A 72,089-nucleotide genomic window follows, 5' to 3' on the forward strand; every position below is an offset into this window, starting at 1 on the left:
TATTTTTAGTGATATTTGTAAACTGTCTTTCTAAATGTTTCGTTAGCATGTTGCTAATGTACTGTTAAATGTGGTTAAAGTTACCATCGTTTCTTACTGTATTCACGGAGACAAGAGAGCCGTCGCTATTTTCATTTTTAAACACTTGCAGTCTGTATAATTCATAAACACAACTTCATTCTTTATAAATCTCTCCAACAGTGTGTAATGTTAGCTTTAGCCATGGAGCACTATCAAACTCATTCAGAATCAAATGTAAACATCCAAATAAATACCATACTTATGCGATTAGACATGCTGCATGACTTTTTTTATGTTGTTTAAGGTAAGCGCGAGCTCTTGGGGCGTGGAGCACGAGATTTAAAGGGGCCGCACACCCTGAATTGGCGCATTTATAATGATGCCCCAAAATAGGCAGTTTAAAAAAATTAATAAAAAAAAAATCTATGGGGTATTTTGAGCTGAAACTTCACAGACACATTCAGGGGACACCTTAGACTTATATTACATCTTTTTAAAACATGTTCTTCGACACCTTTAATACCAAAGCAGAGTCCCTGATTGGTTAACGCGTCGCGGATTTTCGCCAAAGTTCAGATTTTTCAACTCGGGCGTCAGACACTCAATTCACATGTCAGGCGCGTGAACGCTCGATTTGCGCCACGCTAGACGCTTGATTCGTGCCGCAGGACGTCTAGACGTGCGTTTACATTGACTTAACATGTAAATCAGACGCCCCAGACGCGTTCGGTGTGAACGCAGCATTATAAGACTTTGTGACTTGAGCTTGATTATGTTCCTACATTTCTCAGATAGCCACTGGAGGGCGTCACATATACTCCTCAAAACCACTTCAGTTCAGTCCTCATTGGTAAATTTGCTTGAATAATGAGCAGAAAGTGTTTCCAAATTCTATGATCAAAAAGACACTGGTGTTTCTCAAAGCTGTGCTCTTGAGTAAAAGACAAAGATTAAAAAACAAAAACAAAAAAACGCACTGGACGCACTGAAAACCAGCTCTTGTTTCTCAAATGATCAGACTGGAGTGTGAACAACAGTGACTGATGTCGATTCATTCACTTCTCTTCAAACTAAACGTCTGTTAATGAAATCCTGTCCGATGTCTTTTCAGCTTTATTTCCAGCTTTCAATTAATTTTGAATTCCATCTGAAATCATCTATTAGTTTTCTTTTAAATGTGTCAGATAACTGAGCACTTCAGACTGATTTAAGCACACGTTTTTCTTGTTTCTTTTTCAAGAAATATACTGATTGAGTTTCCTCTACCTTTGACCAGCTGTCTATTGCTTCATTTTGAGCTTCCTCCTTGTACTTGAACTTTTTGCTTGCTCTTCACAGTCCGTTTAAAAAAATGCTGGCCTCAGTTTGTGGACACAATAATGTTCGGGAACCTGCAGAGAGAATCTGACTAGTTTCAGGTTAAGAGTTTATCAGTATTATGCCCTTAACCTGTGTATGTAAAAGTGTCTTATAAAGTGAATTAGAAGCTAAGAGAATCAGATTCATATTAAGACTGACACGTTAATAAATAAATAACAGCATTGCTGTCTACGTTTTTGTTTGTTTTTTGTCTACTTTTATTCCTATGTTTCTAATGCCTTTGTCCCTAGACTAGACTAGACTAGAGAAGTCTTTTTCACTGAAAATTCTGAAAATAATAGATTTACAACTCAAACAGCAGTTTGATGTTTTATGCTATAGCTAGATTTTATTTTAGAGGAACATTCTTGATGAATTCACAACAGATGAAGAGTAAAATAAAATTAGAAAAATAGAAAATCTGAATAAATAGCAGGTTTTTGATAAAGTGCTGGATTACTAAAGGTTTAAACACAGTAAATATATATGTACACACACACACACACACACACACACACACACACACCACATCATCGAGTAATCATTGTATCTTCAGTGTCCAGATCCCTGATTCTGGAGCTTGTATGTTCAACATAATGGCAGCAGTTCTGTAGCCATTTCTCCACAGAATCCTTTGTCATTTGAAGCTTTTCAGCCTGAGAGAGCTCTGGAAATGACAATGTAAATGTGAGTACAGAACAAATTACATTTAATTATGAAGCATCTACATTTAGATGTTTCTTCTATTATGTTGGTTTGACTAATTTGCTTTAATGTGTCGAGTAATTGGTTTTTCTTTGTGGAACACAAACACATGATCAATTCTGTGTTGATCTATTCTAGTTGAATGACTCACCAAATGATGATTTAATGTCCAGTAAACTTTCCTGGACACCTTCTATGATTATGCTTTCCCATCTGCTGAACTCTCTCTCCAGAAGTGATTTAATCGGCTCAGGAACTGAAGGAAAATTTTTTAGTTTTCAAGAGGCCCAAAGATAATCTGAACTCAGTGAACATCATTCCTCAAACATTCTGTACAACCACTGATCCTTTACCGCACATATGCCTACATTTATTAGAAATATTTTATCTTATTTGATTGTTTTTAGTCGTCAATAAGGGTGTATAACTCTCAACTCTGTTTAATGGTTTTTAGCATGTTTGTACCCATTCACAGGAACTGACATTTTCAGTGAAATTCTTTTAAAATATATGTAAACTTACAATTTTCCTGTTGAGATGGAATGTTCACTTCTTTTTTGGAATTAAGAGGTTCATCTTGAACTACAAACGAAACAAAATGTTGAACATAAATCAGAGAAACACCTTCAGAAATGATATCTGAGAACACAAAATTGAGTAAAACCTTACATTCAAGAAGAAAATTCATGCTGTCATTTAGACTTCCTTCCATGATATCCTTGATTACGTTTTCTATCTTTTCTCTTATCTCTTCAGCTTTTCTCTTAAAGCCCTCATCCAGAAAGTGGCAGACATCCTTCAGTTTGATCTCTATCATCCGATCCTCATGTTTGTCAGCTCTCTGAAGGCTTTTCTCTGGATCACTGTTTTTCTGTGATTTGAAACGAAACAAACTGTTTTCTGTCACCATCTCATCGATCTTCTGGAGCAGCTCTGTGACTTGAGCTCTGTTCTTCTTGTCTGAGTTGTCAAAGACGTGATATCTGTTCCTGCATTTCTCAATCAGCCACTGGAGGGCGTCACCTTCACTCTCAATGTGCTTCTCGATTGAAACATCTTTAAACCTGTCGCCCCATGTGAACAGAACTATGGTGTGTCTCCAGACATCTTCTCCTAATATAGACATGTTTTCCTCAACGATTCTCTTTTGTTCTTCCTGAAATGATGTATCTGCTGGAATCACGAGCAGCATGGCATGAGGGAATTTCTTACACTCTGAAACATTTTCTAGGATCGCAGATCTAATAAAGTCTGGGTTGAGTTCTGATGTAAAATACTTCCACCAGCCTGGAGTGTCCAAAACAGTCATCTTCCTTCCTTCTACGTCTCTGAAACATCTCTTTGCCTTTCCAGTTCTTCCTCCTATGTCAAATTCATCCGTGTTCAAGATGGTGTTTCCAGCTGAGCTCTTTCCAGAAAGGATCCATCCCAGCAAAACAACTCTGATCTCCTCAAGACGACGCACATATGCTGAAATGAAAAGACAAAACTAAAGGATCAAACCTCTGGTTTCCAAGGCTATAAGCATGTCTTGAACATTTAAATCTTTTAATTAAATAATTAAAGGATTTAAATGGATTTTAAAAAAAGAAAAGAAAAAAGAACAATAATAATAAAAAAAAAGATCAATTTTACCTCTTTTTTCTTTTTTTTTTTTTTTTTTTTTTTTAAATATCCATGCATTTATTCTTTAGTATGCTTAATATTTCAAAAATGCAATATGGCAAAATCTCAGCTATTAGGGAATATTCTAAGAACTTTTGCTAATGTTCTGGCAAGGTTCTCTCAAAGTTCTGAACAAACGTTCTTCCAGTAACATTAATAGAACATTCTACAAAGTTGTCTGGACTTTATCAATGTATGTATACATCATTTATGGAATGTTTTTCTCTGGTACGTTTCAGTTGGACATCCATGTAACATTTTTAATTGTTACTACTTGTTTCAAAAGTAACATTCCCATAATGTTTGCAAAATGATCCCTTAGAATCCCTAGAATGTCCCCTTGATGTTCGCATAACCAAGAAATAAATATTTTTTAACATTTGAAGGGTGTTTATGTCAGAATTTTCATGTATTAATTGCTTTTTTATTGGGTCATTCCATGTTAAATCAACCAAATTTTGCAAAATTCCCCAGCTCAAATTTTTGATTTTGTTAACATTTTTAATGTAGAAAGACAAAGATAAATAGTGATGAAACCAAAATATTAAATGTCACAGATGTATATTTACTGAGTAATCCACTATTTTGTAGAGGGGGTCAAAAAGAAAAATTTTCACCTTTTGGAGCCAGTTTACAGGGGTGTAAAAATGACTTTAGAAACATGGCAGCATCATTATTTTATTTTTACACAGAGATTGGTAGGTCTGTTAGTAAAATCTGTTGACTTCAGCAATTTTTGTTTCATTATATGCCAACGGTGACAGTTCAAAAATGGCTAAAAGAAACTTTTGTGTTTTTCGCCTCAAGTTTGCATGCCTGTAACTCAAGAAGTTTTAAAGATATCTTAATATCCTTTTATATTTTGGTTTTTAAAAAAATATTATTTTGGTATTCAATGGCCCTCAATGGTTCGATCCCAGAGCTATGGAAATCTTAATGCGTCTCAATGAGTAAATTGTACACATTTTCATTGGGCAAAAACCAAATATGGGTCACTTTGCATACAGCTGATACTTTTTTCTTTTAAAGAGGAATATCTGAACAATAAATAATGTTATAAATGTATCATGTTTTTCTTTCAGCTCAATTGCTGAGCACAAATATTCATTTTGAAGACTCTATAAGGTTCAATACCATAGATATGGGGATCTCAGTGCAGCTTCATGTTCAATTTGTTGAATTTTATCCATTTTCAGTGATCGAAAACCAAACGTGGTTCACTTTGCACACAGCTGATACTTATTGAATTTAAAGGGGAATTTCTGAAGAATAAATAATGTTTTTAGAACATATTTTTGTTTCTTGTCAAATTCAGTTATTAATGACTTAAATCAAGCAAATGATTGTCTATACTTTCAATTCAAAACCACAGAAAAAGTTTGCAACACATACCTTTTTCTTGAACTATTGACCGTTGCTTCTGTACTCTGGATTTTCTAGAACTTGCTCTTGTCAGAATTTCCTCCCACTCTTCATTGACCTCCTTTACTTTCTCCAGGTCAATGTCATAGTGCTTGACGTTATTCTTCCCAACAATTCCTTCGATTTTCTTGAGCAACTCTGTGACTTGGGTTCGGTCATGATGGTTTAAATTATTAAAAACGTGACATCTATTTTCACATTTTTCAACAAGTCGCATGAGCGCTGACCCAGATTCCTGAATATTCTGCTCTATGTGTTCTTGTTTAACTAAATCTCCTCTTGTCAAGATTACGAGGGCGTGAGTCCAGACATTCGGACCCAACAGCTCCACATACTCCTCCAAAAACTTCCTATCAGTGTCGGTAAATGTGCAATCGGCCCGAATCACAATCATGACAGCGTGAGGTCCGGGTGAAGTCAGGGACATCCTGCGAACCAACTGCTGTTTAGAGATGTTTGATAAATCACTCAGACTGAACGTTTTCCACCAGCCGGGAGTCTCAACCAGACTGACTCTCCTGCCATCAATAAATCCCTCTCTCTTCACATTATCTGCGGATCCTTTAGCTTCTGTTTCACTGGTTTCCAGTATAGTGTTGATCACTGACGTCTTCCCAGAATGATGCCTTCCAAGCAGCACCGCTCTCAAGTCTTGAGAGACAAAACAGGAAGAAAAGCAAAAAATATCAAATCATTCATTTAATGCACATTTAACAATATAATACAAGAGATGTAAATTGACAATAAATCAATAATTCAGGTTGACTGGGGCACTTTTTCCCAGTCATCTTAATGACAAAATGTATCCCAATCAACCAGAATTCACTCTATTTACCTTTGATGAGGTGCAAATATACTCACCCATTTGTTTGTTTCCTTGATGTTTGGACATTTCCACACTTTAGTGTCCAGATGTATTAAAGAATATAAATGAGAACGTGAAAAACAGGTAGAACAAGATGAAAATGAAGAAAATCTATTAAAGAAATAAAAAATATGACACTACATAAAGAGCACAAAGGAACAGAAATAAGTTAAAAATTTTAAGAAATGAAGTAATTAAAAAATATTTGTCTGATTTGTATTTGTAAACAGACTGTATAACATCCTACCTGTAACTTTGTGTGATTATCAAATCTCCTAAAGCGTTGGTTTCTGTTGTTTAAGGTCAATGTGGATGATTTTATAAGCTTGCAGATGGATTGTGTTTCCATAAACAGTGAAAAGGTGTGGTTAGGGGGGGAAAAGGCAACATAAACAATGGTTAGGCTAATATAGTTTAGCACTTGAGGTGTGACAGCGCCCTCTTCTGGCCACATTAATTAAAAGAGGACACCTTTAATTTAGACCAGGAGTTTATAAAATAAATAATCTTAAAATAAATAAGTAAAAATATGTTTGTGTGTAAAATAAAAAATATTTATTAATCTATTAGAAAATATTAAAATTAAACAAATACGTGTAAAAGTACATTACTATATTGAGTAGAAAACAATATAATGTAAGATAATGGAAACTATTTTAGATTTACAAAATGTATTTTTCAGTGTATAAATTGGGTGTTTATAAAATATTGTATTTGGGGGTCTGGGGCATCTAAGATTGAAAACACCTGTTGTCCATTGGATTATTTATGACATGCTAAAGTTCTAGTGACTTTTATTATGTAACCTCTAAGCATTTTGAGTGATCAGTCATATAGTCAGTCTTAATGTAATCTATCATTCATGACTTTTTTGTGCACTCGACTGATTATTGACAATGTAATTCAATACATTTTGTAGATAATGTAACTTTTGGCTCTAGCATTTTGTGGAAGAACATTGTTTTGGTTGTGCTTCGGCTCTGCACGAATGAATATGATTATCCTTCTGCTCATAAAACATTCACTACTGGGCTTAAGAGATATAAGCAGTTTAGATGGAAAGGATCTCAAGCTGAAGACGTTACTGTAGCTTCACCCATTAATAGACGGTACTTCCTTGAAAACAAACTCCACAGAACTACAACCATAATGAAATGAGCTTCACTAAAGATAATGCTTTACAGTGAAGTCTGTTAGACAGATACATGGCAATTTATCTGTTCAATAAAACACCTTACTCACCTGTTGAGTAATAAAAACACCATCATATCCGCATTGCTTTAACAACATTTCAGATCCCTCAGTTCTCACCGTCTCCGAAAAGACAAGCTGATGTTGATTCTTGTTTTATTACGAGCTCTGTCACTTTTTGCCAGCAAACTCTCTTCTGTTTAAAACGGGTGATTCCCCGGAGATTTAGCGACTCCATGTCAACCTTTCTCTCTCATTGAGACAACTAACCTGCCACTCCCACACCAGACACGCGTCACAGCAGCCGGAGCAGCTTTTCTCTACGGATATGACGAGACATGCACAGTGCAATTTCCTGCCAAAACCATCACGACAGGTCAAAAATATAAACGCTTGTAATAAGCTTACCATAGTGAATCAGGTAAGACAAAAACACATTTTGGGAGAAGAATTAATCATCATTATTTAAATATTGTTAATTTTGAAAAAAGTTACATCGTATAGTTTTAAATAATTTCCATTGATGTTATCTGTTTGGTGTTTTAATTAAAATCTACACATTCTCTTTGATTTCCAGAGCATTTCTGCCTGTAGAAAAAAAAAAAATAAATAAATAAATAAATTATATATATATATGTACAGTCCAAAAGTTTGGAACCACTAAGATTTTTAATGTTTTTAAAAGAAGTTTCGTCTGCTCACCAAGGCTACATTTATTTAATTAAAAATACAGTAAAAACAGTAATATTGTGAAATATTATTACAATTTAAAATAACTGTTTTCTATTTGAATATATTTCACAAAGTAATTTATTCCTGTGATGCAAAGCTGAATTTTCAGCATCATTACTCCAGTCTTCAGTGTCACATGATCCTTCAGAAATCATTCTAATATGCTGATCTGCTGCTCAAGAAACATTTAATGTGTACAATTGTACAAAATATTTGTGTACAATAATTTTTTTCAGGATTATTTGATGAATAGAAAGTTCAAAAGAACAGTGTTTATCTGAAATCTAATCTTTTGTAACATTATAAATGTCTTTACTGTCACTTTTGATTGATTTAATGCATCCTTGCTGAATAAAAGTATTAATTTCTTTAATTTCTTTTCAAAAAAATAAAAATAAAAATTCTTACTGACCCCAAACTTTTGAACGGTAGTGTATAATGCTACAGAAGCTTTGTATTTCAGATAAATGCTGTTCTTTTGAACTTTCTATTCATCAAGGAATCCTGAAAAAAAAAGTACACAACTGTTTTCAACATTGAAAATAATCATGAATGTTTATTGAGCAGCAGATCAGCATATTAGAATGATTTCTGAAGGATCATGTGACACTGAAGACTGGAGTAATGATGCTGAAAATTCAGCTTTGCATCACAGGAATAAATTACTTTGTCAAATATATTTAAATAGTACACAGTTATTTTAAATTGTAATAATATTTCACAATATTACTGTTTTTTACTGTATTTTTAATTAAATAATTGTAGCCTTAGTGAGCAGACGAAACTTCTTTTAAAAACATTAAAAATCTTAGTGGTTCCAAACTTTTGAACTGTACTGTATATATATTTATTTATTTGAATTTGCAGTAAATGTGGTCCACATATGCAACATTGGGTTTGAATAAATATCATCTCTCATCATCAATCAAGAAAAAAAAACATTTTTAAAACACTTAAACTGGACGTTCAGAGATAATACCAAAATAATATCATAACTTAATGGGAATTTTAGCAAAAGTCTCATCAAATTCATTTATGAAGTAAATGATTCATGCAAATAATTACACACATATTTCCAATTCAAAACAGAAAAAAAAAAAAATACATTTAAAGGGATAGTTCACCCAAAAATAAAGATAAAATGACTCATGTCGTTCCAAACGACTTTTGTTGATCTTTTGAACACAAATTAAGCCTAAATTCAATCAGTTCATCATATAAAGTGATCGAGTCTCTTCAGAAAATTTGCACTAAACCGCTAGACTCATATGGATTAGTTTTACGATCTCTTTATGACCTTTTTGAAGTGGCAAAGTGGTCACGTAGCTGTCAATGGAGGGACAGAAATCTGTCAGATTTCATCAAAAATATCATCATTTGTGTTTTGAAGTTGAACGAAAGTCATGCAGGTTTGTAATGACCTGCATTGAAATGAGGGTGAGTATGTTTTGTATGATGACAGTTTTCATTTTGGGGTGAACTATCCCTTTAAAAGCACATGACTATAGTGAGTAGAAAAATATATAATAATGTAACTTAATCATAATCTAAATAATCTGATATCTTCCTCAAAAAAATAAAAAATAAAGGGTCCAGTTTATTAAAACATTTACACCGTCCTCAAGTCACTCATGAACAAACACAAACACAATCCACACATAAATATACAGTGATTCATTTTAATCAAATTGAAAAATAAATTAAAGAAACAATTATAAATGAAAAAGAATGAAACATTCCAGAATCGTAATGCTCAAGGCAGATGACATGAATGAAGATTGTATAAAACTAAGCGTGTGTGTGTGTGTGTTTCTCTCCAACATGGACACGAATCACAGAAGCATTCCTGCAGATAAACATGAAACCATCATTTGTCCTGCTACAAAAGAAGAGTGCAGAAATCCTGGAGTTACACACAGATCTCATACAACATGCCCTACACGTGACCAGTTTAAAACCTAATCTGTACAGGAAAACACATCTGGATGGAATGATCGAAGCCGAGGAAGTTCATCTGTACAGCAGAGAGACAGAAATCATTGGTACAGTTCAGCGTTCTCAACTAGGTCCTCTACCGTAACACTGCTCGAGGTCTTCCGGAGGACTGATGGAGGCCGAACGCTTCTCCATGAACACATACGGGACAGACGAGACGGACAGCATGGGAATGACATGAGAAAGAGGAAACCCCCGTGAAACCCCCAGAATCCTCCGTCCGAGTCGGACAGAAGAGGGTGAACGTGCCGACCTGCGTTCACGGCGCACTTGGTTTCTTCAGCTGGAGCGTGACGCTGCTAAAACGGCTAGTTCCTCTTCTTGACGTTGTTGTTCGAGGACAGTCTCTGTCGCTGTGTCGGCATCAGGGCGCCCAGCGTCACTTTGCTCCTGGCAACTTCAAAAAGTTTGGAAAAGACCTAAAACGAGGGATGAGTGTTAGTACCGCGCACACACACGTGTGTGATTTGAATGAAGAGGTCAGAGGCCACTAGAGGGCAGAGGTCACGTCTCACCTTCCTCGGCGTCCTCTGTGCGAGCGTGAGGTGAGAAGAGAGCGAGACGTTACAGAGACACACTACATTCGCTGACAGGTGTTTGCTTAAACTCATTTCTCTTAACTTTAAGAGGAGATAATGATATGAAATGTGGCAGGACATTCTGAGAGCTTTAAAAGACTGGCTTTTCATGTAGAAAATCAAACATGCGGCTGGTGATGAAGCTCTTCAGTGTAAATGAAACATGAAATCTTCAGTATCAAAGTGTCTAAATCATTATGAGGTGGAGCTACTGCTCTGTGTGAATGAACATCTGGTTCTGGGGACCGATGTGATGGGAAATATTACTAATCTATAGTCATTTGGTCAAATAAATAAAATATGAATAAATAAATAAATAAATAAATATAAATAAATAAAATACATCAATATATTTTGTAATAAAAAATATATAAATTTACACATTTAAAAACAAATTATAAATGTGTGTATATATATATATATTTATATATGAATAAATGTAAATAAAAATGTATCAATTATATATTATAATTATATATACAATTTTTTATATACATACTTTTTAAACTTTTATATATATATATATATATATATATATATATATATATATATATATATATATATATATTTTAATAAATTATATTGATGTATTTTATGCTTTATTTATATAAAATACATCAATATATTATTTTTATTTAAATAATATTTTTATAAATATTTAAATATATATATATATATATATATATATATATATATCTCAAGAACTATGTGAAAATATAAAAAAAAAAAAAAAAAAAAAAAAAAAAAAATGCATTTGACACCTGCCTTAGAAAGTTTACTAGGGAATAATAAAATTAAATCATAAATAAAAATGTAAAAAAGTAAAAAAATAATACATAATTAAAATAAATGAATAAAACAATATAATAGAACGTTTACTGGGGAAAATATTCAAAATAAATTAAATAAAAATAGAATAAATTAAAAATAAATAAATAAATACACAAATTAATTGATAAAATATATAATAGAAACAATAACAATAAGAAAAAAATATTTTAGCAAATTGTTTGTGCTTGTGACACCTGCCTCTTTTACTATATTGTTTACTATAAAATTAATATAAAACCAAAATATAAATAAAAATTAAATAATAAATAAAACATTAAATAAAATTGATATACAATAAAAAAAAAAAACATGAATAACAAAAATAAAAATATATACAATAAAACAGAAACAATATCTATCTGAAAATAGATTTTGACACCTGCTTTAGAAAGTTTTTTCAGGGGAGTTCAAAATAAAATCTGAATGCTAAGCACTTCTAATTTCACCTTAATCTGACACGATCATAAAATACACAAAGGTCATAAAACATGAGTCTTTAGTGCACCTGGACAAGCGTTACAAAAGAGGGGAAGAGGGGAAACTGCAGAATAAGAGTCCTATAAATAAGACAAGGAGAAAAACCACCTTGTGATGCAATACAGACAGACAGGAAGGAAAGGCACAAATCAGCAGTTGGGGAAGCGTTTGGATCAGACGCAGGAAAGCACAGGTGCAGAGGAGGAAGTGTGATACGCACCTGTTCCCACAGGGTTTCCGCCACTTGGTCGATGAAGCTGCCCACCTCTCTGAACTCGCCTGAGTATTTGACGTACGCCCAGGTGCACAGCGACACCAGCGCTACGCCCATCATCATGTTACACATCGTCGCCACAGAGTTTATGCCCACAAAGCCTGTCACCACAGACACCACGTACATGATGAACATCACGGCGAAGAGCGTGGCGGGCGTACGCGCCGCGAAGAAAATGTTCTTTCCGTCGTTGTGTTTGACAAAGTTTGCGTAGGCCTCGTCGAGCTCCTGCTCCAGCTGCTCCTGATAGCGGCGGCAGAACTCCTCTCCGCCCATCTTCTTCACCGCGCGGAACTGGCGCACGCAGGTCAGCTTCAGCTCGTTGTGGCTGCGCTCCAGATCGGTCGGCGCGATGTAGGGTTTGTCTCCTCCACACACCTGCACGTGGGAAACGAACAGGCGTCACGGGCGTGAGGAGCAGCAGGCTGAGATCATGCGATCGTGTGTTTGTGTGTGACGTACCTGCTCCATGCTCTTGTTGTACGTGTCTTTCGCTCCTGCTACGGCTGCCAGGTTATTGGCTTCAGCAGTCGCCTGCGTCACATGATCAAAACCAGATCATTCACATGAGGATCACACAACACATGCTAATAAAAAAATAAACAAAATATATATAAATAGAATAAATGTAAAATAAATTACTAATAAATACACAAAAATAAACTGATATAACATTATATAACAGAAAAAAAAAATAGGGTTATTTAGAGGGGAAATATTCAAAATAAATAAAAATATAAGCAATAGAATAATAAATCAAAAATAAACTAATAAATGCACAAAATAAATTGATAAAATATATAATAAAAAAAGAAAATAACAGAAAATGTTAAAATATTTAGTGAAAAAAACTAAAAGAAATAATAAAAATAAACAATAAATAAAATAAAATAAAATAATACATTAAAAATAAATAACTAAAATACACAAAAATAAATTGATATAATATAATATAATATAATATAATATAATATAATATAATATAATATAATATAATATAATATAACAGAAGAAATAACTGAGAATTTTTTTTAAATGTTTAATGCTTTTGGCATTTGTCATAGGGGGAAATATTAAAAATAAATAAAAAATAAGCAATAAAAGTAAATATAAATAGAATAATAAATAAATAAATAAATAAATACACAAAAATAAATTATATATATATATATATATATATATATATATATATATATATATATATATATATATATATATATAAACAGGAAAAAAGAACTGAATTTTAAAATCTTTTAGTGAAAATTCTTAAAGAAATAATAAAAAATAAACCTAAAATAGAATACATTAAAAATAAATACACAAAATTAAAAATAAATACACAAAAATAAAAATAAATACACAAAAATAAACTGATAAAATTTCAAAATGTTTAGTGAAAACGGTTTAAAGTATATAATAAAAAAAATAGTAACATTAAAAAATAAACAACTAATAAATACACAAAAATAAATTGATATAAAAGAAAAAAATAACTGAAAATTTTAAAATGTTTAGTGCTTTTGACATTTACCTTAAAAAGTTTAATGGGGGGAAAATATATTCAAAATAAAAATAAAATAAAATAGAATATATTACAATAAATAAATAAATGCACAAAAAGTATGTAACAATAAAAAACTATGTGAAAATGTAAAAATGTTTAGTGCTTTTGACACCTGTCTGATAATGTGTTCAAAGAGTTTTTACTTAATAATCACATAAGAATGTGTTGAGATTCATGTTTGTCTCCAAATTTGAGACTCTTAAAATGAGAATTAAGACTTTTGTTATATAATTTAAGATATTTTTATGACCTTAAATATGATCAAACTGAATTGAATGAGCAAGAGGAACATCATCAGCACAACAATACACAGAAAACATTAAAAGAAAAGTCAATGAGATGGAAATATTAGATGATTTAATAGAGCTCATCACAATGCATTCTGGGATTGAACTTCTCTGTGAATGATTCATGCAATAAGCCTTAGAATTGGGTCAAAGCAGTATTTTCTACACGTCTATACCTGTAACATGGACTTGGGGTGCGGCAGCTCTTCGCCCTGATAGATCTTCATGTAGGCCTGCGACAGAGAAACACACGGGTCAATCCCAGCAGACATCTGAACAAAGGAGACTGGGTGGATACCGCTCTTACTTTGAAATACTGTAGGAGATCTCGACACGTGACTTTGGAGCCGCTGATCTCTTTCTCCATCAGGTTCTCCGGAGCCAACAGCAGCGGCACCAGATTCACCAGCTCTCTCTTGAACTCGTCATCAATATCTACACACACACAGATGCATTAAAACATTATTTGCCAAAAATTTCCCTTAAAAAGGTTCCCAGTGTTGTTTTGGAGATTCCTACAACAGGTTTCCATGCATCAAAGGTCAAGAAACACTATTTCCTCATAATTCAGGACTTGACAATGCAAGGGTTTCACTCACATCTAAAATTAGATGTGTGTGAACTGCAAGTGTCCCACAGGGGGCGCTGTGCTCTCACCTCGTAACCGTCCGTCAAAGTGAGGGTTGGTGGCCACTTTGAGTCCGGGGTGCGGCAGGAGGAAGCAGTTGATGTTGGAGAAGCAGGAGTGGATGTGCTTCCTGACGTTCTGAAGTTCTTCATGTTGATTCTGTTTCACCTGAGAATCACAGAATAATTCAGCACATGTGATCGAGACGCTCTACGTCAACCTTTCTGACTCTAGCAATTATCACTGCACAACAATTACAACTGAATATAATGATATATTCAATTATTTAACATGGTTTATTAAAAATATTAAATTAATTAATTTTGTGAAGTCATCGTCAACTAAAACTACTAAAAACATTTCTGTTAATTGAAATAAAGCTGAAATAAAATAAAAAGATAAATATTAATTAACTGAAAAACTTCAACTTATTTCAGTTTACTGCCAAGAAAAGATTTCTAATTTTCATTAAGTTTAAGTTGATGCTATGAAATTATTTAACAAATAAATAAATCCAAAATAAAAATGATACATAAATAGTGATTTAAAAAAAAAAAAAAAAAACTAAAACTAAAGCGCATAATGAAATTACTAAAATGTAAACTAAAATTAACATCAACAAAATAAAACTAAAAATAGAAAAATAAAAGCTAAATTCAAAATATTAATAAAACTAAAATGAAAACTGAAATAAAAGTTTCAGAATTGTATATTCTTCAATAAAAACATTTAGATTTTTATAGGTTATTATGTAATTATGACAAAGCTGCTTGTTTTTTAACTTTTTTTATTGATATATTGAATTAATTAACATGGTAAATTAATAATAATATATTAAATTTATTTTATATAATAAATTAATATCATTAATTTATTTTGTGATTCCAGAAGTTGTATAACTCCAGAACTGCATGTTCTTCAAAAAAAAAAAAAAAAAAAAAAAAAAAAATATATATATATATATATATATATATAAATAAAGATGTACAATTTTAGTTTATATTTTTATTTAGGTTTATTTTTTAGTATTATATAGAGTTATTTTAATAAACTAATAATACTTTATCCATTTAAATACCTTAAATCAATGGATCTCAACCTTTTTGACCTTAAGCCTCCCCCCAAATAATAAGAAATATCTTGATATTCATTGTTTTAGTTTATTTTCATGAGTGTTTTGTCTTTTTTTTAATAATTATAAGTCATCTTGAGGCCCCCTGGTCGAGAACCAGTGAATGTGATTTCATCAAATACATGTTCCCGGATCAACCAATCAGATTCGAAGGTCAAATTTACAGTTTATGTCAAGTTTAGGCTTACAACCAGGGTTAGGTGCTTCTATATCGATGTTATTCAACTTTCTTTTTCCTCACCTATCATGGTTATGGGTTAGGACTTAATTTACAGACAGGAATGTTGTTCATAATATGCAACATGTCTTGGCAAAAATCACGGTGACTGTTGAGAACCAGTTTCCTACAGTATCATGTGACCCACCTGCAGTCTCTTCTCCAGAAACTCGTTTCCCCCATCCAGACCGTAAGCGTGTTCGTACGGGTAGCTCCAGTCTCGGATGAGAAACATGAGGGACTGTGGGCAAACAAAGACATGCATCGTTACTGAAGCATCACACACACACACACACACACTCAAGTGTGTTTACGGTCCGTTAAACACAACGTACCTGGAAGGGTTTCAGGTAGATCTCCTCCATGGCCAGTCTGCCGTACTCTGTGAAGAGCTGAAAAACAAGATGGACAGCAAAAACACACATTATAATAACCGTTTATAATGCAGTAACATGACGACATCTCAAAAGATTCATGATACAGGAAGAGACGTACTTCACCTGTTTATTATAGATCTGAACTTAAATGATTGTAATTCATGAATGCTTTTTTTCATAAACGTCTTTTTAAAGAAGACACTCAGCAGATTATTGCAGAAGTGAAAGCACTTGAACGTGTGAAGTTATAGACGTTTACTGTGAAGCAAATGTCCTTTTTATTTTACACAAAATATATATTTTATAAAATAATTTGGACTCTGAACATGCTAAAAATCAAAGTCATATGTCTAACCGAGTCGTGAAGTTGATATCACAAAAGAGAGCTGCTAAAGTATCGTTTCAAAACGCTTTCACAGGATGAACTCAGTGATTACGCTTTCGAATGATAATTTATGATGCTTACTAAAATATGTCATTAAAGAAGCACGCCAAGTGTGACATTTAACAGGCTGAGACAGGTTTGAAATGCTAAAGATCTTGTTTTGATAATGTGAAGTACATCTCTGTGTCACATCTATTTACATATTTCTACAGAGCATCAGGTTCCTGCAAACGGCATTTAAAGATTTTAAAAGTGCAACGTTTAATTCGACAAAGCGTCTATTCTCGTAAAGACACATTTAAAAAGAAAATCTGACACTTGAACCTAGAGCAAGAATGAAACAACAGCACAGATAGAAAGTGAAAATATTATATACTGATTATTATTAGTAGTTTTTCCATGTATTGTGTATGGCCACATGACAAACTTAAATGTTAAAATAATCCACTGATGATAATTTCAAGAAGTTATCTGTGAGGAATAAACCAGGTTGGTCACCTTTATTTGATATGCGTCACTCAACACAACGACATTCAGCCGTTTTCAAGCCTGACTCAACCTGTAAACACTCACGGATCAGTGCGTCTCACCTGAAGATGTTGCAGATCGTCTTCTTGAACGTTTTGGGACAAATTATAGACCTGTACATAGAAACAGAAGCATCAGGACACAATGTTCTGGCCACATGATCTCTCACAGACGCACATGTGACATGTGTCGTACCTGTACGGAGCTGGTCATGGTGCTGAGGGCAAACAGGGTGGCGCAGTCTTTGATGGTGGACTGACTGTCAAACGCTCCCTGCGTGTCCAGGAGCAGCACTGCCACCTGCGGACACACAGATGGTCACGGGTTACTGAGCCAGAACACGCCTCATCTCACACGCAAACACAACACGAGTGAGAATCACTTCATAACTAACGGGAGGTTTAGATTATCTGTGCACATCATTATTTTGTAAATAATGTGATTTTTAATCAGAATAACTTCCTCTTGCAGCATCTCTTCTCTGATGAAGAGGGCGGGGCAACCTGTCACTCACATGAGATCCACCAAACCGAACCACAATCAATCAATCAATTCCCCACAGACAAATCAAGCCCCGCCCTACATTTGTTCTTGTTCCAGAAGACGTTTCACTCGGATATACGGCACAATAGGGAAGAAAAGATGCAACTTCCATGTTTTTTGGCTTATGAAAAAGGTTGTTCAGTGATTTATTTGAGCTTTATGAGAACTAGGACTGAGTTGAGTAAATGTTAGTCCAAAATTTTATTAATTGGTTAGTCACAGGAAAAAAAAAAAAGTGGCGAGGTCATTCCGTCAGTGAGGAAGATATCATTAACAGCGGTTCGTTGTGATAATTACAGTATGTCGGGCAGGAAATCCAAACGTTCGCCTATCATCCATCAACCTCAAATATGGCTTATCATTTGAAACATATAAGTAGTGGCGACTTTACATGGCCGAACATAAATGTGCGCTATTATTAGGCGCGTATCAACTGTTCATGCAGAGTGTGGAAGGTGAAGTATTAGGGTGCTTTACTGCAAGACATGGAGGCGCCGGCGCGATCACTTGCATATTTTTCCTGATAACAGCGGAAACAACTTAAAGGTGCTGTAGAACGTCTTTTTAAATGATGTAATATAAGTCTAAGGTGTCCCCTGAATGTGTCTGTGAAGTTTCAGCTCAAGATTTTTTTTAATTAATTTTTTTAACTGCATATTTTGGGGCATCATTAAATATGAGCCGATTTAGGCTGCAGCCCCTTTAAATGTTTGTGCTCCACACCCCAAGAGCTCGTGCTTGCCTTAAACAGTGCTTAAACAAAGTTCACACAGCTAATATAACCCTTAAAATGGATCTTTACAAAGTGTTCGTCATGCAGCATGTCTAATCGCGTAAGTATAGTATTTATTTGGATGTTTACATTTGATTCTGAATGAGTTTGATAGTGCTCCATGGCTAAAGCTAACATTACACACTGTTGGAGAGATTTATAAAGAATGAAGTTGTGTTTATGAATTATACAGACTGCAAGTGTTTAAAAATGAAAATAGCGACGGCTCTTGTCTCCGTGAATACAGTAAGAAACGATGGTAACTTTAACTACATTTAACAGTACATTAGCAACATGCTAACGAAACATTTAGAAAGACAATTTACAAATATCACTAAAAATATCATGTAATCATGGATCATGTCAGTTATTATTGCTCCATCTACTATTTTTCGCTATTGTTCTTGCTTGCTTACCTAGTCTGATGATTCAGCTCTGCACAGATCCAGACGTTAATACTGGCTGCCCTTGTCTAATGCCTTGAACATGAGCTGGCATATGCAAATATTGGGGGCGTACATATTAATGATCCCGACTGTTACGTAACAGTCAGTGTTATGTTGAGATTCGCCTGTTCTTCGGAGGTCTTTTAAACAAATGAGATTTATATAAGAAGGAGGAAAAATGGAGTTTGAGACTCACTGTATGTCATTTCCATGTACTGAACTCTTGTTATTCATCTATGCCAAGATAAATTCAATTTTTAATTCTAGGGCACCTTTAAAATACTCTGTCATTTTTGGTCATACAGATAAGAGTGAAACATCATTCAAAACTTGTAAGGGTCTACTTTTATTTGTGTAAACTCACAATAACAAAATGTTGTGCTTTTGTAACAAAGAAAACAAACAGGATGCGATTTCTGCAATCTCGGGTTCCTTGAACAGCAGCGTTTAACAAAAAATGAACTGAAACTTAGCGTATAGGCCACCAGACACGACGCAATGCCAATGTATCTTATACATGTTAATCAGAGTTTTTGTCCTAACTAGCCGCAACTGCAACACGCAATGATTCTATTTTAGTTTCTATTTTTCTGTTACGTCGCGGCAGGAACAACAACAGAAAACACTTGTTTATTAATAAACAATAACAGTGTCTCATAATCATTACTTTTGCCGGTGCTTTCCGTCACGCTTTATGTGTGTGCTTATTTATTTAAGTAATTAAAGTAATATAAACTTGCAATTAATTGACTAATGGTTTAAATTAACGACTACTAGTCGACTAGAAAAATCTTTAGTCAGGGGCGGCCCTACTGAGAAGACGGGTGACAAAAGCTGGTGACAAATGCTGTCTTTGCACTTGACCACTTGTCTACTTACATGACGTATTTCCTGTATTTGGCCCAAGTGTTCAAGTGGGCGTGAAGACGGCAAGTGTGTGTAGAACTTCTGATTGCCCGACGGGACACACTTATAGTCTTGCAAAAAATGCAAGCGTTTACAGCTTCTTTTTTTTAATTATTATTTTCAATACTCTGCATTTTAAAATACACTTCTAAATGTATGTTCAGTGGTTGCTATGTAACCATCAGAAGACACTATTTTAAAATTATGGTGCTTTGAGTGATAAAAAGCAGTTGCAAATGTTGTACAAAATACACATTGCCTACTCATCTTTGCATCAATAAAATGCGCAACACTTTATATTTTACAACCAAATTATATGCATTATATATAATTTAACTTACAGTCGTATGTTTTCCTTGACATCTCGCAATTTCGGGGTATGCGAGTTCCCGAACATGATGCATGATGGGATACGCTTAGCCTCGAATACCACTCAGAAGCAGTATTCAAGGTAGTGTGGGTTTAGTGTGCATTAAGGGCACCGCACTTGGTCATTTTTAAGACATAGGACAGTCTTGTGCACTTACTTCCTGTCACGTACACGAGCAAGTGTGGGTATTTGGACAGGGCTACAGTTGTTGGTTTTGTAGTGAACGCTGTGATGTGGGCTGATTTTTACCTTGCTGCCATCCGGTTTCTCCACCACAAACACCTCACTCCAGGCCTGAATGCCCGTCGTCTCCCGCTCACAGCCGCCCCGCCAGGTGAAGCCCGTCAGCGGCTCTTCATTCCCACCCAGCCAGAAATCTGAGCTCTGACAGACACAGACACACAGACATGTTCAGATCCACTCATGAGACTGTCACTGCTGTCAGCACAGGACGTTCATATCACAGCAGACCCGAAGCCACCTGATGTCAGACTTTTTCAGCAGTTTTCTGAACCGCTCCAGTCATGAGACACCTGTGCCCTGTATGTTCAGAGTGAGAGGTCAGTCTAAAAACTTCAAAACAAACTGAATAACACTTAACAGCATAACAAAAGACTCTTTCAGACGAACACAAAACATTAGTGTTTCACAGTAAAGCGGCTGTAATGGATTAAAGCAGATCGGCAGCGTCACAAGAGCTGCTGTATGAACGTTCACAATGTGTGACGAATCCAACACTCAGTCATGAATCTGGACCAAAACGCACACAAAAGTGAAGGTTACCGTTCTTCATGTGCAAGTCTGTTAAGGTTTCATGATCCCGGTGCCGATTCTCACCTGGTTGTACATGTATCTGAGCATGAAGTCCAGCAGGAAGGATTTGCCCTTGCGGAAGGCGCCCGCCACGGACACCACCACCACGTTGAGATCTCGCACATGCTCCTGCAGGAGGAGTCGCTCCAGCGCCTCTTCATCCAGAGAAAACTCATGATTATCCTCATCTGCAATTACGATCTGGATCGGCCCGTACGCCTCCACCTCGTCCAGCAGCGGTTCCTCGTCCAAATCATCAGAGCTCATCTTCCGCTGGACATCCTCCACCCCAGACACACCTGCACACAGATGACAGAAAACAATCATGTATGGACATGAGAACAGATTCCCTGAGTATTTGTCATCTGATTCCTCTAAAAACAGCTCAAGCACGGTTATGAGGAAGTAACAATAATCACTTAATTAGACTGATTAACCCTTTCCAAACCAGGTTTTGCTGTCATTAATGTGTGTAAAACACTGCAGCCCATTGGACAAATAGGGTCCTATGATTTCCGAGATGTAGAAAACGTGGACCAAATTGCAGAATCCAGTCATAAAAACGGAATTTAGTGTATAACCATTTTTGATGAATAAATAAAAATTAGGTCAGTACACTTAAATCGCGATATAGACTAGTAGTGTCTGTGAATACTAAACCGCAAAAACGATTTAAATATGAATCCTGCATATTTTGCATTTCTGTGTGAATGAATGGCGCAGACACGCAGTTTCATTTTCCACACTGAAGCACGCGTGACACACGCAGTGTTTTCAGCCTCTGACGCCTCACTATTTGAGGACAAATGCATGAACTTCATTTCCAGAGCCGCTCTGAGAGTCACTTCATGAGCATTTTACCATTTTGAGATTTTTATCATATCATAAACACAGAAACTCAACGGTCTTCACTGCAACCCGTCAAAATAAAGGTTCGGTTTAACTTGAAGAAATAGTGACAGAAATATATTACTGATGTACAGTGGAATTTAGCTACATCTCAATGTAATAATAATAATAATAATAATAAATTATTATTATTAAATAAAACTTAATTTAAGTAATAATCCATTTTTCTTCCATGTTTTAATTTTAACAGTAAAGCTCTTTTGTGCAGCACTTTGTTTGACAAAAAAAAGTTTAATTTCATATTATTAAAAGATAAATTAAATTAATGTTTTATGCCTTAATTTGACTGCCAGAAAAATTAAAATACACAACACAGAATTTCTTTCAAAAACAAAACTTAATAGAAATGAATTTTTGCTTTTGTGAATTTAGTTAATTAGACATGCTTTTTGATTATTAAAACTTAATTAAACCATTAAAATGGAATCAAAAACAGAAAACACAGAATTTGGTAAAAATAAAATGGAATTTGAAAAAAAAAAAAAAAAAAAAAACGTATTTCATAGGGCCCTAAAGAATGTATTTTTTGTTAAACTTAAAATAAATTGTTGTTAAATTGTCTAAGTTTCATGATTTCAATTAATTAGACATGCTTTTTGATTACTAAAATGTAATTTTCAACCATTAAAATGGGGTCCAAAAAACAAACAAAAAAAAACCGAAAAAAAAAAAAAAAAAAAAAACCCTGGATATACAAAAATTAAAAAAAAAAAAAAAAAAAAAAAAAAAAAAAAAAAGGAATTTGAAAAAAATAAAACAATATGTGTGAAAACATAAAACGGATTTTATAGGGCCCTATAAATGTTAGTTTGGACTCTGGAGCGCTACCGTCACTACTGTAAATCACTGATCAGTGTGAGAACAGAAGCAGATGAATCACACCTGATGGTCAGATCCATTATTTACAGCCATAAACACACACACTTAAGTTGAGTGATCAAGAGAACACGGAGGAGTGTGAGAGGAGAATGAGGGATCACATGTCGTCATGTCCCAGAGGTCCTCCTCCATTACTGGATCACTGAGTTTGACCTCAAAAAAAGACCATGAATGCTGTAAATGCAGTGACCCACATCAGCCAGTCTAAAGTTACCCACAAACACATCTAGGGCTAAATCTAGAGACGTAAACAGGCCAAAACCAGTTTAACTTCCCGATAACAGAACCTCTGACATAAAAACACTGATCCAGCTGATGAGATATATTGACAGAAAAGACAAATGCAACACACAGTTTCATTAGTATTTGAGTCTCCTAGTTACATATCACGGTTTCCATTCCAAGTCATTTTGTTCTGGTTATCCATCTAGATTATTGGCGCATTAATAAAGTGTGTTTTCCTGTATGAACGCAGAGGCAGTGAGGTTATTTAAAGCAACATCTCGTGTAGTACACAGAGGAGAAACACAGAGAAACAACCCACCAACGCCCTGAACAAACACTCAACATGTAATCTTATACTCGTACATACAATATGTGCTTCTATTAGCCGAATCCATAAGAGCTGCACATTAAGATCCTTGATAGTATTGTGATAAACAGTAAAAGCTGTTAAAGGTACAGTAAGCAATTTCTGAGAAACTCTTGATATTTGAATTCAGAGAAACAAACACGCCTCTACCCAAAAGGATCATAGCTCCACCCCCAAATTCACAAACACGCTATGCAGCACAGGCACCTCCCCCTAATGAGTGGACACGCCCCTTACTGCTGATTGGCTATGAGTGTGTTTTGGTGCTCTGTCTGATCCACTTTCAACAATGTTTCTCAGAAATCGCTAAATAGGGTAATTTAATCGCTAAATAAGACTAAATCAGTTACAAAAATATTAGAACATTCATAAAATGTTCAAATTCATGGTTCAAACAGTGAGGATGGTGCCGCGTTCACCGAATCTCACTTTCATTGAAAAATGTGTAACCTTGGAATAATCTGCTGCAATTTACTAACCAACCACTAGTGTTTTGCATCATAATTTTCCCGCAAAATAAAAGAGGTTATGGTTTTGAGCAGTTTGCAATTTAAAAACCTAGTTTTTTTATTGTAAAGAAAGCATAACATTTCATTTCTTTTTTTTCAGCACAACGAGCACATATAAAAAATATATTTCTAAAAACAAAATGTGTAATTATTTATTACAGTAATACAAATACAGAAGAAACCAGCCTTACTGATGCCACTCATAACACTGAAGCCTTGTGAGAGGAAATACTGCTCAGATATGGGACATATTAGTTCAGGCATAACAGAAGGAAACCCTCATGAATGAAACATGGATATAAGACAATATAAAAGCCACAGCACTCGTGATTTGCTGGAGGATTCTGGGTGAATGTTAGAGCGTTTCAGTCAGAGCTCAGTGGAACAAAACTACATTTCCATACATGGAAAGAGTCCAGCAGCGTTGAGAGCACGATGACCCGTACTAACTACCTATGCAAGCTTAACTATAAAAGCAGAATACCAGAGCTGAGATTATTCAGATCAAATCAAACACACAACAAACTCAAACTCACAGAAATGAATGAAAGCATTGATAAAGGCTGGGCACTGACACAAATTTCACAATTCGATTAACAAGCTTGCGTTTCAATTTTGATCTTAATTCAGTTGGATTTGATTTATTTGGAAATATATATATATCAGGTAAAATACAGTAACCCTGTCAGTGCATTACTATAATATTAAAGGTTAAAATTAACAACTGATTTGTATAGAAGAATTTAAAATTGCACATAAGGCAGTTTTTAATAATAATAAAGTTATAATGATATCTTCACATTTTTGAATATGTAATATAGTGCATATGTTTATCAAAATGCACCTCTCTAGACTTATTTTTCTAGCCAACTATCAAGTTTATGGCCTTTTCTGTGGTAAATGTAATGTTACGCTGTTTTATTGATGGTTGAAACACTGATTGAGCGTTTACACAAGACATGATTCATTTCAGTAAGCTGTATTGTATCTTTCAACATTCATTCTGATGTTCATTTATTTGGTGCTATAACTAATAGTAAAGAAGGGATGATCGGTTCACATGCCACTTGAACTGAAGCGCTACAGCAATCTGTCACGACACGTTAAAGAGCGCCAAAACTATTTTTATTGTTGTAATAAAACTGACATAATTTGAAAGCTGAGAAAATAACACACAAAACTTATTACGATTATTGGATGGTAGGAACGCTACAAAATAATGTTTAATGAAGCTTTTTTCACACATCAACTGAAAACAACAGACTAAAAGATTGATTCTTGGGATTTAGGATTCAATAATATTGAGATTATAGAATAGATTAAAATCTATCACATATATACATATAGATTTTATATAATGTATAAAATACATTAATACTTGTATTGCAATAAGGTACTCGAAGCTGTGCTGTATCGTGAATAAGTCACAGCTGAAGGGCATTGTTAGGCACGGCACAAAGCGGAGTAACCCCTTCAGCAGTGACTTATTCACAATATAGCACTAGCCTCGAGTACCTTATTGCTTTTATAAAACGGTTACTGCACAATACAAATATTAAAGCCAAAAATATGTATAAATGCAAGTAAACTTTCACTAAAAGCCTTTCCTCCACCGGAAAAAATACTTTCTGACCGTGAACAGCAACAGACGTTATTACACCATTAGATAAAGGCAAAGATTGTCTTTATGAGTGTGTCAGTCAGAAGCAAAGAATTTTATATTGAAGACTGAATTGTTGTTAACAGGGAACAAGACGCAACTGACAAATGCTTTGACTAGCGCTGTCAGTCACGGGAAAACCCCTCAATTGTTAAAAGGACAAGATATTGCAGCGGACATTTAAACTGATTTTTTATTATTAACATAGGACTGACCTGAAGGAAAATGCAGGTAATAAACTCGCTCAATCGATCTCTTTCTCACAGTACTCTTCTAGTTTACATTGCTAAGACTGGTTGATAATGGTGTTGTGTAGTGATACACAGAATCGTTGGGTGAAGCGGTCGTCATGAATATAACAGCTATTGACCAATCAGAATCAAGGACAGGAACAACCATATGTATGTATGTATGTATGCATGTATGAGATATATATATATATATATATATATATATATATATATATATATATATATAAAATCACACTCATACTCAAGATCTTTTGAATTTTACAAAATGATAGTAAGCTAAACATAATTCAACATATGATCCACAGAAACCATCATATAACCTTTACACAACCCCCAGAAACACAACACGAACCTGTCAAACAGTAAAGCATCTCTATATGTCATTCTTTCTACTGAATTCCTGTGATTTATATCTGAAATCTCCAGTTGTTTGTGTTGTTTGTCTTCTGATATATTTTCTGTATTTCCGTGTGGCCTGATGAACACAAACCACTGAAACTGACACTCGCACTGACTGAACCATTAAAAGTATAAACGCCCATACAGAGCTTTAACAATAACAAACACACTCAAAATAATGAAATCAAATCAAATCGATGCTTTGGTCGGTTGTGAAATCCTCTGCATCAGTCCTCAGGTGTTTTTCATTCACCGATTTATGACGGTCAAATTTAATTCGCCGTTATCTCACTCCGACTGAGGTCTTTTCTTTACTGATGTTTATTTAATTCTAATGCTGTATGAATTAATTCTATTATTATTGATTTTACCGCAGCGCGATCGCTGGCCTGCACGCGCCTCCCGCCAAACGGCCAGGACGCGACGCTCGCGCTCCGCTGCAGTTAAACGTGCACTGCCCGTTAAAACGCGCACACAATCGCGCTGTTTTCCGCCGGATTTACCTTCGTTATATCGGCTACTTGTGCAGTTCTGTCCGGTGTGATTCCGGTGCTTTAAGCTGCTCTCCTCCGCCATCTTGACCCCCGTTCAAAATAATCGCACGCGCCTGACGTCACGAACACCACTACACTCTTGCGCGTTCGTTGCTTTATCACGGCCGCGCGCAGCGCGTTCATGTATCCATGTGTGGATGGATACATCATTCACTACCTCATCATCATACAGTAATAATGAACGTGAATTATTATGGAAGATAAGGGGGGGAAATCATAATTATGAGATAGAAACTCGGAATTGTGGGATAAAAAAGTCAAAGTGAAAAAAGTTAAAGTGAAAAAAATATTTTTTATTCGGTGACGGAAACAAGCCTCTAAATTATTTACATTCATACATGAATAATTCATGAGGTTGAAGTTGCATTTTATTTTTATTTTTGTATGATTGCGATGCTATTATATTTGTATTAATATTTTATATTTACGTTTTAATTGTGTTTTTTGGCATTTGTATTAGTTTTTTAAATATGTCTATATAGTTTTTATTAATTATTTCAGTTTTAGTTATTTTAGTACATCAACTTAAACTAAATGAAAGTGAGAAATATCAGCTTTTATGTGTTTATAATCAGGATTACTGCACATTCCACACGGATTTGACTATTATTGTGTGTGTGTGTGTGTGTGTGTCTGTAACATGTGATCAGGCATGTGCTGTAGATATTCTGTGTGAAATGTGAAGTTTCACACAACAGATGTTTGTTTGTACGGCTGCTTTTGTTCTGCAGTGCTGCTGACGCCCGTTTCATTTGTGTGTCCAGAGGTCAGAGGTCATGTGGGTGAACAAGCTGTGTGATAAAAGATTCAGTCCAGAAGAAACTGTTCATCTCATAGACTTCCATTGTTTCTTCTACACTCAATAAAATCTCTGAATGTCACTTAAGTGAATGTTTGAGTTGGACATGCCAAAATAAATTAAAAGTAATTTTGTCTAAAAGGGTAAAAATGTTACATAAAAAAGTGAATTTAATGTCAATTTAATGTCAGAAAGACGAATGTTAAATTTTGAAATAAAAATCAGGGTGATGGCAAACATTGGATCCCTGACATCAGAACTAACATGCAACCAAATATCAGTGTCTTATGATGCTGTTGGTGGCTGGTATTTTATATTTATGCCCTAACCTTCATAACCTGTGCATGTTATTAGATTGATAAATAAACATGATTTGGCCGATTTATGAGCATTTTTAACTAGTGAGGACACATAAAATGTCAGTTACCATAATATTTCACTATATTAGCCCTCACAAGTATTGCAAAAACATGAAGATTCATTAGCACTGAATACTGGGAATTGATAGGAATCGATATGGATCACATCGCTCTTCAGCCGTATCGATCAGCCGCTGTTAATGGATCAGAATGTCACAGCAGCTCATTACTGACTCGGAGGAAACCAGTGGAATATGAAAGCATGCATGAAATCAATTACAATCTTCTCTGTCTGTGATACAGTATGTTAATGAGGTGTAAAATGAGCCCCTCCCCAGCTGACAAAAAATATGTTTAAAGTCCCCCTGTGGGGAAAATCAAGTTTTTCATGTTGTTTATATGTTTATGTGGTGTTTTTAAGTTGACTGAGTGGATCTCTGAGCTTGTGCAAGTGAGTGGAGGCGGGGCTAATTATCATATTCATAAATCCACATATAATAAATGAGGTAAGGGTGTAGCATTACATTCAAGCTATTTTAAGGCATTAAAGGATTAATTCACTTTTTAAATTAAAATTTCCTGATAATTTACTCACCCCCATGTCATCCAAGATGTTCATGTCTTTCTCTCTTCAGTCGAAAACAAATTAAGTGTATTACTGCCCTCCACAGGTCAAAGTTTGAACTAAATTGTCATATACAATATGCTAGTGCAAGTATATAGCAATTAGTTTAAACTTTGACCTGTGGAGGGCAGTAATCGGAAGAAGAAGAAGAAGAAGAAGAAGAAGAAGAAGAAGAAGAAGAGAGCCAGTTCAAGATGAGCATTTATGATTAAAATGTATACATTTTTTTTTTTTTAGAAAATGACCGATGGTTTCTCTAGATAAGACCCTTATTTCTCATCTGGTATCATGTAGAGCTCTTTGAAGCTGCACTGAAACTGTAATTTTGACCTTCAACCGTTTGGAGGCCATTGAAGTCCACTATAAGGAGAAAAATCCTGGAATGTTTTCATCAAAAACCTTCATTTCTTTTCGACTGAAGAGAGAAAGACATGAACATCTTGGACATTTTAATTTGAAAGTGAACTAATCCTTTAATATGTAATTTTGGTGATCAAAGACGAGTTTTAAGGGATAAAATTATTGACTACAGGGTAATTTAAAAACGTTTTGCCCATTAAGTTATGAAAACGTTATTTCCGAATGTTCTCTTTAAACTTTTTAAGGGAACATTCCATTGTATCATTTTGCAAACATTTTGTGAACGTTACATTTGAATGTTCTCTGAACATTCTGATAAAAGTAGCAATATTTAAAAACATTATACAATTGTGCAACTAAAATGTTTCAGAAAAAAAAAACCATTCCATGAACGATGAATAAATATTTTTTTGTAGATTATTAAAGGTGCAGTAAGCGATTTCTGAGAATCTCTGTTGATATTTGAATTCACCAAAGCAAACTTAAAAGGACCACATCTTGATAGCTCCGCCCCCAAACTCAAAAACACACTATGCAGGCACCTTAATGAGTGGACACGCCCCTTACTGCTGATTGGCTACAAGTGTGTTTTGGTACTCAGTCCGATCCACTTTCAACAGTGTTTCTCAGAAATTGCTTTCTGCACCTTTAAAGACCAGATAACTTTGAACAAAGGTTCTGTCAACCTTTCTGAGAGAACATTTGATCATAACTTTGCCAGAACGTTCCCTGTTAGGCGTCACGCGTGTGCACGAGCTTCATGACCCGATTACATGAGAGGAAGAATTTGTTCCATGATGAAGTGATCTGCTGTCCTGAGAGACTGAAGAGCCAATGAGGTCAGAAGAGACAGCTAAGATAAAGAGAGTGGAACCTCATTGGCTGAAGCAGATGCAAACGAACCAATCAGGATGCAGCGCTGTCTTCATATCCTCTGTGATACACTGCATTGTGCAGCTTGAGAAACAGCTGAATGGTTTCATGTATTAAACATCCACTTCTTCTTCATGCAGTGAGAGGTGGACAGAAAGAACATCTCATGAAATGAGATCAGACTAAACTAGGACACGGACTGCAGCTGACGTGACACTCGCATCAGAACCCTTCCTTCATGAGCCACAGAAACAGTTCTGGAATATGAAGTGTGTCGAGAAGGACCTGAGGGTTTGTTTCATTTGATTTCGCTTCACTGTGCTCCAGAACCGTGACTCTTCTAGGGATTCAAGCTCAGCTTCATGTACTTTGAGTTCAGTACCGTGTCTAAAGATGGTTTAAAGGGCTGGTTGATTATGATTTCACTTTTTTAACTTTAGTTAGTGTGTAATGTTGCTGTTTGAGCATAAACAGCATCTGCAAAGTTACAACACTCAAAGTTCAATGAAAAGGGAGATATTTTATTTGAAAGAATTCGCTGTTTAAGGACTACAACAAACGGCTGGTAGGGACTACATTGAGCTTCTTCCCTGGTTGGTGACATCACTAACCCTAAAATTTACATAAACCCCGCCCCCTAGAACACATAACAAAGGGGGCGGGGCCATGCTGGGCTGCTTTAGAGAAGAGGAAGAGTTGTTGTAGTAGAGTGTTGTTGTCATGCCGTCATTTTACGCCGGACTGCTTCACAAACGAGGGTCAATTCAACACAAAAGATGAACATGACGGCACATGCTAGTGGATGAGTTGAATCAACTCCACAGCAACTACATAAATTTATCCACTAACCATTCAGAAACGTCTAAAAGTTGTAACTTCTTCCTGAGTCTCTCCATCAGTGTCGACTCCGGTTTGAACAATGTAAGGCTGAACACCGTTACTGACAATCCTCATTTTGGCTGCGTGAGATTCTCCAGCTTTGTTGTTGTTGAGCTGTTAAAGCTGTTAAAGCAATTTTAACCTGGTTAAAATGTTGACTTTTTGACCTTTAGGGCTTAAAATTGTACATTTTAATTTAAGAAAACAGACAATGCTTCAGCAAATGTGTTTAACAAAGTTTAATAAACACTGAAAAATGTTTCACTGACTACATATAATTAAAAATATTTCACATTTAAAATATTTAAATGATCTCAACTATGCTTGATATGTTCAACTATGCTTATAATGTTTTACCAACAATGTTAAATTTAACATTTCATCTCACTTAATGTCATAGTTTAATGCCATAGCATAGAGCTTTAGCTACATACAGCTCAATACAAGTACACAGGATGGATCAAGGTTAAAACCTAATATATACATAACATTCCCTCGTATGACAATGAGATGACTGGAATAAAGCAAATAGACTACAAAACATGAACCTATCCTATTAATGGCGCTGCTGGCTTGCGTGGTGTCTAACTATAAAAATAACTTCTCAGCAATAGCTAAAGCAAAACACACACAAAAAGACTGAAATTCCCTGGATTTCGGGCTGCTGTCATTGACAAGATCATAAATAAAATAGTCGATCATGAGGTTTCTAATAAACATCACGTTGCATGGCATTTTTTAGTCTTACATTTATTTCATGTTTTCTGCTCTGAACTGAGCTTAAAAGATCAAAAACACACTTGAAGAACCTTGAAAGTTAACTGCTATAGATTTCAATACTTTCTGAAAAAGATGAACATATAAAGCCATAATTTATTAATTCTCACAAATATGCAAAACAAGTTTGTGAGAAATGACAATTAGATTTCTGAAGTGTGGGTATGTGCTCGATCTCGTTCAGCTCTTCTGGATCTGATGTCATAAACCAGAATAATGGCAGTAGCCACGCCCACCAGAGCAGAGAGGACCAATCGGATCACAGCTTCAGTAGGACCACAACAGTGGACAGAGTCTGAGGAATAAAAACATCAAACTGAGATCAGCTCAGACAATGAACACTAATATCAAAATATCTGAAGGGCAGAACAAATGATCTCTACTCACCACTGACAGAAACTCTGAAAGCTTTTAATGATATTTTGTGCATTGTAGTTGCAATTTGTAGTTTATAATCTCCAGCATGTTCAGTTGTGATGTTTGTGATGGTCAGAGATCCAGTTTGATTGTCCAGCTTCAGTCTGTCTCTGAATCTCCCATCAAGAACATCATCATATACAGTGATACTGTTGAACTCTTTATTGATTTCAGCTATTAGAGTGTTTCCAAACCTCCACTGAATCTGATCATCATCCTTCATTTCAGTAAGACTAGAGTTCAGAGTGACTGAATCTCCCTCCATCACTGAGATTTCAACTGTATCACCAAACAGAGAATAAACAGAAACAGGGTTTGTCGCAGATTAATACTGTTAAACAATTTGTTTTTTGTTTTTTTACAAAAGTGAAAGGTTTTAAATTTAAACTTTTGAACAATATAATAAAAAATAGATCAGAGGAAAATAAAGGTGTGTGGATTGATATTGTATCTGGTGGTTAAAAAACAAATCAGTGAAACAAAAATTTAACTCACCATAGAGAGCAAGAGTGAAATGTATGTCCACATGATTGTTAAATACTTTATATTCTCCAGCATGTTCAGTTGTGATGTCTGTGATGGTCAGATATCCAGTTTGATTGTCCAGCTTCAGTCTGTCTCTGAATCTCCCATCAAGAACATCATCATATACAGTGAATCTGTTGGACGTTACATTGAGTTCAGCTATTAGAGTGTTTCGAAACCTCCACTGAATCTGATCATCATCCTTGATTCCAGTAAGATTAGAGTCCAGAGTGACTGAATCTCCCTCCATCACTGAGATTCCAACTGTATCACCAAACACACACATGGAGAACAAAGATTTAATTTACAAAAATAGTTTGAAATTTAAAATTGAAAAGAAAATCATCATTATTTGGGCCTAACACAAGCAAAATGGAGTTTGGATTAATAATTGCATCTTTGTGCTGACTAAAAAACAAGCAAAAACAAAACAAAACAATTAACTCACCATAGACAGTGAGCACGAAATAATGTTCCACAGTGTTGATCTTTTGTTTATAATCTCCATCATGTTCAGTTGTGGTGTTTGTGATGGTCAGAGATCCAGTTTGATTGTCCAGCTTCAGTCTGTCTCTGAATCTCCCATCAAGAACATCATGATATACAGGGAATCTGTTGAACTCTTTATTGATTTCAGCTATTACAGTGTTTCCAAACATCCACTGAATCTGATCATCATCCTTCATTTCAGTAAGACCAGAGTCTAGAGTGACTGAATATCCCTCTATCACTGACATTAGACGCTCAATAATAGTTTTAACCAACCACTCTGAAAAACAGAGTTTTTCACAGATTAAAGCTTTAAAATCACTTGTCACTCACAATCCCTGCCTGTGTTCCCTGTGTCTGTCATGGACTGTATTTTTGGTCACCCTCGTGTTTTCTCTTGTGTTCTTGCCTTGTGGATTCCTTTAATAAATATTACTGTGTGAATTCATCTGATTGAATCCTAGGGTTTTATGTATCAGGACATAATAAAAAAGATCTGGTCTTTGGCAGGTCTTAAAATGAGGTACTTGTACGACCTCAGATGAACAAAACGACATATTACACTGTGTCATTGCTTATTTAATGTGCCACTGTAGTCAATTATTTTATCCCTTAATGAATAGCTACACACTAATATTAGTGATTAGCTAAGTGCTAAAGTGGGCTAAGAACATGCTAAGAACTCTATAAAAACTTCATAGTATCCATCTGTGACAACTACCAACCACCTAGTAACATCATAGCAACCACCCAGGTTACCATAGCAACCACCTAGCAACCCCCAGAACACCCTAGCAACCACATAACAACGCCTTAGTGACCACCCCAAGTACCTTAGAAACTGCCTAGCAACACCCTAGCAACCACCAAGGTTGCTATAGCAACCGCCTAGCAACTGTCCAGAACACCTTAGCAATGCCCTAGCAACCACCCCAAGTACCTTAGCAACTGCCTAGAAACACCCTAGCAACCACCCAGGTTACTATAGCAACCACCTAGCAACCACCCAGATCACCCTAGCAACCGCCTAGCCACACCTTAGCAACCACCCCAAGTACCTTAGCAACTGCCTAACAACACCCTATTATCCACCCAGGTTACCATAGCAACAACCTAGCAACTGCCCATAACACCCTAGCAACACCCTAGCAACCACCCAGGTTACCATAGTAACCACCCACAACACCTTAACAATTGCCTAGAAACACCCTAGCAACCGAGTTCAGAGTTTTGCCACTGCAAGCACCATTCACATTTTCTTCAAGAAATGTACATTCTAGTATTTCATACATGTGTTGTTGTTCATCTGAGATCTTACCTAATTTTAAGATCTGCTAATGACCAGGTGATTATTTCATGTCCTGTCGCATAAAACCACAAAAGGGTGCACATTTTCAAATGAATTCTGGTCCTGAATGAAAACTAATAGCAGAAGAGTGTATATTGGATTAGATATCTGTGGTGTGTTATTTAGTGCTGTGAGATGTCAGATTGTGAGCTTCTTATTAGCAGGAGAGAAAATGAAGAAACGCTTCAGCCACAAACTGCTGACACACACAGTGATGCAGAAGCAGTTTATCCACCAACAGATCAAACCAAACACACTGATGTTTCTACAGATAAAATAAATGAGAAAAACATTTAGCAGGCTCCATTTGGACTCAAAAAAAGTGAATCACACATATAATGTTTGCGTTTGTTGATACTACTAAATTAATTAGTGAACGTTAATGAGAAAACACAGTAACCTGTAAATGTAATTGTTAATTTAGGTGTGATTGAAAGAGTGATTTGGTATTGGTAAATTTGACAAGAATTTTTTGAGTTCATAATGAGATCTCTTGCTTTTGATTGTAGATTTTGGTATTTTGGTGAATCTGAGGCACAATAACTTTAGTTTTGAAACTCTGAGTGAATTCATCTTTTCATCTGGAGAAACTGAAAAGTGTAGATTTGATTCCAAAGTGTAGAAGTGATCTTCTATAGCAAACTTTCTTTTGAACACATTTCTGACATTTTTAAAACCACTCCAGAAAAAGTTAATTTATGTGTTCCTGACCTGAAGGTTAGATTATTGTAATGCTTTACTGGGCGGTTGTCCTGCACACTTAATAAACAAACTCCAGCTGATAGAGTTCTTACCAAACTATTATTTAACTTACTGGAGACAAAGAGAAAAAATCTCTTTCTCGTACTGTTGGTCTGGATTTTATAATCTCCAGTATGTTCAGTTGTGGTGTTTGTGATGGTCAGAGATCCAGTTTGATTGTCCAGCTTCAGTCTGTCTCTGAATCTCCCATCAAGATCATCATCATATACAGTGAATCTGTCGTCCCGTTTATTGATTTCAGCTATTAAAGTGTTGTTACTTCCAAACATCCACTGAATATGATCATCATCCATTATTTCAGTAAGATCAGAGTCTAGAGTGACTGAATATCCCTTCTTTACTCTTTTCCATACTGCATCATCAAACCCACCTGAAGAACAGGATTTTTCACAGATTAAAGCTTTGAAATCACTTGTTTGTTTGATGCATTTTTACAAAATACTTTTAATCATTTAAATGTGGAGTTAATAATATTCTGCAGCAGTACAAAGACAAAAATTTATATATGAAAAGAGAAATTGGTCATTCCATGTCAAATCAAACAAATTTCGGCATGTTCGCTGTGTCAAATGTTTGATTTTGTTAATATTTTTTTCTGTAGAAAGACAAACTTACATAGTAATGAAAGCTAAAATATGAAATGCCTCATATGTATATTTACAGAGTAATCCACTGTTTTGTAGAGCGGGGTCAAAGTCATGACTCCAGCATCATAATGTTATTTTTACAGAGATTGAGTCAGAGGTTGGTCCTCTTTAAATGAAAAATCAGCTGTATGCAAAGTGACCCACATTTGTTTTTGTTTTTTTGACTGAAAATGTGAACAATTTACCAATTTACTCATGGAGATTAAGATATCTTTAAAACTTCTTGAGTTACAGTCATGCAAACTTGAGGCGAAAAACACAAGAAGTGCTTTTTGCCATTTTTGAACTGTCACCGTTGGCATATAATGAAACAAAGATTGCTAAAGTCAACAGATTTTACTAATAGACCTACCAATCTCTGTGTCAAAATAAAATAATGATGCTGCCATCTTTCTAAAGTCACTTTTACACCCCTGTAAACTGGCTCCAAAAGGTGAAAATTGTCATTTTGACCCCCTCTACAAAACAGTGGATTACGCCGTATATATAGTGGTCAAAATTATTAGAACGGTAAGATTTTTTAAGTTTTAAAAGAAGTCTCTTCTGCTCACCAAGGCTTCCTCTATTTGATCAAAAATACAGTAAAAACAGTAATATTGTGAAATATTTTTACTAATTAAAATAATGGTTTTAAAATGCAATTTATTTCTGTGTTGGTAAAGTTGAATTTTCAGCATCATTACTCCAGTCTTCAGTGTCACATGATCCTTCAGAAATCATTCTAATATGATGATTTGCTGCTCAAGAAACATTTATGATTATTATCAGTGTTGAAAACAGTTTTGTACAAATTATTTTCAGGATTATTTGATGAATAGATTGTTCAGAAGAACAGCATTGATCTGAAGTAGAAAGCTTTTGCAACATTAAAAATGTCTTTACTGTCACTTTTGATCAATTTAATGCATCCTTCCTGAATAAAAGTATTCATTTAATTAATTTATTTAAAACAAAAACAAAAAAACTCTTCCTTACCCCAAAATTTTGAACGGTATTGATAATGTTAGGCTTTCTATTTCAGATAAATGCTGTTCTTTTCAACTTTCTATTCATTAAATAATCCTGAAAACAAAATTGTACACAACTGTTTTCAACACTGCTAATAATAATTATAAATGTTTCATAATAAAGGATCATGTGACACTGAAGACTGGAGTAATGATGCTGATTGCTCCTGTCTGCCTCTCTGCTCAGTGTTTTGCCTGCCTGCTGTCTGACCTACGCTCGAAGCTTCGTGGAGTTTATCCTAAATCCTTCTCTTTATTCCTATTCACATAATATAACTTTCTTATATTTCACTAGATTACTTAACCTATTGCATAGTATTACTAAACGGAACGATTTATTACTAGTAATCTACCAGCGTAATCACCTAGTGTTAGCCATAGCCCGCTAGCTACCGTCTATTTTTTTCCTCTAAACTAACCTAGTTTAGAGGAATCTCTCTGAGATTCAGAGAGAATCTCAGAATTAGAGACACGCATCCAAACTTTAATTGAGGATAGTGAGAATGAAAGGGCCTTAGATACTGCTTTGGATGCGACTAGCCTAGTAAACACTGCACATTCGGTTCCGGTTGTAGAAGCCACGCAGCAGGCTAACTGGGTGACTGTGAGGCGGCATAATGGCAAGAACAAACACCACTCTTCCGTTCCGATTAGAACATCAAACAGGTTCTCCCCACTCAGTGACGCACCCACTGAGAATCCTGTTGAAAGTGCCCTAGTTATTGGCGATTCTATTACACGGAACGTGAAAATAGAGACACCAGCCACCATAGTCACATGTTTGCCGGGGGCCAGAGCACCTGACATCAAAGCAAATTTAAAAGTGCTGGCTAATGCTAAACGTAAATATTCTAAAATCATTATCCACGTCGGCACAAATGATGTTCGACTTCGCCAGTCGGAGATCACTAAAATTAACATTAAAGAGGTGTGTGAACTCGCAAATTCAATGTCAGCAGAAGTAATTTGTTCTGGCCCTCTTCCTGTTCGTCGGAGTGATGAGATAGTTAGCAGGTTATCATCACTCAATGGCTGGCTGTCTAAGTGGTGTTCGCAGAATAATATAGGTTTCATAGACAATTGGAAAAGCTTTTGGGGCAGACCTGATCTGTTGAAAAGAGATGGTATTCATCCCTCCCGGGATGGTGCTGCTCTTCTATCTAGAAATTTGGCAAATAGTCTTAGAGCTAAACCATGACAAACCAGGGCCCAGATCAGGACGCAGACAAACTGGCTAAACCGACCGTCTGCTAGCCGCCTCACGTCACAGAACTCAAATAATTCACAGCACATAGAAACTCTTTCACCTAGATATTATCACATAGAGACTGTGTCTGTACCTCGAACTAGTAAATACAAAAAACTTCCGAAACCTTTTAAGGGTAAAAATTTAATTGATGTTCAAAAAATGAAAATCACAGATAAATTAGATAAACAAATGATAAAGCTTGGGCTACTGAATATTAGATCTATTTCTTCAAAAGCACTTATTGTAAATGAAATTATCACAGAAAATAAACTAGACTTGCTGTGTTTGACAGAAACCTGGCTAAAACCAGACGATTACATTATTTTAAATGAATCTAGTCCTCAAGGTTATGACTATCGACACAATCCTCGACAGAAAGGCAAAGGGGGAGGTGTTGCTGTCATTTATAGTAATATATTCAGAATCATTCAAAAGAATTTCAAATATAATTCCTTTGAAGTGATGGTGCTTTATGTAACATTATGTAAGTTGACATTTGTGCTGGCTACTGTATACAGGCCACCAGGGCACCATAATGACTTTATCAAAGAATTTGCTGATTTTCTATCAGAGTTAGTACTGGCTGCGGATAAAGTCCTTGTTGTTGGTGATTTTAATATCCATGTTGATAATAATAAAGACGCATTTGGATTGGCATTTGCAGACATTTTAAACTCTATTGGAGTTAGACAACACGTGTCAGGACCCACTCATTGTCGTAATCATACCTTAGATCTAATACTGTCGCATGGAATTGATATTGATGCTGTTGAAATTCTACAGCAGAGCGATGATATATCAGATCATTATTTAGTGTCATGTATAATACAGTTAGCCAAGGCTACAAAACCACCACCCAGCCATAAATATGGTAGAACCATCACTTCTACCACTAAAGATTGCTTTATAAATAATCTCCCCGAGCACTTTCATCGCCTTAGTATACCTGACAACTTAGAAGAACTCGATGCTGCAACAGAAACTATTGGCTCTCTCTTTTCCAGCACATTAGATGCAGTCGCTCCTTTACGTCTAAAGAAGATTAAGGAAACTAATCCAACGCCGTGGTATGATGAGCACACTCGGGCTCTAAAACGAGCTGTGAGAAAAACTGAACGTAGTTGGAAGAAAACAAAACTAGAAGTTTTTCGCCTTTCGTGGAAAGAAAAAATGATTGAGTACAGAACGGCTATAAGAAATGCTAGATCTACTTATTTTTCAAATCTCTTAATAGAAAACAAACATAATCCTAGGTACTTATTTGACACAGTGGCTAAATTAACTAGAAACAGAGATTCAACTGCTGACATTTCCAAAGAGCACAGCAGTAATGACTTTATGAACTTCTTTACTTGCAAGATTGATAATATTAGAGAGAAAATTAAAAACATGCAACCGTCTACAGTTTCGCTTCAGACAGTGCACTGTAGTGTCCCTGAGGTAAAACTAGAATCATTCGCCACTATAGGAGAGGAAGAATTATCTAAACTTATCAAATCATCAAAATCAACAACATGTATGTTAGACCCAATGCCGAATAAACTACTGAAAGAAATGCTTCCAGAGGTCGTAGGTCCACTTTTTGATATAATTAATTCATCGTTAGCACTAGGATACGTGCCAAAAACTTTTAAGCAGGCTATTATTAAACCTCTTATTAAAAAACCTCAACTAGATCCGAGAGATTTAGTAAATTACAGGCCAATCTCGAATCTACCTTTTCTGTCAAAGATACTAGAAAAGGCAGTTTCAACACAACTGTGCTCCTTTTTAGAAAGAAATGGAATCTGTGAGGATTTCCAGTCAGGATTTAGACCATACCATAGTACTGAGACTGCTCTCGTTAGAGTTACAAATGATCTACTCTTATCATCCGATCGTGGCTGTATTTCTCTATTAGTGTTATTAGATCTCAGTGCTGCTTTTGACACTATCGATCACAACATTCTTTTAAAAAGACTTGAAAACTATATTGGCATTAGTGGAATTGCTTTGGCATGGTTCAAATCTTACTTATCTGACCGTTATCAGTCTGTAGTAGTTAATGAAGAGATGTCGTATCGATCACAAGTTCAATATGGAGTACCACAAGGCTCAGTACTAGGACCGTTGCTTTTCACTCTGTACATGCTGCCCTTAGGAGAGATAATTAGGAAGCATGGTGTTAGTTTTCACTGCTACGCTGACGATACTCAGCTCTATATTTCCTCGCGCCCTGACGAAACCTACAAATTCACAAAACTAACAGAATGCATAGCTGACATTAAAAACTGGATGACAAGAAATTTCTTATTATTAAATTCAGAAAAAACTGATATCCTAATCTTTGGACCAAAAACTTCCTCACGAAAAAACCTTGAATACTCTCTAACACTTGACGGGTGCTCCATTAAACCTTCGTCCTCAGTTAGGAACCTGGGTGTGCTCTTTGATACCAATCTTTCATTTGAAAGTCATGTTTCTAGTATCTGTAAAACCGCCTTCTTCCATCTAAAAAATATATCTAAATTACGACATATGCTCTCAATGACAAATGCGGAACAGTTGGTTCATGCATTCATGACCTCAAGACTAGATTATTGTAACGCTCTACTGGGTGGTTGTTCTGCTCGGCTTTTAAACAGACTACAGTTGGTCCAAAATGCGGCAGCTAGAGTTCTTACTAGAACCAGAAAGTATGACCATATTAGCCCAGTTCTGTCAACATTACATTGGCTCCCTATTAAACATCGTATAGACTTTAAAATCTTGCTACTTACTTATAAAGCTCTAAATGGTTTAGCTCCCCAATATCTAAGCGAGCTCTTGGTGCATTATAGTCCTTCACGTCTATTGCGATCTCAGAATTCAGGCCAGTTGATAATACCCAGAATATCAAAATCAACTGAAGGCGGCAGATCCTTTTCCTATTTAGCACCTAAACTCTGGAACAATCTTCCTAGCATTGTTCGGGAAGCAGACACACTCTGTCAGTTTAAATCTAGACTAAAAACACATCTCTTTGCTCTTGCATACACATAACACATTATCAATACATTAACATTTTTCAAATCCGTTAAAGGATTGTTACGCTGCAATAATTAGGTCGGCCGGAACCGAGAACATTTCCTATAACACTAGATATACCTGTACATCAGAATAAGAATGGCATCTACGCTAATATCTGTCTCTCTGCTTATCCTGAGGTTTGCCGGGTGCTGGATCCAGGCCGTATCCAGATCAGATGGAGAACCTGTGTCTGGACCTGACTACAACGTAGCCCAGGAGACAATGGGCCTACAGATCCAGTTCTGGCTGCATCTATAATTCAGATTTTTAAATCTCCGTATCCGCTTACATATATTTATATATAATCTATTTTTAATCTCTATAATAAAAATGTATAATTCAGATTCTGATCTCCATATCCATTTACATATATTATATATATCTTCCAAGGGGTTTTTTCCCTCCTAGGACTTTTTTCCCAGTGTTAGCACGCTGGGTTTTTCTCCTAGGGGGTTTTTTCCACCCCTGGGAGTCAGCCGACATTGGCTTAATGTAGCATTATCTTGTATAGGTTACATATTACCACGCTTGTTTGTACAGCTTATTTTTAACCACTTCCCTTTTTTCTGTGCTTCTAATATGTAAAGCTGCTTTGAAACAATTACCAATTGTAAAAAGCGCTATATAAATAAATTTGACTTGACTTGACTTGAAAATTCAAGTTCAAGTAACTGAGATTAGACCTGAATTCAAACTTGATCTCACAGTAAAATCACAGTTTGACTATTTCTCTATGAGAATAACAGTGAATGTTAATCCTCTCTGACTAATTTAACCAGTAATTTATTACATTCCACCAGAACAGAAACAACTGAAGCCATAAAAACAGATTTAAACTCACCAACCAGACGCCACAAACACGAACAGAACAAAACTAATCTGAGAAACATTTTCTTCATCAGTTCACGATAGTAACCCTTAAAATGTCTGAAAACTGTGATATTTATCTGGTTGTGTGTGAATCCTCCTCCACAGTTTCCGTTTAAGATTTTGCTGATCTTAAAGTCACGTGAAAAAAAAAAACATTTTTTAGGGTTTTATGTATCAGGAGATAATAAAAAAAGTCTTGAACTGTTGCTGCCATCAGTCTGGAAAGGGTTTTATGGCCAATTCCAAACAATCTCAAGGCCATCATTCACAGGGAGGAAGATTATTCACAAGAGGAAAACATTCAAGACAGTTGACAATCTTCCCAGGAGTAGATGTCCCAGCAAATTTACCCCAAGATCAGACAGTGTAATGCTCAGAGAAATCATAAAACACCCAAGAGCTCAGACTCTACAGGCATCAGTTAAGATGATAAATGTTTAAGTTCATAGACTGGACTTAAAGAGACTTCTTCTCGGCTGGCTAGGTTTGCAAAGCCGCATCTGAACAAACCACAAGGTTTCTGGAACAATGTCCTTTGGACAGACAAAACCAAGGTGGAGATGTTAGGCCATAATGCACAAAGAAACCAAACACAGCATCTCAGACTGTCCATCACACTGGTGGAGGGATTTGGGCTCAGCCACAGGACCTGGACTCCTTCAGTCATTCAATCGACCATCAACTCTTTTGTATACCAAAGTATTCTAGAGTCAAATGTGAGCTAAAGCTTGGCTGAAATTGGGTCATGCAACATGACAGTGATCCAAAGATCACCAGCAAATCTGCACCAGAATGGCTGAAAAAGAAAAGAATCAAAAGGTGCTTTTGCACCGAATAGTTCTAGAAACTCAGTTTTAAGAACTAGTCACTAGGATAGTTCCCCGAGAATTTTCCCCATGAAATTTTCATTAATTGTGTACTTAAAGGATTAGTTCACTTTAAAAGTCCAAAGAAGAGCCTTTGAATAGCTCTCTCTCTTGATAGCTCCGCCCCCAAATTCACAAACATGCTATGCAGCACAGGCTCCTCCCCACAATGAATGGACACGCCCCTTCTTGCTAATTGGCTACAAGTGTGTATGGTGCTCGGTCCAAAGTCCTTTTTCACTGTGTTGACGTAATTTCCAATAAAACAGGAAGACAGGGCAGGATATATCTAAAAGCTCCTCCCCTTTTTCAAAATAGCCAATAGCATTTCACCTAGATCATTGCCGCTGTGCTTGTAAACCCCACTTTCCCCATAATCTCAAACCGTTTCTCCTCCATATTGCTTTAAAATATAGCATTGTTTGTAGAAATCTAATGTGTCTGAACGTTTTGTGGTCGTATGAGCCGCTCTATGCTCTCGTGTGACGGACTTCATTCACATCAATGGAAGGCATATTTACACTGTCTGAATCATTCCCTATCCTCTATATAGTGTACTATGTGCCATTCACCATGTAGTAAATATGTGAACAAATGATCGATGTCAGCCGCAGCTTTAGCGTCAGTTTATAGTGTAGGAGGGGGCGGGACTTCAGATTCTAGAGAGCATTTGATTGGAGAGAAGATTTGATGAGAAGCTGAAGTCTGTGGTGATGTCATGAAAATCCGAGATCCATTTGAGCGGAAGTGAGAGACTGTAAGTTTTGATATATATATTATTTCCTAAATGCGAATTATGCCATTGTTTTGGAACACACCAGCTTATTCATAACCTTAAAGCTAACATATTTTGATTTCATAGCGACTTTAAAAATGAAAAATGCCCCAAGCTTTACTCTCCCTCAAGCCATCCTAGGTGTATCTGACTTTCTTCTTTCTGATGAACACAATCTAAGGTATATTAATAAATATCCTGATGCATCAGAGCTTTATAATGGCAGTAAGCGAGGATCAACGAGTATGAGCTGAAGAAAGTGCTTCCATCCATCATAAACATATTCCACACGGCTCTGGGAGGTTAATAAAGGCCTTCTGAAGTGAAGCGATGCGTTTGTGTAAGAAAAATCCACCAGACCACCTTCCATATTCAACTTAGGAAGAAAGCGTAACGGATGTGACGTACTACAAGTGGTAACTAAAAACATTTTTTTTAATATGGCGATGAAAGCACATTTTAATTTGTATTCATGGTGTCTCAAAATAACACAATTGAGTACATGTTTTTAATTTTATTTTTTAGTAAATTAAGTTCAAAATTAGTGCACAGAAATAGAGCACTTTAAGTTCATTATGGAAGTGTAGGCCTGCTGCTAAAAGTGTCTCTACAAGCAACTGAACTTAGTTTGTCTCACATGGTAACTGCCCCATTTTGGCCTCATTTTTATTAAATAAACCATGGCGCAGTGTAATATGTCGTTTTTAAGACCTGCTAACGAGCAGGTGAATTTTTATTATGCCCTGATATGTTAAACCATAGAATTCACAAGGGTGCACATTTTCAAATTAATTCTGGTCCCGAATGAAAACTAATAGCAGAAGAGTGTATACTGGATTAGATTTCTGTGGTGTGTTATCTGGAGCTTCTTATTAGCTGGAAAGAAAATGAAGAAACGCTTCGGCCACAAACCACTGGCACGCACAGCGGTGACAGACATCCAGCAGAAGCAGTTTATCCACCGACAGATCAAACCAAACACACTAATCTTTGTACAGAGAAAAAACATATAGCAGGCTCCATTTTGACTTAAAAAGAGTCAAAACACAGTAACCTGTAAATGTAATTGTTAATTTGCATTTAGTATTGGGAAAATTTAACAAGAATTTTTTGAGTTCATAATGAGATCTCTTGCTTTTAATTGTAGATTTTGGTATTTTGGTGAATCTGAGGCACAACTTTAGTTTTTAAACTTTTAGTTGAAGCACATGTGAGTTTATCTTTTCATCTGGAGAAACTGAGAAGTGTAGATTTGATAACAAAGTGTAGTCGAAGTAGAAGTAATCTTTGATAGCAATCTTTCTTTTGAAAGCCACATCCCTGGCATTTGTAAAACCAATTTTTGTAAGCTTAAATATATCTCTAAATGATGAAATATGCTCTCAGTGGCGAATGCAGAAAAATTTATGCGTTTAGGACCTCAAGGCTAGATTATTGTAATGCTTTACTGGGCGGTTGCCCTGCAAGCTTAATAAACAAACTCCAGCAGTTTCTTTCTAGAATCAGAAAGAATGACCATATTAAATCAATCAAACAAGGCTTCATTGAACTAAATCTACTATGCACAAACTAATCTAACGAAAAACATATACACACACACACACACACACTGCTGCTTGGGTGTCTTTCTGCGTCTCAAGGGGTTGCTGGAAACAAAGGACTTTTGGCGAGTCCTCGTCTGTGAAGACTCAGCGAAGGTTCTTGCAGGGTTTGAGTGAGTTCTGGAAGAGGATTATAGCTTGCAGGCAGGACAATGGTCGGTCCGCTGACTCAGCGAAGACCAAGGCAAAGTACAAGCAAGGGCAAAAGTGAAAGCACAACGCGCGGCATTGGATTTTGAACGGTTTGTTGGTTCCGCCTTTCCGATTGTTTTAGCCAATCACGTCCTGTTTTGGGCGGGTCCTACGCCTAGCTCTCCTGTTCTTGTATGCAATAAGCATAATGTCCTTACGGTCCTTTGTTCTCAAACTTAGGGATGTTGGTCAGAACTTTGAGAAGTTAATTTTGCTTGTTCAAAAGTCATACATTTTACATAAAATAAATTTTGCATCAAAATACTGGAAAGCATTCATCCATCACAACCATACCAAACAGTACAAACTTTCTGTAATTGAGGTAGATTTTCTTCAAATTTATCAGTAATCAATATTTAAAACACACAGAAAGAATTACATAGGTTCTATGAACAAAATAAAACATGCTTATCCTGTAGGTGATTCCATGATGACCTGCTGTGACCATGTTGGGCTGCTTTAGAGAAGAGGAAGAGTTGTTGTAGTAGAGTGTTGTTGTCATGCCGTCATTTTACGCCGGACTGCTTCACAAACGAGGGTCAATTCAACACTGGATTTGCACAAAAGATGAACATGATGGCACATGCTAGTGGATGAGTTGAATCAACTCCACAGCAACTACATACATTTATCCACTAACCATTCAGAAACGTCTAAAAATTGTAACTTCTTCCTGAGTCTCTCCATCAGTGTCGACTCCGGTTTGAACAATGTAAGGCTGAACACCGTTACTGACAATCCTCATTTTGGCTGCGTGAGATTCTCCAGCTTTGTTGTTGTTGAGCTGTTAAAGCTGTTAAAGCAGTTTTAACCTGGTTAAAATGTTGACTTTTTGACCTTTAGGGCTTAAAATTGTAAATTTTAATTTAAGAAAACAGACAATGCTTCAGCAAATGTGTTTAACAAAGTTTAATAAACACTGAAAAATGTTTCACTGACTACATATAATTAAAAATATTTCACATTTAAAATATTTAAATGATCTCAACTATGCTTGATATGTTCAACTATGCTTATAATGTTTTACCAACAATGTCAAATTTAACATTTCATCTCACTTAATGTCATAGTTTAATGCCATAGCATAGAGCTTTAGCTACATACAGCTCAATACAAGTACACAGGATGGATCAAGTTAAAACATGACCTAATATACATAATTTTCCCTCCTTTGACAATGACGTGACTGGAATAAAGCAAATAGACTACAAAACACAAACTAACTATGGTGTCTAACTATGAAAATAACTTCTCAGCAATAGCTAAAGCAAAACACACACAAAAAAGACTGAAATTTCCTGGAATTCGGGCTGCTGTCATTGACAAGATCATAAATAAAACAGTCGATCATGAGGTTTCTAATAAATATTGTGTTGTGTGGCATTGTTTAGTCTTCACTGATTTCATGTTTTCTGCTCTGAACTGAGCTTAAAAGATCAAAAACACACTTGAAGAACCTTGAAAGTTAACTGCTATAGATTTCAATACTTTCTAAAAAAGATGAACATATAAAGCCATAATTTATTAATTCTCACAAATATGCAAAACAAGTTTGTGAGAAATGACAATTCGATTTCTGAAGTGTGGATATGTGCTCGATCTCGTTCAGCTCTTCTGGATCTGATGTCATAAACCAGAATAATGACAGTAGCCACGCCCACCAGAGCAGAGAGGACCAATCGGATCACAGCTTCAGTAGGACCACAACAGTGGACAGAGTCTGAGGAATAAAAACATCAAACTGAGATCAGCTCAGACAATGAACACTAATATCAAAATATCTGAAGGGCAGGACAAATGATCTCTACTCACCACTGACAGAAACTCTGAAAGCTTTTAATGACATTTTCCGAGTTGCAATTTGTAGTTTATAATCTCCAGCATGTTCAGTTGTGATGTTTGTGATGGTCAGAGATCCAGTTTGTTTGTCCAGCTTCAGTCTGTCTCTGAATCTCCCATCAAGAACATCATCATATACAGTGAATCTGTTGAACTCTTTATTGATTTCAGCTATTAGAGTACGTTCTGTTCCAAACCACCACTGAATCTGATCATCATCCTTCATTTCAGTAAGACTAGAGTTCAGAGTGACTGAATCTCCCTCCATCACTGAGATTTCAACTGTATCACCAAACAGAGAACAAACAGAAACAGGGTTTGTCACAGATTAATACTGTTAAACAACGAAAAAAAAAAACTGTTTAGAGAAGTGAAAGGTTTTAAATTTCAACTTTTGAACAATATAATAAACAATAGATCAGAGCAAAATAATGGTGTGTGGATTGATATTGTATCTGGTGGTTAAAAAACAAATCAGTGAAACAAAAATTTAACTCACCATAGAGAGCAAGAGCGAAATTTATGTCCACGCGCTTGTTATATACATTATAAACTCCAGCATGTTCAGATGTGATGTCTGTGATGGTCAGAGATCCAGTTTGTTTGTCCAGATTCAATCTGCCTCTGAATCTCTTATTAAGAAAATCATCAGTGATTCTGTAGGACCGTTTTTTGAGTTCAGCTATTAAAATGAGTTCAGTTCCAAACGTCGTCGTCCACTGAATCTGATCATCATCCTCGATTTCAGTAAGACCAGTTTTCAGAGTGACTGAATCTCCCTCCATCACTGATATTTCAACTGTATCACCAAACACACACATGAACAAACACAAAGATTCAACACAGATTTACACAGTAATTTTCAAAAGTAGTTTAAAATGTAAACTAGGATTTTAGTTTGGATTAATAATTTTATTTTATCGAAAAACAAGCAAACAAACAAACAAGCAAACAAACAAACAAACAAACAAACAAACAAACAAACAGGTGAAACAAATAACTCACCATAGACAGTGAGTCTGAAATGATTTTCCACAGTGTTGCTCTTTTGTTTATAATTTCCAGTATGTTCAGTTGTGATGTTTGTGATGGTCAGAGATCCAGTTTGATTGTCCAGCTTCAGTCTGTCTCTGAATCTCCCATCAAGAACATCATCATATACAGTGAATCTGTCAACCCGTTTATTGATTTCAGCTATTAGAGAGTTTTCAGTTCCAAACCTCCACTGAATCTGATCATCATCCTTCATTTCAGTATTCAGAGTGACTGAATATCCCTCCATCACTGACAGTACATGCCAAACAATCCTCCCTGAAGAACAGAGTTTTTCACAGATTAAAGCGTTAAAATCACTTGTCACTCACAATCCCTGCCTGTGTTCCCCGTGTCTGTCATGGACTGTATTTTTGGTTTCTCTTGTGTTCTTGCCTTGTGGATTCCTTTAATAAATATTACTGTGTGAATTCCCTAGAATTCATCCGATTGAATCCTAGGATTTTACGTATCAGGACATAATAAAAAATGATCTGGTCTTTGGCAGTTCTTAATTCCCAAACAATCTGAAGTCCATCATTCCACAGGGAGGAAGATTAATCACAAGTGTAAAACATTCAAGACATTCAAAAATCAAGTTGCCAATCTTCCCAGGAGTGGACGTCCCAGCAAATTCAAGATCAGTGATCAGAGAATTTGCACAAAAAAAAACAAGAGCTACACCTCAGACTCTATAGAGGACAAATTGGGTCATGCAACAGGACAATGATATGAGGATCACCAGCACATCAACATCAGAATGGCTGAAAAAGAAAAGAATCAAAGTGTTGCAAAGAGTCCAGACCTCATCCCAACTGAAATACTGTGGCGGGACCTTAGAGCGGTGCAGAAACAAATGCCCAAAAACCTCAATGAACTGAAGCAACGCTGTGAAGAAGAGTGGCCAAAATTCTTCCACAACAATGTGAGGGACTGATGAAGTCATAAAGAAAATTATTACTTCTAGTTACAGCTGCTAAAAGTGGCTCTACAAGCATTGAATCATTGGGTGAACTTAGTTTGTCACACATGGCTGCTTTATTTTGGCTTCATTTTTGTTAATAATGTGTAATATTTCATGTGTTGTTGTTCATCTGAGATCTTAGATAATTTTAAGACCTGCTAATGACCAGATGATTATTTTATGTCCTGTCACATAAAACCACAAAAGGGTGTACATTTTCAAATGAATTCTGGTCTTGAATGAAAACTAATAGCAGAAGAGTGTATATTGGATTAGATATATGTGGTGTGTTATTTAGTGCTGTGAGATGTCAGATTGTGAGCTTCTTATTAGCAGGAGAGAAAATGAAGAAATGCTTCAGCCACAAACTGCTGACACAGTTATCCAACAACAGATCAAACTAAACGCACAGATAAAATAAAAGAGAAAATAACATTTAGCAGGCTCCATTTTGACTGAAAAAAGTTAATCACACATATAATGTTTGCTTTTGTTGATACAACTAAATTAATTAGTGAACATTAATGAGAAAACACAGTAATGTAATTGTTAATTTAGAGGAATTTGCATTTAGTATTGAGAAAATTTGACAATAATTTTGAGTTCATATTGAAAATTCTTGCTTTTGATTGTAGATTTTGGTATTTTAGTGAATCTGAGACTAACTTTATTTTCGAAACTTTGAGTGAGTTCATCTTTTCATATGGAGAAACTGAAAAGTGTAGATTTGATACCAAAGTGTACAAGTGATCTTCGATAGCAAACTTTCTTTTGGAAGCTACGTTTGTCTGGCATTTGTAAATCACTCCAGAAAAAAAGTAAATTAATGCGTTCCTGTTATGGACAGATGGTGAGAGACACAGATAGCGAGTTGATGGTACTTTATTGAGAACACAGCAGAGGATGAACAACAGAGGAGGTAAGTAGGTGGTGAGTATAATTGAGATGAATGATGTAACCAACTGGTACAGTCTTTGTACTTGCAGGTGTGGATAATGGAATTTGAGCGGATGTCTGGAGATGATGGCAGGTGTACGCACTCACACACACGGACGCTGGAGACACGAAGACTGGGAAACACACTGGAGTAGAAACAGGTAGGTAATTCTAGAGGATGAGGAGATCGACTAGAAGAGTCCTTCGTATGAACGAGATCAGACAACAGGCATAAACTGAGTGCTGGTTTTATGGTCCGTGGTGATGAGGTGCAGATGGGGATCAGGTGTGTGTGATCAGTACTCGGGTGAGGGAGTGCACGCTCTGTGGATACAGAAACAGAGGGATGGTGAAGTTTGAGGAGTGAGACATTAAAATGTGGGGTGAATCTTGTAATGTGGTGGTAACTGGAGTTGACTGAAGTGACTGGGTTGATCTGCTATACGATGGAGAAGGGGCCAATGAACCTGGGACTGAGCTTCTAGCAGGGCAGATGCAATGCCATACTATCTGAAGATGTGGTTAAACATGAGTTCGGCGGTCTCCATGGCAGTAGGCAATCCCTTGAGGGGAATCAATCTGCAGGATTTGGAGAATCTGTCGATTACCACCAGAATGCAAGTATTTGTTGTTAGAGGCAGGTAGGTCAGTGATAAAGTCCACCCCTAGGTGTGACCAGGGTCTGTTGGGAACAGGCAGAGGAAGGAGCTTTCCAGATGGAAGGTGACAAGGGCTCTTGGAAATGGTGCATTCCTGACATCCCTGGACATACCTTCTTATATCCCTGGCCATGTTGGGCCACCAGAAGCATTCTTTAAGCAGCGAGAGGGTTTCATTGGCCCCTGGGTGGCCAGCGCCCAAAGATGTGTGTGACGAGTGGATGAGTGGAGTGCGCTGGCTTCTGGTGACACATTGCAAATCAGGTGGGCAGCCCGACAAAGCGTTGGTGGAGGCATTGGATGAGGGCACGGAGGTCTGAGACCACTGGATGCGACTTATGATAATGTCCTTCAGGAGAACAGGTTAAGGTTCCTTGCTGGTCTCCTCTGAGGGATAGAGATGGGACAGAACATCAGCTTTCACATTCTTTGGACCAGGACGACAGGAAATGTTGAAATGGAAACGTGTGAAAAACAGCGCCCAGCAAACTTGACGGGGGTTTAGTCTCTTGGCTTCCCTTAAGTAATCTAAGTTCTTGTGGTCAGTGAGTACCGTAAAAGTGTGGTTTGCGCCCTCTAACCAATGCCTCCACTCCTCAAGCGCCAGCTTGATGGCCAGAAGTTCCCTGTTGCCGATATTGTAGTTTTTCTCTGTCGGGCTGAGTTTGCGGGAGAAGAAGGCGCATGGATGGAGTTGGGCTGGATTCCCCTGCTGCTGAGATAACACCGCTCCTATCCCTGTGGTTGAGGCATCGACTTCAACTATGAAGGGCTTCTCTGGGTCGGGGTGCACAAGGAGCGGTGCGCTGGTGAAGGCTTCCTTTAGGGTGTTTAAGGCTTCATTGGCTGTTGGAGACCAGGACAGAGACTTGGGCTTACCACAGAGGAGACTTGTCAGAGGGTATGCAATGAAACTGTAATTCTGGATGAATCTTCTATAGAAATTTGCAAATCCGAGGAATCGCTGGAGCTCTTTGATTGTAGATGGAGTGGGCCAGTTCTTAATAGCTGTTACCTTCCCTTCATCCATTTGGATGCCACTGCTGAGGTTATATCCAAGGAACTGCACTGAGGGTTGATGGAAGGTATACTTCTCTGCTTTGAGGAATAGCTGATACTCCCTCAGGCGTTGCAGGACCTCTGCAACATGGAGGCAATGTTCGGCCATGCTCCGGGAGTAGATCAGGATGTCATCGATGTAGACCAGGACAAACTTATGGAGAAACTCCCGGAGCACCTCATGGATGAAATCCTGAAAGATGAAGGGGGCGTTGACCAGGCCATACGGCATCACGCAATATTCATAGTTGTCAGTAGGGGTCACAAAAGCTGTCTTCCATTCGTCCCCCTCGTGTATCTGAATGAGGTTATATGCGCTGTGGAGGTCCAAATTGGTGAAGACAGTGGCACTGCTAAGATGTTCCAAGGCCGCTGGGACGAGAGGAAGAGGATAACGGAATTTGACAGTGATGCAATTCAGAGCTCGATAATCAATACAAGGCCGCAAGCCTCTGTCCTTTTTTGCCACAAAGAAGAAACTCAAAGCAGCAGGGGAAGTGGAAGGTCTGATGTAGCCCTGATGTAAATCTTCCTTGATATACTCCTCCATGGCCTTCTGTTCAGGGATCGATAGCGGGTAGATTTTCCCGCAGGGCACTGACTCACACGAAAGCAGATCAATGGCGCAGTCCCATGGCCGGTGTGGAGGCAGCTTAGAAGCTCTCTGAGGGCAGAAGACGACACTGAAGGAGGCGTAGCAAGGTGGAATGTCCACAGACATGCTTTTCCACTAGACTTTTGATGGAGGTTGAGCAGATGGGTACCAGCACTTAACATAGAGGAGAAGGCTGAGGACGATGAGGGAAGCAGTCTGGGAAACAGGTGTCACCCCACTTCAGGATCTCGCTGGTGGTCCAGGAGATGATCGGGTTGTGCTGCTCCAACCAGGGGCACCCTAAAATCACATCAGCGGTGGAATCCTCCAGAACCAGGAAATATTGTTGTTCCACGTGCAACAGTCCTACTTGGAGTTCGATGGGACCGGCACATAGATAGACTTGCTTGTGGCTGAGCGGCTTACCAGTTATGGATCTGGTAGATGGACGGCGTTGCAGTGGTCTTGAGCTTGAGCTGGCAGCAGAGGGCACCAGAGATGAAGTTACCTGACCCGGAGTCGAGAAGGACATTGACTGGAATGGAGACATTGACGGCAGTAAAGATTACAACAGTAGTGACTGGCTTCATTTTCTTCAAGGAAGGGAGGATGGCACTCACCATGGGTCGAGGAGGACGAATGGGCATGCCGATATGACATGCCCAGCAGTACCACAATATAGACACAAGCCCTGGGGCAGCTGCCTCTGCTGCTCAGCTTGAGTCAGACAATTATTCTCTAGTTGCATGGGCTCGTGGCCTGGTTCTGGAAGGCTGATGAACTCTGGCTGACGGAGGAATGGTGAGTATGGTGGCTAGCTCTGACGCTCATTGAGACACAGCTGCATATGAGTGGTGACTCTGATGGAGATCTGGATGAAGTGTTCGAGGCCGATGGTATCCTGGTATGCAGCGAGATGCAGCCATACCCTGGGTTACAATCCTTGAAGATAAGTGGTAATGAAGGATTGTTTATTCCATCCACTGGCAGCCACGAGGGTTCTAAACTTAAGAGCATAGTCATTAATAGACATGGATCCTTGCTTTAGATGATATAACTGCTCTCCGGCTGATGAATCATTTGCAGGTCTGCCGAAAACCACCTTGAAATGGGTGACGAAATTTGTCAACGACTGGGTTACTGGTCTGTCTTGTGACCAGATCGTTTCAGCCCACTGGAGTGCACGCCCATTGAGTTGAGAAATAATAAAGGCTACCTTGGAGCGTTCGTTAGGGTACAGGTTCGGCTGCATCTCCAGTACCAGCGAACACTGCAGTAGGAAGCCGTTGCAATCCTCCGCCGAGCCAGAGAAGGGCGCTAGTTTGGCCATGGGACTGGTGTATGCTGGAGGAGAAGGAGTGACGGCGGTGTGTTTACGGAAGTGATGGCTGGTGCAGCGGAAGGTGGATTGGTAGTAAGTACTCTGCGAGGTTGGTCCACTAATTCCTGGAAGGGGTCTGAAGAACTCATGCTGTGACTCGGCTGTGTTGGTCCGATCTTCTGTTATGGACAGATGGTGAGAGACACAGATAGCGAGTTGATGGTACTCAGCAGAGGATGCACAACAGAGGTGGTAAGTAGGGGGTGAATATAATGGAGATGAATGATGAAACCAACTGGTACAGTCTTTGTACTTGCAGGTGTGGATAATGGAAGTGGAGCGGATGTCTGGAGATGATGGCAGGTGAACACACTCACACACATGGACGCTGGACACACGGAGACTGGGAAACACGCTGGAGTAGAAACATGTAGGTAATTCTAGAGGATGAGGAGATAGACTAGAAGAGTCCTTCGTATGAACAAGATCAGACAACAGGCATAAACTGAGTGCTGGTTTTATGGTCTGAGGTGATGAGATGCAGATGGGGATCAGGTGTGTGTGATCAGTACTCGGGTGAGGGAGTGCGCAGTGATTGGCTGATGGGAGAGCCTGGCGTGTCTGTGACAATTCCTGACCTGAAAGTTAGATTATTGTAATGCTTTACTGGGCGGTTGTCCTGCACACTTAATAAACAAACTCCAGCTGATAGAGTTATTATCTTTACTGAAGACATTGAGAGAAAAACTCTTTCTCATACTGTTGGTCTGGATTTTATAAACTCCATCATGTTCAGTTCTGGTGTTTGTGATGGTCAGAGATGCAGTTTGATTGTCCAGCTTCAGTCTGTCTCTGAATCTCCCATCAAGAACTGTTGGCCTGTTTAATGATTTCAGCTATTTAAATGTTTTCAGTTCCAAACCTTCACTGAATCTGATCATCATCCATTATTTCAGTACGATCAAATGCATCCTATTGTTTGCCAGCGATGAAGATCTTTATTAGTTGCCTAAAATGTCTATAAACAATTCCACAGATAGGCTATCAATTTCATTGATTTCAATTCATACAGCCAACAGCCTACATTTTACAACCAAACAGATTAGCCTATTATACCACTATAACACCACTACAAAGTATGTAGCATTTCTTTACCGGATTTTGGACATATATCTTAATTTATACATTAAATAAACTACTAAATTTCGACCCCCTGCCAAATTATTACCCCCCCCATTGAAGTCACTACCTGATTGCCTAATCTTAACACCACCCCTAATCCTAACCCCTTCCCCCACACCTACTCCTAAACCTACCAATACTAGGGGGGTAATAATCTGGCAGGGGTCAAAATTCGGCACTAGTAAATAGCTGCTTGAGTAGTTTTTTATTGGATACTTTTTTTACTCTTACTCAAGTTACTATTAAGATTATTACTTTCATTTTTACTTTAAGTAAACATTTTTATAAGTACTTGTACTTTTACTTGAGTAGAGTTTTTGGATACTCTACCCACCTTGAGGGACTGGATCCATCTCCAATGTCATACCACCTGAAGAACAGGATTTTTCACAGATTAAAGCTTTGAAATCACTTGATGTTCGTTTGATGAAGTTTCACAAAAATACTTTTAATCATTTAAATGTGGAGTTAATAATATTCTGCAGCAGTACAAAGACAAAACTTGATATGAAAAGAGAAATTGGTCATTCCATGTCAAATCAAACAAATTTAGGCATCTTCGCTGTGTCAAATGTTTGATTTTGTTAATATTTTTTTTCTGTAGAAGGACAAACTTACATAGTAATGAAAGCTAAAATATTAAATGCCTCATAAGTATATTTACAGAGTAATCCACTTGTAGAGCGGGGTCAAAGTCATGACCCCAGCATCATCATTTTATTTTTACACAGAGATTGAGTCAGAGGTTGGTCCTCTTTAAACGTATGCAAAGTGACCCACATTTGTTTTTGTTTAAATTTACCAATTTACTTAATAATAAACCAAATAAATTTACCAAATAAAACTTTTTGAGTTACAGTCATGCAAACTTGAGGCGAAGTGCTTTTTGCCATTTTTGAACTGTCACCGTTGGCATATAATGAAACAAAGATTGCTAAAGTGAACAGATTTTACTAATAAACCTACCAATCTCTGTGTAAAAATAAAATAATGATGCTGCCATCTTTCTAAAGTCATTTTTACACCCCTGTAAACTGGCTCCAAAAGGTGAAAATCGTCATTTTGACCCCCTCTACAAAACAGTGGATTACGCCGTATATATAGTGGCCAAAATTATTAGAACTGTAAGATTTAAAATTGCATAAAATTGTAAAACTGTAAAATTGTGAAATATTTTTACAAATTAAAATAACGGTTTCCTATTTTAATATATTGTAAAATGCAATTGATTTCTGTGTTGGTAAAACTGATTTTAAATGTTAAAATGTTTTTTGAGGAGCAAATCATCATATTAGAATGATTTGTGAAGGATCATGTGACACTGAAGACTGGAGTAATGATGCTGAAAATTCAAGTTCAAGTAACTAAGATTCAAACTTGACCTGAATTCAAACTTGATCTCACAGTAAAATCACAGTTTGATTATTTCTATATGAGAATAACAGTGAATGTTAATCCTCTCTGACTAATTTAACCAGTAATTTATTACATTCCACCAGAACAGAAACAACTGAAGCCATAAAAACAGATTTAAAACTCACCAACTAGACGCCACAAACACGAACAGAACAAAACTAATCTGAGAAACATTTTCTTCATCGGTTCACTGAAAAGTCCACGATAGTAACCCCTAAAATGTCTGAAAACTCTGATATTTATCTGGTTGCGTGTGAATCCTCCCCAACCTCAGTTTCCGTTTAATCACAAAATTCAGCAAGATTTTGCTGATCTTAAAGTCACGTGAAAAAACAGGACATTCAATTTAAGTTTTAGGGTTTTATGTATCAGGAGATAATAAAGAAGGTCTTGAAGGTCTTAAAATTAGGCAAATACAACCTCAGATGAACAACAACACGACATATTACACCGTCTCATTATTGGCCAAAATGGAGACACCAGGTGTGACAAACTAAGTTCACCATTACTGGTTCAACTAATTCACACTTACATGGATATTTTTATGAACTTTTTATTTATTTTTTTCTTTTGTTTAAAAAAACAATCTCTGTCCACATGAAAATGCTAAAACACACTATGAAGCGCTGTCAAGAGCAATCCAAACCAGCAGGTGGCGTTATAATCCTAACCATAAAGCAATGTTGGCCAATCAGAAGCCTGAAAAAAATGTAATTACCAGTTCCAGTGTCAAACAAAGGAGATAACAGCTGAAAGTACTGTCGTTTTTAAGACCTGCTAATGACCAGGTGAATTTTTTATTATGCCCTGATATGCAAAACATGGGTGCATATTTTCAAATGAATTCTGGTCCTGAATGAAAATAGCAGAAGAGTGTATATTGGATTAGATATCTGTGATGTGTTATTTAGTGCTGTGAGATATCAGATTGTGAGCTTCTTATTAACAGGAAAGAAAATTAAGAAACGTTTCAGCCACAAACTGCTGACACACACAGTGATGCAGAAGCAGTTTATCCACCAACAGATCAAACCAAACACACTGATGATTCTACTTATAAAATAAATGAGATAAAACATTTAGCAGGCTCCATTTTGACTCAAAAAAATTAATGAGAAAACACAGTAACCTGTAATTGGAGGAATTTGCAGTTGGTATTGAGAAAATTTGACAATAATTTTTTGAGTTCATAATGTAAATTCTTGCTTTTGATTGTAGATTTTGGTATTTTGGTGAATCTGAGGCACAATAACTTTAGTTTTGAAACTTTATTTGAAGCACATGTGAGTTCATCTTTCTTTCGAAAGCCACATCCCTGGCATTTGTAAAACCAAATTTTGTAACCTTAAAAATATCTCTAAATGATGGAAAATTAAAGGTGCCCTAGAACGTTCTTTCACAAGATGTAATATAAGTCTAAGGTGTCCCCTGAATGTGTCTGTGAAGTTTCAGCTCAAAATACCCCATCGATTTTTTTTTATTAATTTTTTTAACTGCCTATTTTGGGGCATCATTAACTATGCACCGATTCAGGGGCTGCGGCCCCTTTAAATCTTGTGCTCCCTGCCCACCGAGCTCGCGACTATAATATACAGTGCATAAACAAAGTTCACAATGGATCAAATGGATCTTTACAAGATTTCCGTCATGCATGCTCCATGCATGCTTCGTGATGTGAGTATAGTATTTATTTGGATGTTTACATTTGATTCTGAATGAGTTTGATAGTATGCTGTGGCTAACGGGGCTAAAGCTAACATTACACACTGTTGGGGAGATTTATAAAGAATGAAGTTGTGTTTATGCATTATACAGACTGCAAGTGTTTAAAAATGAAAATAACGACAGTCTTGTCTCCGTGAATACAGTAATAAACGATGGTAACTTTAACCACATTTAACAGTACATTAGCAACATGTTAACGAAACATTTAGAAAGACAATTTACAAATATCACTAAAAATATCATGATATCATGGATCATGTCAGTTATTATTGCTCCATCTGCCATTTTTCGCTATTGTTCTTGCTTGCTTACCTAGTCTGATGATTCAGCTGTGCAGATCCAGACGTTAATACTGGCTGCCCTTGTGTAATGCCTTGAACATGGGGTGGCATATGCAAATATTGGGGTCATACATATTAATGATCCCAACTGTTACGTAACAGTCAGTGTTATGTTGAGATTCGCCTGTTCTTCGGAGGTCTTTTAAACAAATGAGATTTACATAAGAAGGAGGAAACAATGGAGTTTGAAACTCAATGTATGTGTTTTGCATCTACTGAACTCTTGTTATTCAACTATGCCAAGGTAAATTCAATTTTTGATTCTAGGGCACCTTTTTTACGCGTTTAGGACCTCAAGGCTAGATTATTGTAATGCTTTACTGGGCGGTTGCCCTGCAAGCTTAATAAACAAACTCCAGCAGTTTCTTTCTAGAATCAGAAAGAATGACCATATTAAATAAATTCTGGCCAGTTGATAACACCTATTATCAAAACTGACTGTGAAGATCCAAACTCTTCATCTTCCTCGTTCAGGAAGCAGACACACTCTGTCAGTTTAAATCTAGACTAAAAACACATCTCTTTAATCTGGCATGCACACATTATCACATTTCTATCATTCAAATCCATTAAAGAATTGTTAGGCTGCAGCTGTCAATCATTCCAAGTAAAATCAGACAAAGGAGACAAACTGATTCAAACTGATGCTTTTCTGGATCCTTGGAGTTCAGCTACATTTTGCTCAGAGCAGTTGATGAATGAAGTGAACACCAGAGGAGAAAGGATCAACGTTTGTCTGCGTCTGTGTTTTGTAATGTTGTTATTGTCTTTGAGATTGGTGGAATTAACAGCAATCATTTCTTTCCCCTTCCTGAAGTGTGCACTGTTTGAGCTAAACAACATCTGCAAAGTTACGACGCTCAAAGTTCAATGCAAAGGAAGATATCTTCTTTTTAAGAATATCGCTGTTTAAGGACTACAACAAAGGGCTGGCAGGGACTACAATAAGCTTCTTCCCGGAAGGGGCGCAGGAGACATTTTCAAAGTGGGGAGGACCAAATTGCGTTCCGGGGGGTGAGAGAGGGGGTGGGGGTATTGTTATGACCACGGAACATGCTAATGGGCAAAGGAGTTTCTTTGAAAGGCTCGCTCGCGATACTGAGCAGAACATAGGAAATGAAGTATACCCGGGCCTAAACCGCTCTAAATTGTAATGGACTGGAGCTCACGGTTCACATCGGGAGAAATGGGAACGCGGGGGCACCGCGATGCAACTGCAAAGGGCACTTTCACTTTCGCGATCAAAGTGCACGCCACTGATAAGCTTTGTAAATGCAGTATTACAGTATACACATACCAATTAAACTGCAGGGTTTAAAAATGTTTTGCACACATAAGGGCATGAATTTAGTAGATAAAGTGACGGTCTCTGTAAAAATCGCTTTTTTTTTCAGCGTCGTGTCATTTTACGTCACTAAAGGGAGTCGATCGCCGAGCTCTGTGTTGACTCAGTGCAGAGTAGATTGGTATTCAGTGACAGCGGTCGTGAATCAGTGTGTTTTCTGTAGTTTTTGTATTCCATTTATCATCGTCATGGTAAATTATTGTGTTTGTGGAGGTTGTACAAACTCCAGCCTGTCAGGACATCGAGTCCAGAGGTTTACTAACAAGAAAAAGGACGCTGCTATCTTCCGTGCTGGGATGTGTTTTGTGCAGGTGAAGAGAAGGGACTTCACTTCTGCATCTGCTTCGAAAACGCGTTCATTATAGACCGGAGGATTATCATCCTGGCGATATGATGGAGTTCAACATTGTAATACTACTGTAAATGATTATATTAAATGAATAAACTTACACACGCGATGCTTCTTCACCGTTTTTACTTGAATCAATTTCAACACTGATGAATACAAATTATGTACACATGCATACAGTCTCACACTTATACAAAACAGTTTTGAATTATGTGCTGGTAATGTAAATACTCCAATTTCATTCATGCCATGTATATACTGTAAACGTATACATTCAAGTTCACACAACTACATAATCATGGCGTCATATACACTCACCTAAAGGATTATTAGGAAAACCATACTAATAATGTGTTTGACCCCCTTTCGCCTTCAGAACTGCCTTAATTCTATGTGGCATTGATTCAACAAGGTGCTGAAAGCATTCTTTAGAAATGTTGGCCCATATTGATAGGATAGCATCTTGCAGTTGATGGAGATTTGTGGGATGCACATCCAGGGCACGAAGCTCCCGTTCCACCACATCCCATTAACGAGTTCGTTTGCCCATATAATCTTTAGGGTATTAGGTTAGCTAATTTGGCTTGCTGTCCACTGAGGAGGGGCTCGATGAAGCATCTTCAACTCGAGCTCTGATACACCCCCCAAAAAGTGCAGAATAAATTTGGGACAGCAAGTTGGATTTAGCATGGTTAAAAATGCTTAAGGATTTAATGTATATGGGATACCCAGATGCTTAATGCTTGTTACCCCCCCCAAAAAGAGCGAAAGATTAAAGCGACATGAAGAATAGAGTTGAGGTGTCGAGTGGCACTAGTGTTTCCTATGCCGGAACACAAGGAGGTTGTGATTAATTGGCCTGGAGTCATGAATGAATAATGCTGCGGCAGTGATATTTAATGAGGCTCCGGTGGGAGCTGGGCTGGAACGCGTCACCCTACTATGTCCACCATGTGGAGCTATGAGCAGGCTTCTGCTGCGGCAATGTTATTTAAGGAACTCTGTCGGGAGCTTGCGTTTATTGCTGCTGTGTGAGTTTGACTAGGATGCATCTCGCCGCTGCACTGCTGCGGCAGTGACTTCTAAAAATTACTCCTGCAGGAGTGTTTTTTGGGACTGGAGGTTTGAGTACGTGGTTGGAGAACGTCCCGCCGCAACGTCTGCAACATGGGGGCCCATGAATTCAGAAGTACATGGGGCCCCCAGCTGCCAACAGAGGGGAAGGAGGTCCTCGTCCCTAAAGGGAAAATGGGCCACTCATATCCAGAGCGAACCTGCCTGCTGCAGAAAAAGGGAGCCTACGGTATATAGATAAAACGCAGAGCTACCGTCCTTCCAAGGTGGTTTGGATCACATAAGGACATGAGGGCCCGCTGCAATCCTTATGGGACATACGATCCTTGGTACCTCCAGTCCGCTTGTTCAGATAGGAGGGCCCACACTGCGATCCGAACGGGAGAGCCTCCATGGTTAAGAACATGAAGAATCACACTGCGATTCGGAAAGGGAGAGCCCCCACGGCGCCTGAACGGAAGCTCACACTGCGATTCGACCGGGAGAGCTCCCGCTGCGTTTCGAAGGAGAGAGCCCCCGATAAAATAAACGGGAAGCTCACTCTGCAAGTCGAACAGGAGAGCCCACACTGCAAGTCGAACGGGAGAGCCTGCACAGTATCTGGACGGGGGAGCCCACACAGCAATTCGAATGGGAAAGCCCACTCCAGGAGTGGTAGCTAACACACATCCGAAAAGGGAGAGCTCTCACTGCATCCAGTTGAAATATGAGCCCTGCGGGGCTTGGTAAGCGGGGAGATGCAAAAATAGTAGGGAGAAGCGGTCCAGACTCAGAAAGATGCTAGTGTTTGTGATGTAGAACTGATCGAACACATGTTGTTTTAAAGGCGGGGCATCGACCGATCATTTTAATTTGGTGTTCGGATAGGCCCCTCTGGGCTGCTGTGATGGCTGCACCTTTGCAGAAAGATAAGAAAAATGGATGGTTAAAAGGTTGTCTGGTGTTTGGCTGAGGGGGATTGGTTTTGTAAACCTTTGATGAGGAGGGATATCTGGGGACTTGAAGAGTCGGGGCACTGTTGGCCGTGGATGAACTTGGAGAGCAATGTATGCCACTGAGGTAGATTTTGATTGTTCCTGAATTAAATTGGTATGATGGAGGTAAGAGATGAAGGATACTGAAAGGAGGGAAAACTCCTGGAAAGCTCTGTGGAAGTTTTTTTGAAGGAACTCCAAGCTGTCCAGTAGGTTTGGAGTGTTCTGAGAGAAACGGCTTGCAGTATGGTATTTGTGGATGTGGTATGAAGAGGTCTTGAGGGAATGGACCAGACGAATGAGAGTTCTGAATCAGGAGGAATTGAAGTTGATTGGAGTCTGCTTCCAGAGCCAATGTTCTAAATTTGAAAAAGAAAATAAAACATCTGGCTTCCTGGGTGAGCGAGAAGTAACCATCTGCGAGGGCATCCTGGCGCATGGGTTTATCATGAAGAAGATTGAAAAAGAACTGAAAAAGCAGAAGGAATTAGTGAGGTTACATATGAAACTGAAGCTTCAAATCTCATATCGAATACACAGCTCAATTATTATGAATGTATATGTTTTCAGAGGAGCGGTGATAAATGAAAGACGTCTCAACTATCTTTCCAGTCACATGAATGCCGTGCGTTTCAGAATGTTGAACCCAGACCACTACTCTACAGGTTTACAGAATTTAAAGTCCATTTACTAATATATATATACACATTACATTACATTACATTACATTATTACATGATCGTACATTCTGCCATAAAGACAGTATAAAACCCTATCATAATTAGAGCATGATTTACTTGCATCAAACTCTGTTAGTATTATTATGGTTATATTTAATTTATTGCAACACATTAGTATGGAAATTATATTATCAGAAAACTACACGTTTAACATTGCCAGGCTTTTATTTGCTTAATGGAATGAATGAGCTGTACATCTATATTCTTTGGCTGCACTGGCTGGTTTATGGCTGCTGTAAATTTATTTATTTATTTTTAAAAGCTTCAAGATTCAAGAGGCTTCATTTCATAATCCATAGAAGGAAGTAAAGTGCGGGAGACAGGAGTAAGTTTGGATAGTTCTTGCCTGAGGAGTGGAGCTGCATATGGGAAGAGCTGGAAAAGCGGGACTGTTTTTGCGGCCGCTGTTGTTGATCGGGCGGAAAAACGGCGGACGAGGAAGTGCGTGCGGCGGCGGCAGCCTGTGGATTAGCGTGCTGTAAATGTTTATTTTCAGGACATCAGGTCGGAAGAGAAACTTCTGAGTCTTGCTTTTATGATGCTGAAGTGTTTGTTGGCATGGTGGAACTGTTGTTAGAACTAAAGAAGATCGTAGAGTTTAGCTTTTGATGATCTGCGGGAGAAATTAATTCCAGAGCTGGAGAGGACTTGACGTAGGCTGTTGGCGGACCATTTGAAATGGGTAGAATCAGTGTATTAGCGGCGGTAGAATGAAGAGATGAAGTCTGTGAAGATGACAGATGAGGCGCAGTTAAACGGGCGATCCTGAGCGTGGAGGAGAGAGTGGTTATCCGGAGCGTGGTCTGTATGAGCGCTCAGAAAGAGCATCCGTGTTTGGATCTGTGAGATCCGATCTTACGCGAGATGTGACTGTTGGTGTCTCGGGGAAAGTTCGTCTGAAGGGGGATGGTGGAATTTCCGTGGTGTCGGACATTGTTCAGTACGGCACTACCGGATGCTGAAACAGCTGAGACTGAAGAGAGGTAAGCAGCTGCTTATATAGTAGTATGTAGATGGTAGTCGAAATCCAAGATGGCGCCAGGTTGTGTGTTGGCTTGCCGTCGCTCCACATTTAGGATGTCCGTTTCATGTTTATTTGTTTTATTTTTATGTTTTATCAATTATTTGGATTGCTCACAGTTGATCTATGATCGCCTTTCGTTGCTAAGTCTTCGATCTACGGCCTTGGATATGTGCAGCCGTGATTTGAACTTGAACTTGAAATTGTTTGCTGAACAGTCATGCATGTTCCAGCCGCCTTTTAAAGTCTGTCGGGTAATTGGATGCGCGTGCTGGAAGAGGAGACGCCGCAGGAGACGAGGCATACGGGCTGGAGTCTCGGTGAAGCTTAAGAAATTGAGGATCCTGAATAGTGGAGCTAGATCAACAGCGGAGTTGCGGCCTTCTTATTTGCTACATGTTTTGCCTGCCACATCAACATCATTGCGTTGGACTACACGGAGAGAGATGAGACGCGGAGGCGTGATGTATTCAAATTTGCGCTCCGTGAGACGAGCTGGGGCATTGAAGCTAAGTGCTGTTTCTTCCTCTAATCGGCCTGTTGAGTCGACCACAGTGCGTATGGCTTTGATAAACGCACGCTCAGTTGTCAACAAAACATTCATCCTGAATGACTACTATGTAACGCATGGGCTGGACTTTCTTTTCATCACTGAAACTTGGTTAAACGATGCTGATACGAGTCCTTTTGCTGAACTTTTACCAAGGGGTTGTAGCTATTTAAGTACTTCGAGAAGTAATCGTCGAGGTGGAGGTCTAGCTGTTATTTTTAATAATATGATGAAGTGCAAGTTACTGTCACGACCGTCAGTGAGAGTGCCCGAATTAGCCACTTGAGGGCACTCCATCCTGGACTGTTTTCACCCCATTGACTACACTACCCATAACGCACTGCCGGACTCATTATCCATTATCACATCATTACACCCAGCTGTCATGTATTTTGTAATCAGTGTCTGTCTATTTAATCTCAGTTGTTTCTGTCCTCAGTTGTGGTTTGTTGTATTTGTTACGTGCACTGTTTTATATCTCTGGCTTGTTGTTTTGTGGACTGATTACCTGGATTTTGACCTCTTGCCTGCCTTGGATTTACGTTTCTGGACTCCCCAATAAATACTTATGCTGCACTTGGATCTTTTACATCTTGTTCTTGTGCACCCGTGACAGAACAAACCACCAGACAACAGATCCAGCAGCATGAGCTTCCGGATTCCTCCGCCAGCCACCACGAGGGAGCGGATGGCTCAAGTTCGGGCTTTGACGGCCCAACGTCAGGACGGCTGGGAGGTAGGATGCTTCGCCAAGGTCTTTTGGACGATGGCGGTGGGGCTGGGGTACAATGATGCAGCTTTAAAGGATTTCTTTAATTGCTGCCTTGACGATCCTCTGCCTCAATGTGAGATGGAAGGGCTACGGATTTTAGACTTCTGGAGATTTGCCGCATATCTCCGCCATCGGAGAGAATGGACCTCACCGAGTCAACCAGGCAGTCTGCATGCTCCAGCCCAGGAATCCGTTTCAGAAGGCACAGGGGAGGTGGGCGCTGAGCCTCAGCTTCACTCCGGTAAAGGGAGGAGGAGGAGAAGGAAGAAGGCTTCTTCCATCCTTCAAGGCCCGGAGGCCGCTCCAGCCAGTGAGTCAGCTCCAGCCAGTGAGTCAGCTCCAGCCAGTGAGTCAGCTCCAGCCAGTGAGTCAGCTCCAGCCAGTGAGTCAGCTCCAGCCAGTGAGTCAGCTCCAGCCAGTGAGTCAGCTCCAGCCAGTGAGTCAGCTCCAGCCAGTGAGTCAGCTCCAGCCAGTGAGTCCGCTCCAGCCAGTGAGTCCGCTCCAGAGCCCGCTCCAGCCAGTGAGTCCGCTCCAGCCAGTGAGTCCGCTCCAGAGCCCGCTCCAGCCAGTGAGTCTACTACAGAACCCGCTCCAGCCAGTGAGTCTACTACAGAGCCCGCTCCAGCCAGTGAGCCCGCTCCAGCCAGTGAGCCCGCTCCAGCCAGTGAGCCCGCTCCAGCCAGTGAGCCCGCTCCAGCCAGTGAGCCCGCTCCAGCCAGTGAGTCCGCTCCAGCCAGTGAGTCCGCTCCAGCCAGTGAGTCCGCTCCAGAGCCCGCTTCAGTCAGTGAGTCCATTCCAGAGCCCGCTCCAGCCAGTGAGTCCACTCCAGAGCCCGCTCCAGCCAGTGAGTCCGCTCCAGAGCCCGCTCCAGCCAGTGAGTCCGCTCCAGAGCCCGCTCCAGCCAGTGAGTCCGCTCCAGAGCCCGCTCCAGCCAGTGAGTCCGCTCCAGAGCCCGCTCCAGCCAGTGAGTCCGCTCCAGAGCCCGCTCCAGCCAGTGAGTCCGCTCCAGCCAGTGAGTCCGCTCCAGCCAGTGAGTCCGCTCCAGCCAGTGAGTCCGCTCCAGCCAGTGAGTCCGCTCCAGCCAGTGAGTCCGCTCCAGCCAGTGAGTCCGCTCCAGCCAGTGAGTCCACTCCAGAGCCCGCTCCAGCCAGTGAGTCCGCTCCAGAGCCCGCTTCAGTCAGTGAGTCCGCTCCAGAGCCCGCTTCAGTCAGTGAGTCCATTCCAGAGTCCGCTCCAGCCAGTGAGTCCACTCCAGCCAGTGAGTCCACTCCAGAGCCCGCTTCAGTCAGTGAGTCCATTCCAGAGTCCGCTCCAGCCAGTGAGTCCACTCCAGAGCCCGCTCCAGTCAGTGAGTCCACTACAGAGTCCGCTCCAGTCAGTGAGTCCACTACAGAGCCCGCTCCAGCCAGTGAGTCTACTACAGAGCCCGCTCCAGCCAGTGAGTCCACTCCAGCCAGTGAGTCCACTCCAGAGCCCGCTTCAGTCAGTGAGTCCATTCCAGAGTCCGCTCCAGCCAGTGAGTCCACTCCAGAGCCCGCTCCAGTCAGTGAGTCCACTACAGAGTCCGCTCCAGTCAGTGAGTCCACTACAGAGCCCGCTCCAGCCAGTGAGTCTACTACAGAACCCGCTCCAGCCAGTGAGTCTACTACAGAGCCCGCTCCAGCCAGTGAGCCCGCTCCAGCCAGTGAGCCCGCTCCAGCCAGTGAGCCCGCTCCAGCCAGTGAGCCCGCTCCAGCCAGTGAGCCCGCTCCAGCCAGTGAGCCCGCTCCAGCCAGTGAGCCCGCTCCAGCCAGTGAGCCCGCTCCAGCCAGTGAGTCCGCTCCAGCCAGTGAGTCCGCTCCAGCCAGTGAGTCCGCTCCAGAGCCCGCTTCAGTCAGTGAGTCCATTCCAGAGTCCGCTCCAGCCAGTGAGTCCACTACAGAGCCCGCTCCAGCCAGTGAGTCTACTACAGAACCCGCTCCAGCCAGTGAGCCCGCTCCAGCCAGTGAGCCCGCTCCAGCCAGTGAGTCCGCTCCAGTACGGCATGCTCTCCCTATCAGTCCGGTGATAGCCAAGAGGGCTGTCCTCACGTTCTATGTTTTGGCGGTCTTGCGTGCCTGGAGGATGCTCTCAGAACAGCCTCAGCCTGAGCCCGCTGCCGTCCAAGAGCAGCCCCAGCCTGAGCCCGCTGCCGTCCCAGAGCAGCCCCAGCCTGAGCATGCTGCCATCCCAGAGCAGCCCCAGCCTGAGCACGCTGCCGTCCCAGAGCAGCCCCAGTCTGAGCACGCTGCCGTCCCAGAGCAGCCCCAGTCTGAGCACGCTGCCGTCCCAGAGCAGCCCCAGTCTGAGCACGCTGCCGTCCCAGAGCAGCCCCAGCCTGAGCCAGCTGCCGTCCCAGAGCAGCCCCAGTCTGAGCACGCTGCCATCCCAGAGCAGCCCCAGTCTGAGCCCGCTGCCGTCCCAGAGCAGCCCCAGCCTGAGCCAGCTGCCGTCCCAGAGCAGCCCCAGCCTGAGCACGCTGCCGTCCCAGAGCAGCCCCAGTCTGAGCACGCTGCCGTCCCAGAGCAGCCCCAGTCTGAGCACGCTGCCGTCCAAGAGCAGCCCCAGCCTGAGCCAGCTGCCGTCCCAGAGCAGCCCCAGTCTGAGCACGCTGCCGTCCAAGAGCAGCCCCAGCCTGAGCCAGCTGCCGTCCCAGAGCAGCCCCAGTCTGAACACGTTGCCGTCCCTGAGCAGTTCCAGTCTGAGCCCGCTGCTGTCCCTGAGTCCTCCGCTCTCCCTGATACGGCCACGGAGACCGTTACTGAGCTGCCCGCTCTCCCTGATATGGCCATGAAGCACCCTTGGCCTACTGCCCTGCCGCCGTCCAAGCCTTCTGCCCTGCCACCGCCCAGATCTTCTGTCCTGCCGCCATCATCCAAGCCTTCTGCCCTGCCGCCGCCGCCCAGGCTTTCTGCCCTGCCGCCACTGCCCAGGCCGTCTGAACCGTTGGAACCAGCCTGGTCAGTTCCTCCGGCACCACCCTGGCAATCAGCCAGGATTCCAGACCCGCTGGAACCAGCCTGGTCAGTTCCTCCAGCGCCACCCTGGCAATCAGCCAGGACTACAGAACCACTGGAACCAGCCTGGTCAGTTCCTCCAGCACCGCCCTGGCTATCAGTTGGGCACCCTGGATCTGGCCCACCATCCCTCCCCCTGATCCTCCTCCTGTCCACCTCCCTCCTGAGTTTGTGTTTTCGTTTTTGTTTTGTCTGGTGGAGCGTCTGGTAGCCGCTCCTTTGAGGGGGGGTAATGTCACGACCGTCAGTGAGAGTGCCCGAATTAGCCACTTGAGGGCACTCCATCCTGGACTGTTTTCACCCCATTGACTACACTACCCATAACGCACTGCCGGACTCATTATCCATTATCACATCATTACACCCAGCTGTCATGTATTTTGTAATCAGTGTCTGTCTATTTAATCTCAGTTGTTTCTGTCCTCAGTTGTGGTTTGTTGTATTTGTTACGTGCACTGTTTTATATCTCTGGCTTGTTGTTTTGTGGACTGATTACCTGGATTTTGACCTCTTGCCTGCCTTGGATTTACGTTTCTGGACTCCCCAATAAATACTTATGCTGCACTTGGATCTTTTACATCTTGTTCTTGTGCACCCGTGACAGATACTGCCTATTGAAAGTTCAAAGAGTTTTGAGGTTCAATTAATGAAGATCGACTTGCCCTCGCCAGTGATTTGTGCCTTGATATATAGGCCTCCTGGTTATAATAAGAATTTTCTTGATGAATTTTGTGAGTTTTTATCTGTGGTTGTTCCATCTGCTGACAGGATTTTGATTATGGGTGATTTTAATATTCATGTTTGTTGTCCCGGTAAACCTATGACCAAGGATTTCTTGAATTTAGTTGATTCATTTAACTTATATCAATGTGTCTCTGGACCAACACACGATCATGGCCACACACTCGACTTGGTCTTTTCTTTGGGGTTAATGATAGAAAATATTTGTGTTGAAGAAATGGCCATTTCGGATCATATGCCTATTAGGTTTAATTTTACTTCTACAACAAATGACTGTCATCAGCCTCCATCATTCTTGTCCAGGGTTATCAATACTTCTACATCTAGTGCGTTCTCAACTGCCTTTACTGAATTAGCCATTCACACTGAGCCTACCATATTGTCAGTTGTGGAACCTGATGAATTGGTGGACTCTTTTAATCATGTATGCTCTGAAATTTTGGATAATGTTGCGCCTTTTAAAATGAGATGTCAAAAAGTTAAAAAACAACCGTGGTTAAATGATGTAACGCGTAATTTGAGGCGGGTTTGTCGGCTTGCAGAGCGTAAGTGGCTGAAAGATAAATTGCAGATATCTTATGATATTCTTAGAGAATCTCTATCAAACTATCAAAATGCTGTTAGAGCCGCTAGATCTTCGTATTTTTCGCGAATTATATCACATAATGCAAATAATCCGAAGGTATTATTTTCGACTATAGATAAAGTATTGAGTCCGTCTATCAATTATTTTCCTTCCCCGTCCAAGGATCTGTGTGATAGTTTTTTAAAATATTTTAGTGATAAGGTTGTTCTTATTCGGTCGAATATTGTGCCTGTAGGCAATGTAGTAGTCGATATAATTAATCCTTCTCATTGTTTAAGTAAATTTGCATCTATTACATTAGCTCAGTTGGAAAAGATAATAATGCATTTAAAGCCGACTACCTCACATTATGACGTTCTCCCGTCGCGATTGTTTAAAGAGGTTGTAGATACTATTGGTCCTAATATACTATTGATTATCAATAGTAGTTTATATCATGGAATTGTACCTTCAAGGTTTAAGCATGCTATTATTGAGCCGGTTTTAAAAAAACATAATTTGGATTCGCATGAGTTAAAAAATTTTAGACCTATTTCGAAATTGCCTTTTATGAATAAGATTTTAGAGAAAGTTGTCCATAATCAACTTACAGATTTCTTGATTGAAAATAATATAATGGATATCTTTCAGTCTGGATTTAGGACCAAACACAGCACAGAATCAGCATTATTGAAGGTCACGAATGATATTTTGTTAAGTATTGACTCTGGGAAAAGTGTTGCCTTAATGATGTTAGATTTAAGTGCAGCCTTTGATACTTTAGATCATGCTATTTTAATAGACCGCCTTAGAGATTATGTAGGAATTAATGGTGTAGCCCTAAAGTGGTTTTCCTCTTATTTGCATGACAGGACATGCTCTGTTAAAATTGGAAATTATGTCTCTGCATCCGCTGCTATTTCTTGGGGGGTTCCTCAGGGATCAATTCTTGGTCCGACTCTGTTCTCTCTGTATATGTTACCCCTGCGGTCTATTTTTAAGCAGCATAATATTAACTATCATTTGTATGCTGATGATTTACAATTATACCTTCCATTGGAGTGTGATGGTTATGCATCTTTTACTAATTTTTATAAGTGCTTGACTGAGGTAAAGGGATGGCTAGCAAATAATTTTTTACAATTAAATGAGGATAAGACTGAGTTTATTATTTTTGGGAACAAGGAGCTTGGGAATTTTCCGGCTGGAAATAATATACTACTGTCCAACAATATGCAAAGTTATGTAAAGAATCTTGGAATATTTTTCGATTCTGACTTACGCTTTGATCGTCAAGTCAACAGCGTTGTGAAATCATCTTTTTTTCAGTTAAGAAAATTGGTTAAACTGAAACCAATTCTTTCGTACAAGGACTTGGAGATTGTTGTGCATGCCTTTGTTTTAACCCGGCTGGACTATTGTAATGCTCTTTATCTGGGCATAAGTGAATCACTGGTTGCTCGTCTTCAGTGTGTCCAGAATGCTGCAGCGAGATTTTTAACAAATACCAGAAAACGGGATCACATAACACCTTTATTGATATCCCTTCACTGGCTACCTGTTAAATACAGAATACAATATAAGGTGTTGATGTTTGTTTTTAAAGCACTACATGATCAAGCTCCTGAGTACATAAAATATATGTTAATTCCTTATCAGCCTCAACGTCACCGTCGCTCCTCTCGGAATATGCTCCTAACCGTCCCACGGTCTCGCTTGAGGCGTAGTGGAGACCGCGCTTTTTCTGTTGCGGCTCCTGCACTTTGCAATGTGTTGCCTCTATCCCTAAAAACCTCATCAGGCATGGATATTTTTAAAAAGGATTTGAAGACTTATTTATTTAATCAAGCTTTTGGCGTTTGATTAGGTCTGAGAACTGTGAGTGATTTGTTGTTGATATTCTGGTGTCTTGTTTTAATGTATTTTTAATGTTTGTATGTATTTTAGTGTTATTGATTAGCCTACCCATGGACAGCACTTTGGTCCATTTTAATGGTTTTGAAAGTGCTTTATAAATAAAAGTTGAGTTGAGTTGAGTTGAGTACTCTGGCTGTTGATTGGAAGATTAGATGGGCTCGCTCCTCCCTAAATTACGTTTAGGAACTTCACAAGATGCTCTATTGGGTTGAGATCTGGTGACTGTGGGGGCCATTTTAGTACAGTGAACTCATTGTCATGTTCAAGAAACCAATTTGAAATGATTCGAGCTTTGTGACATGGTGCATTATCCTGCTGGAAGTATCCATAAGAGGATGGGTACATGGTGGTCATAAAGGGATGGACATGGTCAGAAACAATGCTCAGGTAGGCCGTGGCATTTAAACAATGCCCAATTGGCACTAAGGGGCCTAAAGTGTGCCAAGAAAACATCCCCCACACCATTACACCACCACCACCAGCCTGCACAGTGGTAACAAGGCATGATGGATCCATGTTCTCATTCTGTTTACGCCAAATTCTGACTCTACCATCTGAATGTCTCAACAGAAATCGAGACTCATCAGACCAGGCAACACCAAGACAGTCTTCAACTGTCCAAGTTTGGTGAGC

At 38.6% G+C, this 72,089-nt stretch overlaps 3 protein-coding genes across 5 annotated transcripts; all 3 read right to left on the minus strand.

Annotated features, from left to right (window-relative positions):
- Positions 1–675: 675 nt before the first annotated feature.
- LOC125256483 (GTPase IMAP family member 8-like) lies at positions 676–7,904 on the minus strand. 2 transcript variants are annotated; one of them, XM_048172527.1, is made up of 7 exons: positions 6,285–7,904; positions 6,034–6,071; positions 5,143–5,823; positions 2,755–3,555; positions 2,608–2,667; positions 2,237–2,341; positions 676–2,047 (listed from the first exon to the last, which is right to left on the minus strand). In XM_048172527.1, exons 2-7 carry the CDS (start codon positions 6,062–6,064, stop codon positions 1,911–1,913), a joined length of 1,815 nt encoding a protein of 604 aa, XP_048028484.1. In that variant the 5' UTR covers positions 6,065–6,071; positions 6,285–7,904; the 3' UTR covers positions 676–1,910. The 2 variants fall into 2 exon arrangements, with proteins under 2 accessions (XP_048028484.1, XP_048028483.1); XM_048172526.1 differs by having other exon boundaries at positions 6,034–6,148.
- Positions 7,905–9,537: 1,633 nt separating this feature from the next.
- Positions 9,538–26,941, minus strand: LOC125256484 (atlastin-2-like). Of its 2 annotated transcripts, XM_048172528.1 has the most exons (14): positions 26,786–26,941; positions 21,108–21,382; positions 20,520–20,654; positions 17,429–17,533; positions 17,296–17,346; positions 16,279–16,335; positions 16,092–16,184; positions 14,624–14,762; positions 14,274–14,401; positions 14,143–14,199; positions 12,578–12,649; positions 12,062–12,493; positions 10,471–10,485; positions 9,538–10,374 (listed from the first exon to the last, which is right to left on the minus strand). In XM_048172528.1, exons 1-14 carry the CDS (start codon positions 26,856–26,858, stop codon positions 10,264–10,266), a joined length of 1,743 nt encoding a protein of 580 aa, XP_048028485.1. In that variant the 5' UTR covers positions 26,859–26,941; the 3' UTR covers positions 9,538–10,263. The 2 variants fall into 2 exon arrangements, with proteins under 2 accessions (XP_048028485.1, XP_048028486.1); XM_048172529.1 differs by lacking the exon at positions 10,471–10,485.
- Positions 26,942–46,244: 19,303 nt separating this feature from the next.
- On the minus strand, positions 46,245–48,693 carry LOC125256924. The gene is made up of 4 exons (XM_048173250.1): positions 48,149–48,693; positions 47,643–47,942; positions 47,117–47,425; positions 46,245–47,024 (listed from the first exon to the last, which is right to left on the minus strand). Exons 1-4 carry the CDS (start codon positions 48,423–48,425, stop codon positions 46,786–46,788), a joined length of 1,125 nt encoding a protein of 374 aa, XP_048029207.1. The 5' UTR covers positions 48,426–48,693; the 3' UTR covers positions 46,245–46,785.
- Positions 48,694–72,089: the final 23,396 nt, after the last annotated feature.

The sequence above is a fragment of the Megalobrama amblycephala genome, linkage group LG21 (genome assembly GCF_018812025.1).
Source record: "Megalobrama amblycephala isolate DHTTF-2021 linkage group LG21, ASM1881202v1, whole genome shotgun sequence".
Lineage (NCBI taxonomy): Eukaryota > Metazoa > Chordata > Actinopteri > Cypriniformes > Xenocyprididae > Megalobrama > Megalobrama amblycephala.

Bases quoted from the DNA above. Each gene is read 5' to 3' on its own strand.
- LOC125256924 (XM_048173250.1), bottom strand. From the start codon at position 48,425: ATGGAGGGATATTCAGTCACTCTGAATACTGAAATGAAGGATGATGAT. The intron at 47,943-48,148 runs GTGAGTTATTTG...TTGGTGATACAG, and splicing joins TTTCAGACTCACTGTCTATG to TTGAAATATCAGTGATGGAG. The intron at 47,025-47,116 runs GTGAGTAGAGAT...TTTATTCCTCAG, and splicing joins TTTCAGAGTTTCTGTCAGTG to ACTCTGTCCACTGTTGTGGT.
- LOC125256484 (XM_048172528.1), bottom strand. From the start codon at position 26,858: ATGGCGGAGGAGAGCAGCTTAAAGCACCGGAATCACACCGGACAGAAC. The intron at 21,383-26,785 runs GTAAATCCGGCG...ATCTGTGTGCAG, and splicing joins AAGTAGCCGATATAACGAAG to GTGTGTCTGGGGTGGAGGAT. The intron at 14,200-14,273 runs GTAAGAGCGGTA...TCTCTGTCGCAG, and splicing joins ATCTCCTACAGTATTTCAAA to GCCTACATGAAGATCTATCA.
- LOC125256483 (XM_048172527.1), bottom strand. From the start codon at position 6,064: ATGTCCAAACATCAAGGAAACAAACAAATGG. The intron at 2,668-2,754 runs GTAAGGTTTTAC...TTTCGTTTGTAG, and splicing joins CATGAATTTTCTTCTTGAAT to TTCAAGATGAACCTCTTAAT. The intron at 2,048-2,236 runs GTGAGTCATTCA...TGTCATTTCCAG, and splicing joins GGACATTAAATCATCATTTG to AGCTCTCTCAGGCTGAAAAG.